The 71,617-nt window shown below is 45.5% G+C and overlaps 1 long non-coding RNA gene across 2 annotated transcripts; it reads left to right on the top strand.

Moving 5' to 3' along the window:
• Nucleotides 1–19,984: 19,984 nt before the first annotated feature.
• LOC131184906 (uncharacterized) lies at nt 19,985–48,139 on the top strand. Of its 2 annotated transcripts, none has more exons than XR_009152053.1 (4): nt 19,985–20,450; nt 40,231–40,392; nt 40,514–40,595; nt 47,617–48,139. It is a non-coding gene; the product is annotated as an uncharacterized LOC131184906 (long non-coding RNA). The 2 variants fall into 2 exon arrangements; XR_009152054.1 differs by lacking the exon at nt 47,617–48,139 and adding an exon at nt 42,013–42,455.
• The last annotated feature ends 23,478 nt before the right edge of the window (nt 48,140–71,617 follow it).

Below are 71,617 nucleotides of genomic sequence, written 5' to 3'. Positions count from 1 at the left end.
AAAGGGGGAGAGCATAAGCACACCAGCCTGCCTATCGTCCCTGTCCTACTGTCCCCATTTATTTATACTCATTTCTTTTGTTCATGCCCATGTTCATATTTACACTCTTGTACATGTTTGACAAACTAATAAATAAAATAAAGAAATCAAATAAGTCAGGTTGAGAAGCCTTAACTTTTGGCACATGGCAGATAGCAGGAAAAAGAGCAGAACCGGTGGTGTGCCTGGATGGGCATTCAGCGTTGCAACAGAGATAAAACATTGTCACTTACAGTAAACCATGACATGAAATTCTGTATTTTTGAGCTGTCACCATAGTAACAACAAAGTAAAGATCAAAGCAGCTTGCAAAGAGCAGGAGAGGTGGCTGTTTAGGCCTGCTTCCTGCATGCATAACCAACATTTAGCTAGCTCAGTCTTTCATTCTTGTTTTCAGCCAGGCAGAACTTCCGTTGCTGTTTAGATGTTTTGTTTGGTACTTATCAGAATTCTGGGTTCCTTTGAGATCCTGCAAACTTGGACTGATTGACAGTGGGATAAAGTAGAAGTTACATCATCAGAAATGATTCCCAAAGTGGTGCCAAAGGCAGGACTAGAACTCCTAGTCGCCTGGTGATTGGCCCAATGACATCCAGCTGGCTTTCATGCCTAAGGCAGGACTACAACTCCCAGTCTTCTAATGATTGGTCCAGAGTTACCCAGCTGGCTTTCATGTCTAAGGCAGAATTAGAACTCCCAGTCTCCTGGTGATGGGCCCAAAGTCATCCAGCTGGTTTAATGCCTAACGTGGGAGTAGAATTCCTAGTCTCCTGGTGATTGGCCCAAAAGTTCCTCAGCTGGCTTCATGCCCAAGGCAGAACTAGAACTCACCATCTCCTGCCTTGTAGGCTGGCACCTTCACCACTAGACCAAAGGGACTGTCAATTGTATGAGATGTCAAAGGCCATCAAGTCTACTTTGACTCTACTGAGAAGCCACTCCTGGCAGAGGCGCCACTGAATTGCAAGACCCAGAAGATATTTAAATGAACACGTGCAAAGGTTGCACAAAAGAGAAATCAGATCTGTCTCTTTCACTTCACCAACAATCAGTCTGTCTTCTGAGCCAATCGACTCTCTTTACTTGAGCTATTCTCTGGAGGGGTGGAAACTTCCTTGAATTTCTGTACTGCTTGGAATGCTCCTCCTCTCTTCTTTTCATCTTCCTTCGGTGGAGGGGGAAGCCACTCGGGGCCCATAAAAATGGCATTCACAACCTCAACGTCTGAACGAGAGAGAATAATTATAGCCATAGCCTGGATTATCAGACCCTGTAGCTATAATCATGGTAAGGAAGCAAAGGCTGGAAACCCTTCTGAGAATAGCGAAAGTTATTTTTGAAAGCGCCGTATCGCCTACAATCCCTGCATATCGTGGCACCATTATTACCTTCCTTTGTGATTCTAGAGCAGTGATGGCTAACCTTTTTGCCGTCGCGTGCCAAAACCAGGGGGAGCATTTGGGGGGGCGTCGCATGGGTGCATGCCCACACCCATAATTCAATGCCCTCCATGCCCTGACCCCCTGTACATGCACGCGTGACCTCCCCCCACGCTCCCCAAGCTTTTGGTACGCGCCTGCAAAAAGGTTACCGGTGGGCCCGGTAGGCCCATTTTTCACACTCCCCAGGCTCCAGAGGCTTTCTTGGAGCCTGGGGAGGATGAAAACGGCATTCCCCGCCCTGAAGACCTCCAGAGGCTGGAAATGGCGCATTTCCTGACTTCCAGTGGGCCTGGAAGGTCTGAAAATCAGCTGGCCGGTGTGTGCCTGCTCGCTGGAGCTGAGCTAGGGCAACGCTCGTGTGCCCAAAGATATGGCTCCATGTGCCATCTATGGCATGCATGCCATGGGTTCGCCATCATGGTTCTAGAGCCTGCTGTGGTTCTTCTTCCTGCTCCTCCTCTACTTGGTGTCTCCTCCCCCACTCTTCTTCATCTTCTCCTCCTCCCACTTCTCCTCCTCCTCTTCTTTCTCCCCGTCCTCTTCCTCCCCTTCCTCCCTCTCCTCCTCCTCCTCTTCCTCCCACTTCTTCTCCCCCTTCTCCTCCTCCTCTTCTTCCCCCCTCCTCCTCCTTCTCTCTTTCTCCAAATCAAGCATTCAGATTTGCAAACAGACCCCTAGAAAAGCTATTTCATATGCGGTCTATAATCCACGCATGTGATAGCACCATTATTACCTTCCTTTGTGATTCTGGAGCCTGCTGCAGTCACCTACCTAACCAGTTGTTCAAATTCCTCAACACCCTTCTGTACAAACTGACCTAGAAAACCCAAGTCAAACATAACCTACAACTCAAGAGTTGCTCGGAAAATGGTTGTTATCTGGGCATCACTTTTGACATCAACCAACCCTCGAAAAATACCCTTTTCTGTTCCTTAAATCGTTCTATAACTTTCCCCCCTTAAACATAATATTTTTCTGTAATAAGTTCCAGGCCTAGTATATGCTTCTCTAAAAATATTATTTAGAAAGAGCACAGATCCACCTATTTCCATGCTCAGCATTTAACCACTATTTAAATAGACTGATATCCACCCATTTCTCCCTTTGGTTTATTTCTTTGCAATCATTTTTCATGTGATCTGTAGTTTTTCCCTCCTGTGCATTTAGAAAAAAGTCAATGGGCACAGGGAATGGAAGGAAGGAAGGAAGGAAGGAAGGAAGGAAGGAAGCCTGAGATAAAAGTATATAATGAGCTTGATGGGGAAAGAAAGTACAAAAACTGTCTAATCGAAGAACAGTGTGACTGGAACCAAACTGGGACACCATTACCCCAAAAAAGTGTCTTAGAACAGACCAATGGGATATAAGGAAGCCAAGAGGAAGCCACGGGCATCCGGATAGAGGAAGTGACATCATCTCATTTGTCATTACATCACCGGGGAAAGGATGCAGATGATGTCATGCAAATCACTCACACATCATTGGCCTTCATTGCATTGGATGTTGTTTATGGCTAGTCATCATCTTACGACTACAATTGAGCCCAAAATCATTGTTGCTAACTGAGACCCTTGTTAAGTGAGTTTTGCCCCATTTTATTATGACTTTTCTTGCTGCAGTTGTTAAATGAAGAGAGAGAGAGAGAGAGAGAATCATTTTGCCTTATTTTCAATTTGCATTTCATAATAAGCTGTGACAGCCTTATCGTGACTATGGAATACCTGTTTTTAAAGAATGGGATGTAGAAAGAAAAACTGCCACACATCAAGGATATTGTTGCTGAGTGCACAGATACTTCCATGGCCTCTTTTCTTGTAAGCAACCGAGAAAACATGAAGCTCTGTTTGATTTAATCATGTCTACTGGGTGAATATATGAAATAATCTACACATTTGCAATGCATTGAATAGCGCCTCAGTCTGGCAAGATTCGGTCTATCGGTGTGAAACTATAAAGAACTCTGCTTGGAAGCACTGCCTGCCATGTGTCTTCTCATGGTTTGGGGATGTTGCCTTAAGCTTGCAACATCTAAGGTCTGGGTTTTTTTTTCCTGCTTAAATGCCAAGGACTGACACTGTTAGTCACCTGCTTGCAGTGGTTGGCACGGATTAAGGACCTCTCCAAGAAAATATCCCCTGGCTGGTTTAGCAGCATAATTTCTGGCAGGGGATGGACCACGTAACTTCTGAAATCCATTCATGGTGTCAGACCTGCCCCAGCTAGGTCCCTAGGAAAGAGATACCCTTGACTCCATTTGGTTGAAGTGATAGATTCTTTTACTAAGGGTTAGTGGTTAGTGCAGCAATAGCAAGGCTAGATTTCAGATTCCCAGGCAAAACATCACATGTTTTCCCTTTTTCTCCAGCCCTTCCTCCTTGACCAGTGGAGACTGTCCAATGGCATGCCACTGAGATGTTTTGGAAACCGCTTAGATGCTTGGTGCCACTTGGTGCAATTTTACATTCTCCCTGATCTCTATTCTCTACTTTCCAATTCCTCCCCTCCCAGGGGTGAAATGTAAAATTTTTTACTACCGGTTCTGTGGGCATGGCTTGGTGGAGGGGTGGGTAATGTGACTGGGTGGGCGTGGCCAACTTTTTTTTTTAACTTTTAAAAGCATTTTTTCTACAACCTCTTCGGCTGAAGAGCTTGTAGAAAAAATGCTTTGAAAGGATTCTGACAATCCCAGCTGAGCCACACAATCATCAGAGGCTTTTATTTTTTTTACTTTTAAAAGCATTTTTTCGACAGAAGAAAACATGCTTTTAAAAGTAAAAAAAAAACCTCTGATGATTGCGCGGCTCAGCCGGGCATGCAGGAGGGAAGGGAGGCAGGGATTTTTGCTACCGATTTATTTTATTTTATTTTATTTATTTGTCAAACACAACAGTGAATATAAGTATAAGCATGAAATAACCATACGAATTGGATACAATCAAAGGGAACATTAGGACAGGAACGTTAGGCACGCTGGTGCTCTTATGCACACCCCTTACAGACCTCTTAGGAATGGGGTGAGGTCAATAGTAGACAGTTTTTGGTTAAAGCTTTGGGGATTTTGGGAAGAGACAACGGAGTCAGGTAGTGCATTCCAGGCATTAACAACTCTGTTACTGATGTCATATTTTCTACAATCATGATTGGAGCGGTTCACACCCGCCACCATCGCTACCAGATCAGGCGATCCGGTCCGAACCAGGAGCATTTCACCCCTGGTCCTGCCCCTTAACAATTTATGATAGGATGCCAGCAAAATGCAGGACTGAAGACGACCAATCTGAGACATGGTCTTTCTGTGGAACAATGCAAAACAGCAGCAAGCATCCTTGCTAGATTTGATCCCATTGCTTTTTCTCTTGTTGTTCTTTTGGGTTCTTAGGTGTGGCAGAAACTGTGGCCCTTACAACATGCTGGTGATGGTATGGGTGGTTGGGGAGGGGCGGAAAAGAGGAGGAGGCTCCATAAAGTGAATTTTCGGGCAGCAACTCATGGGAAGCCGGAGTGAAATGTCTCGCAAGTAAAAGCCTGCAGTTGTTCATTAAGACAGGATAATGGAAGAATTAGTTGGAATTGGAGAATGCCAGAGAAGGTTGCCTATTAAAGCCCAGAGAAACGCTCATTACAATTCTCCAGGGGATGTGTGCGGGCCGCTTCTGTGCAATGTATTACTTTCACACACACACACATACACCCACACCCAAAAAAAAGGGAGTGGGGGGGGGAAAGAAACTCTGCAACAACAACAAGAAGAAGAAGCTGCCGCAGCAACAAATGGGGCAGCATTGATCTTCCAGACGAGATTTCAGGTCGCCTGAAAAGAGTTAGAGATGGGGAAGAGGGAGAGAAGGTGAGAAGAGGGAAAGAGGGAGAGAGAGACACACAGAGAGAGACGCAGAGAGGGAGAGAGAGAGACAGACAGAAAGAGGAGAAGGAAAAGGGAAGGATATGATCTTGATCCTCATGGAGTGAAATTGAGGGTGAAGATGCTTAAGAACTGGAGACAGCTTAAGAATTGGGGGGCATATTTTAAAGGGATTAATTTTTTGGTGGGGAAATGTAAAAAACTACAGCAGATCTTATGTTCTAAAGATATTTGGGGGGGGGTATAGAAGATAGCAATGGCACTTACAGTAGACTTATATACTGCTTCACAATGCTTTCCAGCCCTCTCTAAGTAGTTTACAAGAGTTAGCATATCTGGATCCCCAACAATCTGGATCCTCATTTTACCCACCTTGGAAGGATGGAAGGTTGAGTCAACCTTGAGTCAGTCAGGATCGAGCTGCTGGCTGTGGGCAGAGTTTGCCTGCAATATGGCATTCTAAGCACTGCACTACCATGCCCCTTCCTTCCTTCCTTCCTTCCTTCCTTCCTTCCTTCCTTCCTTCCTTCCTTCCTTCCTTCCTTCCTTCCTTCCCAGTACACAATAGCACTTAGACTTATATACCTCTTCATAGTGCTTCACATCCCTCTCTAAGCGGTTTACAGAGTCAATATATTTGCCCCCAACAGTCTGGGTCCTCATTTTATTCACCTCAGAAGGATGGAAGGCTGAGTCAATCTTGAGCCAGTCAGGATCGAACTGCTAGCTCTGGGCAGAGTTTGCCTGCAATATGGCATTCTAAGCACTGCACCACCATGCCCCTCCCTCCCTCCCTCCCTCCCACTTAGCAATAGCACTTAGACTTATATACCAGTTCATAGTGCTTCCCATCCCTCTCTAAGCGGTTTACAGAGTCAACGTATTTGTCCCCAGCAATCTGGGTCCTCATTTTACCCATCTCGGAAGGATGGAAGGCTGAGTCAACCTTGATGGGCCTGGATTATTATTTAATTCGTAAATCTTGATGTCTGATGCTTATCATTCCTATTGTTCTGCATTTTTTAAAAAACCTGGCAAATCACACTGCTATCGTTTGAAAGGACTACTGAACATCAGTATTGTCAACCTGAAAGAGTCAGAGAAAGGACCAGCCAGCCATGAGAAATGGGGCCTATGTGTCCCATTGTGGGTTGCAAACAGATTTAGTTTTCTGCTATGCCAGAAATGCAATCCTGGTGTGTAGAATTATGTTACAATAGCCATTTTTATATTCCTCCCAGGCACTACAGATTCTCACCACAGTGCTGTGAAATGTGAGATGACCACTAAGTAAAGGTTTCCCTCGCACATATGTGCTAGTCGTTGCCGACTCTAGGGGGCGGTGCTCATCTCCGTTTCAAAGCCGAAGAGCCAGCGCTGTCCGAAGACGTCTCTGTGGTCATGTGGCCGGCATGACTCAACACCAAAGGCGCACGGAATGCTGTTATCTTCCCACCATTTTTTTTCTACTTGCATTTTTATGTGCTTTCGAAACTGCTAGGTTGGCAGAAGCTGGGACAAGTAACAGGAGCTCACCCCATTACACGGCAGCACTAGGGATTCGAACCGCTGAGCTGCCGACCTTTCGATCGACAAGCTCAATGTCCTAGCCCCTGAGCCACCGTGTCCCTTATGAGATAACCACTAGATGGCAGCAAAATATTGACTCTCTGTGTCTCTTTGTTGCCATCTAGTGGTTGAATGGAGATGTTATGAAAGCCTTAATTCCAAAGGAAGATTGGGAGGGTGTCACTTACTAATACCCTTTCCTTTTTCTCCTAATCCAGAATGAATGAATGAATGAATGAATGAATGAATGAATGAATGAATGAACTTATTCAGCATCCCTTTTATCCACTATTTTGCCCCAAGTAAGCAGAGGAGAAAAACAACCATTGAAAATAGGAGCCTAGAGAGGTCTTTTTTGCATGCAGCTTCTCTAGGACTTGGGGGGTAAGGAAAGGGACTGGATAAATCAAATCAGCTGTTCCCATATAACTGACCATAGAGTAGTTGGTTTACTCTAAGCAAGACATAATCTTTTTTTAAAAAAATATTTTTATTAAACTTTTTTTAAAAACAAAAAGAAATTTAACAGTTTTTTCTTTTCAACAGTTTCGCGTCGGTAACCAATACTTATACATTTTTTCTCCCTAATCCTAATGTATCTTTTATACATATATTTCTAATATTAATTATTTTATTTACATATCTACATAGACATAAACGTGTATACAATTTCTTTTCAACAATTTTTGTTTCCTCCTATTTGTTTTTATATCTCTACTCCTATTTCAACCATTATTTAATCTTTCCTTGTCTTTTTCCTTTTTCCTCCAACCATTTATACCATTTCTCCCATACTCGGTAAGCAAGACATAATCTATTCGGAGTTAACTCCAATTCAATTGCCCGAGTCAATTAATCCATATTTGATGTAACACCCCCCCATCCCACCCATCCTATTGACTGAAGTTGGGGTGATAGAGCCACCAATAAGATCCTCACTCTGTTCACTATTATCCAGGTAGTGGCTTGGGTGATACATAATCATAAAAACAGATTCGGTTTACCCACTCTAAAAAGTGATGGATGGTGGAGACTGGTGGGTCCAGAGGTTGACTTCCCATCCAACCTCTTAATGACCAGCTGTGACAATTGGATAATCTATGAGGTTAAGCTATCTGTTGGCAATGCCATTTTATTACCGACAAATGTCTATTCGGCTACAGAGAAACCGATCTGTAATGATCAGCTGTAACCTGGCAATAATTCCCAACAGACCGGCCAAAGGCTTTATCATACCCATCCTTTAAAAAAATCCTTCCTCCCCAAAAAACCAGCTGAGAGGAATAAAAGCTTCCGGCCAAATCACGTCCTTGACTTTCTTCTTTTGTAAATACGGGGTGGATTATTTTTCTTTTAAATGGAAGACAACTCAGCTGGCGATCTCCCCACCCATGAAGTCTACATTAGTAGAATATTTGCTAGACTGCTAAACAAGCTGGTAGGTCCAATATCTTAGAACATGAGTATCTCCATTTTGATAGCACTAGCAATAGCAATAGCACTTAGACTTGTATACTGCTTCACAGTGCTTTACAGCCCTCTATAAGCAGTTTACAGAGTCAGCATATTTGCCCCCAACAGTCTGGATCCTCATTTTACCCACCTCGGAAGGATGGTAGGCTGAGTCAACCTTGAACCAGTCAGAATTGAACCCCTGGTTGTCGGCAGAGTTTGCCTGCAATACTGCATTCTAACCTCCGGGAGGGAGGGAGGGAGGGAGGGAAGGACGGACGGAAGGAAGGAAGGAAGGAAGGAAGGAAGGAAGGAAGGAAGGAAGGAAGGAAGGAAGGAAGGAAGAGCACTTAGACTTATATACCACTTTACAGTGCTTTATAGCCCTCTCTAAGCGGTTTACACAGTCAGCATATTTGCCCCCAACAATCCTCATTTTACTCACCTCAGAAGGATGGAAGGTTGGGTCAACCTTGAGTCTGGTGAGATTTGAACTGCCAAATTTGCAGGCAGCCAGCAGGCAACAGAAGCAGCTGCAGTACTGTATTCTAACCCTGCGCCACCGTGGCTCATGATCCATCTAATGTAGCTGGAGATTATCCTCAATCAGATTTCAACCGGCACATATTTTCAAGATGGATTGGTCTTCATTTCTAACGATCTTGGCATTTCGACATTAGGGGAAAGCCACTTGATCTGGAAGCCATCAGATAGTCAGAAGTTCGCTGAACTGGAATGGTTGAAATTGAGAAGGAATGAAGTGTAATATTGGTTGGTGGTTTCCCCTCCCCTCCACCTTTCTAGTGATCACATTATTTGCTTAAAGCACCAGCGGATGAGATGCTTAAAGAATGAGAAATAATAACAGGGCGGAGACCGAAGATTGATGTGCTTTCATGGGACGGTATTCCTTCTTCATATCAACCGCTTTAAACAGCAAACATTTCTTGGCAAGATCGGAGACCTTTCTCATTAAAAGCTAAAGGTGCTATTTGAAGCCAGCTCGATTCGCCCCTCCCCACCCCAGCACAGGACGCCTCACCGATTGAAATTACACGGAAGAAGGGCCACCAAACTCGGCCGAATTTATCTCTATTTTGCTGTCCGTCAATGGCACTTGTGAATGCGCTTTCCATGCAAATGAAAAGCGGAATTACTAGAAGATTGATCGTTTTGCTTACATGGGTATAGGGGCAGTTTATGCGGTCCGGATAGTCACGAATGAAGGCAAATGTATGTGTCCAAGGATAATGTTGCAGGATCCCATTAGGGTTGGACACCATGTTCATCACCCAATACTCAGGGAACGTCTCTCTAGCTACACAGAACAGCGCACACTCTGTTAGGGAGAATGTTCTTAGCCTAAAGTGACCAGATTTCAGCCATGGCAAAGCGGAACACCATTGACGGGGGTGGGGGGGGGCTGCGCATGCGCGCTGAGTCTTGCCACCTGCCTGAAGGAGGAGGAGCGGCTGCTGCTTCTCCGCTCTTCCAGGCAGGCTCGGCTCTCCTCGGCTCTCCTCTCCGTTCTTCTCTTCCTCTCGGGTGAAGTCAAGCGGCGTCTCTCCTCCCTCTCGTGCCCCCTTCTCCACCAGTCCCGCTTCTCCGCCTCCTCCTCTTGCGTTGCCGCCTCCCGTTTTCAGAATGGGAGTGAAACAAAAAAAAAATCGGGACTTTTTGGAATTGCAGCGGGACGTGGGACAAATTATTAAAAAGCGGGACTGTCCCGCCAAAAGCGGGACGTCTGGTTACTATATCTTAGCCAGCTCCCCAAACACGACAAATCCTCTGAAGTTAACTCAAAGATTCCTTTGTCAGAAGTTTGATTTATTTTATTTTATTTATTTTATTCAATTTTTATATCGCCCTTCTCCCGAAGGACTCAGGGAGTCAGGTACAGCCAAGTAAAAAATCACAGTATAAATATTAAAATATTAAATTAAAACAAACATATTATAAGGTGGCCAAATTTAAAACCATTTAAAACATTAAAATATAAATAACCCCACTAAAATTTTAGGCCAGTCCCGCTTGAATAAATAGGTGCGTTTTCAGCTCACGGCGAAAGGTCCGAAGATCAGGCACTTGATTCATCCTTCCGAGGTGGGTAAAATGAGGACCCAGATTGTTGGGGCCAATGTGGTGACTCATTTACAAACTGGTTAGAGAGGGCTGTAAAGCACTATGAAGTGGTATATAATGGTATAAGTGGTATATCTTACTGCCGTTGCTATCTTAGCTGTTGAATAAGATGAGACTGTGCTGAAGGCAACAGCCATTGTTCTGATCCAGCTGAGTAGGTGTTCTTCTGATTCTTCTCCCTTTGATTGATCCGCTCTGCCTTTCCATCTGTCTAGGGTGCCTGTGTCTGTGTGGGTATATATATCAAACCCAATTATGACAGGTGCAGCTTTATGTTTGCCTTTGACTTTTACGGCTGTCGTAAACAGCCCAGCTGGCACTTGGCTAGGAGGAGTTACTGCTGAGAGAGGCAAGAAAATAAATCAAGCCAAGCTGTTCTGGAAATAAAAATAACCGTCTCTTCGAAATGCACACATGGCCGTGTTCATACAACAAACAGAACCAGGTCAGGCAAAGACCTAACAGAGGTATGAGCAGCACATGGTAAACTTTTATTAGTCTTAACCTCTAGTGGCTGAGCATGTGGGGGGAAACCTGTTGGATTCAGCCCTGGATTCACTCCCGGTGCAAACGCAATTCTCGAATTGGATTGAAAGTCTTGTGTGAAAGAACCGAACGATCCCACACGCTTCCTCTACCCGGACTTCAAGTGGCGGAGTCTTCAAGGTTTGTCAAAAATGTCAAGTTGGGGCCCTGAACCATGCAATACAAAGCCCTATTCTGATTTACAGGTTATCATAAACTATCATAATGAATGTAAAGTAGTTGGCCTTCAGTCCTGGGTTCACAGTTGACCTCTTGATTTTTTGGCATGTCTTTCAAGGTAGGCCAGATCTCTCCCTCTCTCTCTCTCTCTCTCACCCCTCTCTCTTTCTCTCTCTTTCTCCCTCCCTCCCTCCCTCTTTCTTTCTTTCTTTCTTTCTTTCCTTCCTTCCTTCCTTCCTTCCTTCCTCCTCCCTCCCTCCTTCTTTCTCTCTCTCTCTCTCTCTCTTTCTTTCCTTCTCCTCCCTCCCTGTCTGCCTCCTCTCCTCCTCCTCTCCTCTCCTCCTCCCTCCCTCCCTCCCTCCTCTTCCTTCCTTCCTTACCTCCCTCCCTCCCTCCCTCCTTCCTGTCTCCCTCTCCTCTCCTCTCCTCTCCTCTCCTCCCCATTCCTCCCTCTCCTTCCTCCCTCCCCCAGCTGGAATTGCACCATTCAGAAATAATATGAATTGTGCCAACCTCAGTGTAAGCATGTCATAAATCACAGAGGGTCTAGCTCATTGTGCTAAGAAAGAGAAACAAACATCTGTTGTAGGGAACCTGTTCCTCCTCCCAGGAGTTGTGTGTGACCTGTTATTAAAAGTGTTGTGTGTGTGTGTGTGTGTGTGTGTGTGTGTGTTTGGGGGGGGGCGGAGTGCTGCCTCACCCTACCCTTCTAAGTTGCCAGCCCCAAGCAGTTGTTCTTTCTCTGCGTAGTTCTTTTTTAAGTTGACAATTAGTCATTTAAAGAAGTGGCAGACGAGGAAGGGCCATTTGAATTTCAATGCAACATCTGAGGAACATTCTGAGATGGCAGCTGGTGATGGAGCTATCAATCAACAGGCCTCTTTCCTTGGGTTGGAAAAATTCAATTGTTATGTGCCCAAACCTTGACATCTCCTGAAGCCCCAGGCTGATAGCAGTGCCCAAAACCTGACTTGGATGGTGAAGAATGTCTTTTTATGTACTGGAGACAAAAACTGTTTCTCTCCCTTCTTTTCCACTGTCAATCTTTCTCTCCTTCCTTCCTTCCTTCCTTCCTTCCTTCCTTCCTTCCTTCCTTCCTTCCTTCCTTCCTTCCTTCCTTCTTCCTTCCTTCTTCCTTCCTCCTTCCTCCTCCTCCTCTTCCTTCCTTCCTTACCTCCCTCCCTCCTCCCTCCCTCCTTCCTGTCTCCTCTCCTCTCCTCCTCCCCATTCCTCCCTCCTTCCTCCCTCCCCCAGCTGGAATTGCACCATTCAGAAATAATATGAATTGTGCCAACCTCAGTGTAAGCATGTCATAAATCACAGAGTGTCTAGCTCATTGTGCTAAAAAAGTGAAACAAACATCTGTTGTATGGAAACTGTTCCTTCTCCCAAGAGTTGTGTGTGACCTGTTATTAAAAGTGTGTATGTGTGTGTGTGTGTGTGTGTGTGTGTTTGGGGGGCGGAGTGCTGCCTCACCCTACCCTTCTAAGTTGCCAGCCCCAAGCAGTTGTTCTTTCTCTGCGTAGTTCTTTTTGTTGACAATTAGTCATTTAAAGAAGTGGCAGACGAGGAAGGGCCATTTGAATTTCAATGCAACATCTGAGGAACATTCTGAGATGGCAGCTGGTGATGGAGCTATCAATCAACAGGCCTCTTTCCTTGGGTTGGAAAAATTCAATTGTTATGTGCCCAAACCTTGACATCTCCTGAAGCCCCAGGCTGATAGCAGTGCCCAAAACCTGACTTGGATGGTGAAGAATGTATTTTTATGTACTGGAGACAAAAACTGTTTCTCTCCCTTCTTTTCCACTGTCAATGTTTCTCTCCTTCCTTCCTTCCTTCCTTCCTTCCTTCCTTCCTTCCTTCCTTCCTTCCTTCCTTCCTTCCTTCCTTCCTTCCTTCCTCCTCCTTCCTCCTTCCTCCTCCTCCTCCTTCCTCCTCCTCCCTCCCTCCTTCCTTCCTTCCTTCCTTCCTCCTCCTCCTTCCTCCTTCCTTCCTCCTTCCTCCCTCCCTATTTCTTCTTCCTTCCTTCCTTTCCTCTCTCCTTCCTCCTTCCTCCTTCCTTCCTTCCTTCCTTCCTTCCTTCCTTCCTTCCTTCCTTCCTTCCTTCCTTCCTTCCTTCCTTCCTTCCTTCCTCCTCCTTCCTTCTTTCCTCCCTCCCTGTCTGCCTCCTCTCCTCTCCTCTCCTCTCCTCCTCTCCCTCCTCTCCCTCCTCCTCCTCTCCTCCCTCCTTCCTCCTCCTCCTCCTCCTCCTTCCTGTCTCCTCTCCTCTCTCTCTCCCTCCTCCCCATTCCTCCTCTCCTTCCTCCTCCCTCCCCAGCTGGAATTGCACCATTCAGAAATAATATGAATTGTGCCAACCTCAGTGTAAGCATGTCATAAATCACAGAGCGTCTAGCTCATTGTGCTAAAAAAGTGAAACAAACATCTGTTGTATGGAAACTGTTCCTTCTCCCAAGAGTTGTGTGTGACCTGTTATTAAAAGTGTGTGTGTGTGTGTGTGTGTGTGTGTGTGTGTGTTTGGGGGGGGGGGGGAGTGCTGCCTCACCCTACCCTTCTAAGTTGCCAGCCCCAAGCAGTTGTTCTTTCTCTGCGTAGTTCTTTTTTAAGTTGACAATTAGTCATTTAAAGAAGTGGCAGACGAGGAAGGGCCATTTGAATTTCAATGCAACATCTGAGGAACATTCTGAGATGGCAGCTGGTGATGGAGCTATCAATCAACAGGCCTCTTTCCTTGGGTTGGAAAAATTCAATTGTTATGTGCCCAAACCTTGACATCTCCTGAAGCCCCAGGCTGATAGCAGTGCCCAAAACCTGACTTGGATGGTGAAGAATGTATTTTTATGTACTGGAGACAAAAACTGTTTCTCTCCCTTCTTTTCCACTGTCAATGTTTCTCTCCTTCCTTCCTTCCTTCCTTCCTTCCTTCCTTCCTTCCTTCCTTCCTTCCTTCCTTCCTTCCTTCCTTCCTTCCTTCCTCCCTTCCTCCCCTCCCTCCCTCTTCCTCCCTCCCTCCCTCCCTCCTTCCTTCCTTCCTTCCTTTCCTCCCTCCCTCCCCCTTTCTCCTTCCTTCTTTCCTTTCCTCCCTCCCTATTTCTTCTTCCTTCCTTCCTTCCTTTCCTCTCTCCTTCCCTCTTTCTCCTTCCTTCCTTCCTTCCTTCCTTCCTTCCTTCCTTCCTTCCTTCCTTCCTTCCTTCCTTCCTTTCTTCCTTCCTTCCTTCCTTCCTTCCTCCTTCCTCCTCCCTCCCCTTTCTCCTTCCTTCTTCCTTCCTCCTCCCTATTTCTTCTTCCTTCCTTCCTTCCTTCCTCTCTCCTTCCTCCCTCCCCCAGCTGGAATTGCACCATTCAGAAATAATATGAATTGTGCCAACCTCAGTGTAAGCATGTCATAAATCACAGAGCGTCTAGCTCATTGTGCTAAAAAAGTGAAACAAACATCTGTTGTATGGAAACTGTTCCTTCTCCCAAGAGTTGTGTGTGACCTGTTATTAAAAGTGTGTGTGTGTGTGTGTGTGTGTGTGTGTGTGTTGGGGGGGGGGGCGGAGTGCTGCCTCACCCTACCCTTCTAAGTTGCCAGCCCCAAGCAGTTGTTCTTTCTCTGCGTAGTTCTTTTTTAAGTTGACAATTAGTCATTTAAAGAAGTGGCAGACGAGGAAGGGCCATTTGAATTTCAATGCAACATCTGAGGAACATTCTGAGATGGCAGCTGGTGATGGAGCTATCAATCAACAGGCCTCTTTCCTTGGGTTGGAAAAATTCAATTGTTATGTGCCCAAACCTTGACATCTCCTGAAGCCCCAGGCTGATAGCAGTGCCCAAAACCTGACTTGGATGGTGAAGAATGTATTTTATGTACTGGAGACAAAACTGTTTCTCTCCTTCTTTCCACTGTCAATGTTTCTCTCCTTCCTTCCTTCCTTCCTTCCTTCCTTCCTCCCTCCTTCCTTCTCCTTCCTTCCTTCTTCCTTCCTCTCCTTCCTCTTCCTCCTTCCTTCCTTCCTTCCTTCCTTCCTTCCTTCCTCCTTCCTCCTTCCTCCCTCCTTCCTCCTCCTCCTCCCTCCTCCTCCTCCTTCCTTCCTTCCTTCCTTCCTTCCTTCCTCCTCCCTCCCTCCTTCTCCTTCCTTCCTTCCTCCTCCCTATTTCTTCTTCCTTCCTTCCTTCCTTCCTCTCCTTCCTCCCTCCCCAGCTGGAATTGCACCATTCAGAAATAATATGAATTGTGCCAACCTCAGTGTAAGCATGTCATAAATCACAGAGCGTCTAGCTCATTGTGCTAAAAAGTGAAACAAACATCTGTTGTATGGAAACTGTTCCTTCTCCCAAGAGTTGTGTGTGACCTGTTATTAAAAGTGTGTGTGTGTGTGTGTGTGTGTGTGTGTGTGTTTGGGGGGCGGAGTGCTGCCTCACCCTACCCTTCTAAGTTGCCAGCCCCAAGCAGTTGTTCTTTCTCTGCGTAGTTCTTTTTTAAGTTGACAATTAGTCATTTAAAGAAGTGGCAGACGAGGAAGGGCCATTTGAATTTCAATGCAACATCTGAGGAACATTCTGAGATGGCAGCTGGTGATGGAGCTATCAATCAACAGGCCTCTTTCCTTGGGTTGGAAAAATTCAATTGTTATGTGCCCAAACCTTGACATCTCCTGAAGCCCCAGGCTGATAGCAGTGCCCAAAACCTGACTTGGATGGTGAAGAATGTCTTTTTATGTACTGGAGACAAAAACTGTTTCTCTCCCTTCTTTTCCACTGTCAATGTTTCTCTCCTTCCTTCCTTCCTCCTTCCTTCCTTCCTTCCTTCCTTCCTTCCTTCCTTCCTTCCTTCCTTCCTTCCTTCCTTCTTCCTTCCTTCCTCCCTCCTCTTCCTTCCTTCCTCCCTCCTCCCTCCATCCCTCCTTCCTGTCTCCCTCTCCTCTCCTCTCCCCTCCTCCCCATTCCTCCCTCTCCTTCCTCCCTCCCCCAGCTGGAATTGCACCATTCAGAAATAATATGAATTGTGCCAACCTCAGTGTAAGCATGTCATAAATCACAGAGTGTCTAGCTCATTGTGCTAAAAAAGTGAAACAAACATCTGTTGTATGGAAACTGTTCCTTCTCCCAAGAGTTGTGTGTGACCTGTTATTAAAAGTGTGTATGTGTGTGTGTGTGTGTGTGTGTGTGTGTGTGTTTGGGGGGGGGCGGAGTGCTGCCTCACCCTACCCTTCTAAGTTGCCAGCCCCAAGCAGTTGTTCTTTCTCTGCGTAGTTCTTTTTTAAGTTGACAATTAGTCATTTAAAGAAGTGGCAGACGAGGAAGGGCCATTTGAATTTCAATGCAACATCTGAGGAACATTCTGAGATGGCAGCTGGTGATGGAGCTATCAATCAACAGGCCTCTTTCCTTGGGTTGGAAAAATTCAATTGTTATGTGCCCAAACCTTGACATCTCCTGAAGCCCCAGGCTGATAGCAGTGCCCAAAACCTGACTTGGATGGTGAAGAATGTATTTTTATGTACTGGAGACAAAACTGTTTCTCTCCTTCCTTCCTTCCTCCTCCTCAACTTCCTTGTTTCTCTTCTCCTTCCTTCCTTCCTTCCTTCCTTCCTTCCTTCCTTCCTTCCTTCCTTCCTTCCTTCCTTCCTTCCTTCCTTCCTCCTCCTTCCTCCTTCCTCCTCCTCCTCTTCCTCCTCCTCCTCCTTCCTTCCTTCCTTCCTTCCTCCTCCTCCTCCTCCTTCTCCTTCCTTCTTTCCTCCTCCTCCTCCTCCTCTTTCTCCTTCCTTCCTTCCTTCCTCCTCCTCCTTCCTTCTTTCCTCCTCCTTCCTTCCTTCCTTCCTTCCTTCCTTCCTTCCTTCCTTCCTTCCTTCCTTCCTTCCTTCCTTCCTTCCTTCCTTCCTCCTCCTCTTTCTCCTCCTCTCCTCCTCTCCTCCTCCTCCTCCTCCTCCTCCTCCTCCTTCCTTCCTTCCTTCCTTCCTTCCTTCCTTCCTTCCTTCCTTCCTTCCTTCCTTCTTTCCTCCCTCCAAGGGAGGTAAATTTCTCCTCTGCTCTGCGCTCCGAGTCTCTGTTTCCCTGAGCTGCCCGTTCGTTATGCTTAGTGCAGGATCCCTTGGCGATTGGCTAGGGATGATAAGGGGCCGAGGGAAACAGTTGTAATTTATTCCTCTCCCGCTTCCTGATTGCTATTCCCCCAGTGTTCCCTCTAATCAGAACCATTGATTTTTGAGGGCTGCAGGTAACTCAGTGGAAAAGTTTCAGCCCCTTTGCACTTGCACAGACGAAGAGTTTGCTTGAGTCACTAGGAGCAGCCTTGACCTGTGGACCCTCCAGGCCAAGGAAGGGAGGGAGGGAGGGAAGGAGGGAGAGAGGGAGGAAGGGGAGAAGGGAGGAAGGAAGGAAGGAAATGAGAGGGAGGGAGGGAAGCAGTGGTGGTATTCAGCCAGTTCTATCTGGCTCAGGTGAAAACCGGTTCAGGTGAAGGGAGGCTCCACCTACCTGCCTGGACATCATCACATCCCGTTTTTGACACTCTGTGTATGCACGGAAGGCCGTGCACATGTGTGGAGATGGCACGTGTGCTCACATTTGTGAACCGGTAGTGAAGGTAAGTAAATACCACCCCTGGAGGGAAGGAGGGAAGAAGGAAAAGGGAGGGAGGGAAGAAATGGAAGGGAGGGAGGGAAGAAAATGAGAGGGTGGGAGAGAAGACAGGAAAGAAACAGGAGGGAGGGAAGAAAGGAAGGAAATGGGAGTCAGGGAGGGAGGGAAGGAAATGGGAGGAAGAGAGGAAAGGAGGGAAGAAAGGAAGGAAATGGGAGGGAGAAACGGAAGGGAGGGAGGGAAGAAATGGAAGGGAGGGAGGGAAGATTAAGAGATATCAGATTGCCTTTGAATAATTAGGATGTATTATTTTATATAATGGGGGGGTTAGGAAATGAAAAGATTTGAATGAGGTTAATTGGATTGGAAGGGAAAATTTTATTCTATGTATAACAATACCTTGTGATTGACCCGGGAAGCCGGGGGGATGTGTGAAGGGAGGGGGGAAAGGGGGTTTGCGGCGGGAGGGGGGGAAAAGGGGAAAAATGTTTTTGTTTGTTAAAACTTTTTCAATTAAAAAAAAAAGGAAGGGAGGAAGAGAAGAGAATGAGAGGGAAGGAGAGAAGAAAGGAAGGAAACAGGAGGGAGGGAAGAAAGGAAGGAAACGGGAGGGAGGAAGGGAGGGAAGGAAACAGGAAGGAGGGAAGGCAAAGAAGGAAAACGAAGGAAGGAAAGACTCAAAAGGCGTTTCCAATCTCTTTCTGTACAGACCACAGAAACTGTAACTAGCCATATAAGGAATCGTTCAACTTACATAAGCACGGAAGGCTAGAGCCCCGTTTCAATTCAACTGATTTATTGCTCAGGAGCCTACACAACTAATTATTAGCGCTATTTTGGCGTTAAATAAGAGTTAGCCGAATTCAAGAGGGGTTGGGCTTAGACCAGGGGTCTCCAACCTTGGGAACTTTAAGCCTGGCGGACTTCAACTCCCAGAATTCCCCAGCCAGCAAAGCTGGCTGGGGCAATCTGGGAGTTGAAGTCCTCCAGGCTTAAAGTTACCAAGGTTGGAGACCCCTGGCTTAGACCACTTTCTAGGGAACCTAGAAATTCCAGGCTAATTCCTCTTTTGACTGTCCCCCCCCACTCCCCAGGCTGTGCCCCTCCCTTCTCCTAGTACCCACATCTCTTGCCTGTGGCCTATTGGGAACCTGGATGTTGTACCAATTGCATCTCTTTGCTAAAGTGCAACTTACGTAACTTTTCTGCTGAAATAAATCAAGATTTCCTCCCTAACAGGAAATGTCAGGCTGAATTCCCCAAGCCAGATATACTTCATTCACAAGCTGCTGCCTTTTATCCCAGCTCCCTTTCCACCCCTCCTCCTTCTTGTTATTTTTTAAATACTCTGAATTTTAAATGAAGAGCCCAGCAAAAGAGCCGTTCTAGCCTAGATTTAAAAAAAAAAAAAGGGGGGAAAGGAAAGAAAAGGGTGGTGGCAGGTAATTTAAAACTCTCAAATGTTTTTTTTTCCTGTTCATTGAAGCTGGATCTGTTTCAAACCCAGTAATTCTGAGCCAGTGAAGCTAAAAATTTGCATTCCAGATTCCTGATTATGAAACTGTTTATTTTACCAGTGTCTTACTGAACATACCAAGGCGTATGAAGACTAGGAAAAGGGACACGTGGGTGTATGTTAAATGTAAGCTGAGAGGTGGCTGCTTGCAAATAGGACCCAAGAGCCTTTGGGTGATCACACAAAGGATTTGTGGCTATGGTTCCTAAATTATCTCTACATCGCCCTAAATTATCTGTGTTATTATGTTTGCTAAACTTTGTGAGATTTCAATAACCTCTCCATGCATTCTCTGAAGAGCCTGGGCAAAACTTTTGAAATAGTTTTTCTCTTCTTCCTCTTGCTCCTCCTCCTCCTTCTCCTCTCTTTCTTCTCTTCCTCTTCCTCTTCTTCCTTCTCCCCTCTCCTTCTCCTCAACGTCCTTTTCTCTTCTTCTCCTTCTCCTCCTCCTCTTGCTCCTCCTCCTCTTCCTCTCCTCCTCTTTCTCCTCCTCTTCTTCCTCTTCTTCCTCCTCTTCCTCCTCCTCCTCCTTCTCCTCCTCTTTTCTCCTCCTCCTCTTCAACCTCCTTTCTCTCCTCCTCTTCCTCCTCTTCTTCTCCTCCTTCTCTTCTCCTTCTCCTCCTCCTCTTGCTCCTCCTCCTCTTCCTCTCCTCCTCTTTCTCCTCCTCTTCCTCCTCTTCCTCCTCCTCCCTCCTCCTCTTCAGCCTCCTTTCTCTTCTCCTCTTCCTCCTCTTCTTCCTCCTCCTCTCTTTTCCTCCTCCTCCTCCTCCTCCTCTTTTCTCCTCCTCCTCTTCAACCTCCTTTCTCTCCTCCTCTTCCTCCTTTTCTTCTCCTCCTTCTCTTTCTCCTTCTCTTCCTCCTCCTCTTCCTCTTCCTCCTTCTCTTTCTCGTCTTGCTCCTCCCCCTCTCCTCCTCCTCAACTTCCTTGTTTCTCTTCTCCTTCTCCTTCTTTTCCTGCCATGAGAGGAGACTACGTTGGAACAATTGTCTTCACCTGATAACAACCATCCTTTCCTAGGAATTGGGGGAAGAGACCTAGTTTCTTTGGTCTCCTGGAGAGTTGAGGAATGCTTCATCCGTGCAGCTGGACATTTTTGCATCCATCATGTCCCCGAGAACAAAGCAAGTTGCTAAGTTCCATCCTTCAACAAAGAGGGTGAATCATTTTGACTTTCATGTTTTTACGAAGGTGGGAGGTCCATGTTTTAGTCTAGTATACCCAACTGTGTTTACTTGCCGTATGCTTTTAGATGGCTAGATTTAGAGAAGATGAGGCCTTGCCCCCAATCTGTGTTGATGGCAAGGCATTGTCACAAAACACAACGAGGCAGGGTGATGCTTAGGGTCACTATGTCCAGGGGTGGGCTTCAAAATTTTTAGCAAGGGGTTCTCTGCCCAGTTGCTGGGTGGACGTAGCCATGGTAGGTGTGGCCTAGTTTGCCTCCTGCACCATGGCGGGGGCGGTTGTCCTCCCCGGGCTCCAGAGACTTTCTTTGAGCCTCCGGGAGGGCAAAATCGGCTTCCCCAGGCTCTGGAAGCCCCCTGGAGGAGGGAAATGGGCCGTTTTCAGCCTTCCCGAACTTCTGGTAGGCCCTTTTTTCACCCTCCCTGAGCTTTCATGCGTGCCCTGTACTTACCTGCCTCCAAAACGGGCTGCATGGGGACTCCTGGGAGGGGCGGGGTGGGCGGGGCGGGGCGGGGCGAGTGGGATTTGGGGGATCTCCGAACTGCACAGAATCGTAGCTAGAGGTTCGCCCGAACCCCTGTTAATCCCCAGCAGCCCACCCTTGTCTATGTCCCCTTTTAGCCTTTGTCAAGTTGGTTTGGGCACTCCACAGGTTATGTTGCTCTTATCTTTTCATATCTTGGAACCTTTATTGGGGGGGAAATCAGAGAAACGCCTCTCTAACCTTGACTACTGAAGGTGTTGCTCAGGATGTGGCCTGCTGTCTAATCCGTTGTGCTCCTTCTTCTAGGGGAAAATTTTCCTTCCTTTTGTAATTCTGCCCTAAGAATCTTCTCCCCTTTTTTCCCCCCTTTCCAATACTTCAACTTTTCTCTATCTTGCTCTAGGCCATCATTCCACAACCTGCCATCCCTTGACAAACCAGATAATCTCCTTCTTTCAAGTTTGCTGTTCCCTTGGAGGCATTTAAAGCACAGACTTTGATCAGGCCTTCTTCAGTGTTCTCCTTTCCCCCCCCCTTCTTTCTTTCCAGGCTGTCTGTATTCAACCCCCTGAGCCTCTTCTCATCATGCGAATGACAATCTCATACTAGAAGTGTGTGCTCCTCAATTTTCTCCCCCTTCTTCTGAAGCGATGAAGCAAGGGCATAAGGCAAGAAGAACTCTGCCCTCAGTTATGTTGGTTAAAAACAGGGTCAAGCTCTCACCTGCTCTGGACTTTCATCAAAGAATCCAAAGGGAAAATACAAAGAGCTTTGCCAAATTTTGCAGAAGGTCTCTGGAAGAAAATGTCCTGCTAACTATTTTTCCCAGGGAGGGCTGCCCTTGAGCATAGCATTCATGTGAGACAGTGGTGGAATTCAATTTTTGTTTTTATTACCAGCTCTGTGGGTGTGGCTTGGTGGGCGTGGCTTGGTGGGCACGGCAGGGGAAGGATACTGCAAAATCTCCATTCCCTCCCCACTCCAGAGGGATGGATACTGCAAAATCTCCATTCCCTCCCCACTCTGGGGCCAGCCAGAGGTAGTATTTGCCGGTTCTCCAAACTACTCAAATTTCTGCTACCGGTTCTCCAGAACTTGTCAGAACCTGCTGGATTTTACCCCTTATTTATTTATTTTATTTATTTATTTAATCGCATTTTTATACCGCCCTATCTCCCAAGGGACTCAGGGCGGTTTACAGCCTAATAAAAACATACATATAAATACAAAATAAAACACCAATTAAAAAACTTATTAAATAAGGCCGAATATTAAAAATTACAATAAGATAATAAAACCCCGTTAAAACCAAATTTAAAATTTGAAATTCTAGTCCAGTCCTGCGCAAATAAATAGATGTGTCTTAAGCTCGCGGCGAAAGGTTCGAAGGTCAGGAAGTTGGCGAAGTCCTGGGGGAAGTTCGTTCCAGAGGGTGGGAGCCCCCACAGAAAAGGCCCTTCCCCTGGGTGTCGCCACCCCTGATGTGGAAGATGTCTAATGAGGGGAAAGATCTTGTGGTGTCTTCTCGTGAGGTTTAATAGCAAGAAAGTCCGTGGTCGCCACTACAGTAGATACGCTTTGGTGCATTTCTCTAACTTTATCTAAATGCATTGCCTAGTTCAAGGACCTTCAGCTGAGGTGGCCTCTTGTTTTCATTGGCCATTTTTAGAAGGGCATTCTTATTTAAGATAAACTGAAAGATTTAACAAAAAACACACTTTTTAACCTTCCTGCTCATATTCAATCCTCTTCATTCCATTTATGACTCTTTGGGATGGGATGGGATGGGATGGGATGGGATGGGATGGAATAGAATAGAATAGAATAGAATAGAATAGAATAGAATAGAATAGAATAGAATAGAATAGAATAGAATAGAATGGAATGGAATGGAATGGAATGGAATGGAATGGAATTGTACTCAACTGCTTTGAAACTCCGCAAATTTGGCACTCAACACATTTTGACATGAAGATTTTGTACTCAACATTTGTTTGATAGTCAATGTACAAGCTAGAACATGTCACTGTCAGTTGCCTTGTGACTCTATTATTCCTTATGGGAAAAATTTGTTTGGTACTCATCTTTTTTGATACTCTTCACATCTCCCAGAACCGATTAATAAGGAGAATCGAGATACCCGTGTATTTTATTTGGCCAAGTGTGATTAGACACCACAAAGAATTTGTCTCAGGTGCAGAAGCTGTCAGTATACAGCACAACTCTCAGTAGACATGGGATGGAGGTAGCATCTCAAACCACCTTGCAAGACTGAGCATCTCCATAGCCTTGGCTGCCAACTTGATAGGCCTTCTCCTCAGCCAGAATCCATTCAGTGGTGTGACAGAAATATTCAAAGACTGAGTCACCAATTAGCACTGGTGCTGTCCTACCCACTTACATCTTTAGTAAATTTGACAGAAATTTTGGCTTCCCATGCCACGTCCTCCTTCTATCTTCCAGCTGCCTTCTTTTTCCTTTCCTTCCTTTGGCAGCACAATGTCCACTTGTTTGGATAATTACTCCAAGCGGATGACATCTTTGTCAGCAGCAATGAAACCAAGGAAGAGAGAGAGAGAGAGAGAGAGAGAGAGAGAAAGAAAGAGAGAGAGAGAGAGAGACGGAGACAAAGAGAATGAGAGAGACAGAGATAAATACAGAGACAGAGAGAGACAGACAGACAGACAGAAAGACAGAGACACACACACAGATACAGAATGACAGAGACACACAGAGAGAATGAGAGAGAGGATGAGAGAGACAGAGAGACAGAGAGAGACAGAAAGAGGGGGGGGGAGTGCTCAGCTGAAGTTTTTCTAGAAACTTCAGGTGGGTGGAAATTTTATTTTCCCAATCTATTAATAATAATAAAAATAATAATAAGGGCCTCTGGTGGCTCAGACTGCTAAGACAGTCTGTTTTTAACAGCAGCTGCTTGCAATTACTGCAGGTTCTAGTCCCACCAGGCCCAAGGTTGACTCAGCCTTCCATCCTTTATAAGGTAGGTAAAATGAGGACCCAGATTGTTGGGGGCAATAAGTTGACTTTGTATATAATATACAAATGGATGAAGACTATTGCTTGACATAGTGTAAGCCGCCCTGAGTCTTCGGAGAAGGGCGGGATATAAATGCAAATAAAAAAAATAATTAGTATGTATCATTAATTATATATAATTATTATTCATCAGTTTTGGGGGGAATCACAGAAATGCATTGACTTCTGAAGACTTTGTTTGGGATGTCACCGGCTCTCAAATCTGGTGCTCTTCAAGCAGTCACTAAATGAATTGTTGCAAGTTGAGAACTACCTGTAATGGAAATGCTTCCTCCCAAAACCTAACTAAAAGATTCATTTTAACCTTCCCTGAATTTAGATCATGATTTACTCCCTTCCTTTGGGTCTGCATGAGCAATTCAAAGTGTGATAGTTTGACTTTCCCTTGTGGAGTTGAGTGATGGTCTGGCTAGAAGAATTTTTTTTCCTTTCTCTCTCTTAATAGCCATCTCTGCTGTTTCCCCCCCTCTACAATATTTGCATTATTAAACAAACTCAACCGAGCAGCAAACATATGGTTGGAATCATAGCAAACAGACTAAGGGGATGCATAAATAGCATCTGATCATCAGATGAGGAGAAGCCGGAGCAGAGATTGTGATCCAAAGTTAAAAGGGAAAAAAAAAAGGAGGGAGGGAGGGGAGATGGAGGAAGAGTTAGATGTTCTTCTCTGGGTTGTAAGAAAACACCCCAAAAAGAAAAAACAAAACAGAGAACTATGACCCAGAAATAAGGGATTGGACATGTACCCAGAACACAGTTCCTCAACCTTGAGAACTTTAAGAATGGTGTGGACTTCAACTTCCAGAATTCCCCAGGCAGCACAGAAGAAGATGGAGGGAGACAGAGAGAATAGGGAGGGAGGAAGGAAGGAAGGAAGGAAGGAAGGAAGGAAGGAAGGAAGGAAGGAAGGAAGGAAGGAAGGAAGGAAGTTACAGTGGAAGAAGGAAGAAAGAAAACCGGTATGGGTGGAGAGAGGGGAAGGAAGGAAAGAAGGAAGGAAGGAAGGAAGGAAGGAAGGAAGGAAGGAAGGAAGGAAGGAAGGGAGGTACAGTGGAAGAAAGAAGAAAGAAAACCGGTATGGGTGGAGAGAGGGAAGGAAGGAAGGAAGGAAGAAAGGAAGGAAGGAAGGAAGGAAGGAAGGAAGGAAGGAAGGAAGGAAGGAAGGAAGGTAGGTACAGTGGAAGAAAGAAGAAAGAAAACTGGTATGGGTGGAGAGAGGGAAGGAAGGAAGGAAGGAAGGAAGGAAGGAAGGAAGGAAGGAAGGAAGGAAGGAAGGAAGGAAGGCAGGCAGGATGGATTCCTGTGGTAGTTCAGTCAAGGGTCATCCCAGAGGGCTCTTATCCATCCACACCTGTTCATCCACACTCCTGATAGCCATGGGAAGGCCAAATCTCAACCAGACACAGAGCCTAAAGAAGTCCTTTTCTGTAAGTCAGCTATAAGAGTTTTCTTTCCCGTGGTCAGTTGACGGACTAACCAAATCCCCATCAAAAGATTTGGCTGATCCAGGTGGGTGAGTGGGCAGTTACTTCCAATCCCATCATGGTGAATAAGGAAGAGCTCATCCCAGCGATTATTTCAGAATCCCAGAAACGGAGAACACGTCTCTCCACGTTGCGCCACACAACCGTGTTTTGTGTTTCTAGGTTCAACTGTTGCCTGCCTGTATCTGGGCCCTTTCCCCTTCTTCCCCTTCTTGCCGTGAGATGGACCTAAGCTGGCCCTTTAAGACTCAGTCTTCAGTGCCGCAACAGTAGACCTATTTATATTTAGTACCACTGCAGCAGCAGCAGTAGCTGCACCTGACGGAGCCGTTAAACCTCAAACAAAACATGTTTTCTAATAAGCCAGCATTTAATTAGCCACCTGTGCAATAAAGCCCTTTATTAAACGGATGCTAGCAGAAGAGAGAGACAAAGGGCGAGAGGTCTCGTGGGGGCCCCCACCCCGGGAAGAAGAAGCTGCAGCTTTGCACCACCTTCTCGGGCGGAATTTTTTTTAACTCCAGCCGTATTTGAGGAAGGACTGAAAGCCGAGTACATTCCTTCGCCGCAGAGCGACCTACCCATTGCGTATGCTCGACTGGTTCCAATCCACCTGGGGCAGATTTTTCTTTCCGTACCATCAGGCATAGTTTTTTTTTTTTTTTTTAAATGTGGAGCAATGAAACAACACAAGCAATATTTTCAGCAGGCTCTGGAGAGTGCAGGAATCTGGAGAGAGACAGAGAGAGAGAGAGTAAAAACCCAGAAGTTAAAAGTTGGCTAGGACTTTTGCGTTGCGGTAGCAAGAAAGGAACAGATTTTCCCAACTAATTGCCATTTCTTTGACAACTTCCTCCTCCATTTTATATCGTAGTAGAAATTTGTACAATTTTTGTAATCATTTTTCCTTCTTTTCCTAGTCAAATTATATCCAATTGTTTGTTCATATACGCCGAACTGTTCTTGAGCCTTTTGTAGTCTTGTTTTGGTTTGTAGGTGTCGTGTCCCACTCCTCCGCTGACGGCTGGGTCCGGGAAATCCGAATCAGGCATGCCTCTGCAGTTCTGCCAAAGTCATAGCAAAGTTCTCAAGGCAGGCAGGAAACCAGAAAGTGACTTCAGCAAGATATGTTAGACTTTGCCTGACTCAGAGAATGCCAGAAAGCAGATCCTTTATACAGGCCATGGGGTGTGGCTCCATGACTCAGCACTTATCCAAGCCTGCCCCTCCCTTCCTTCTGTTGCCTCCGTCTATCAAGTCTTCTGACGCGAGGGTCACTCCAGTTGGCAGCTGTTGGTAATTGACCTCCCTCAGGCTCACATGCTGTGGGGGAGGGGGAGGGGTCTAGTTGCTCCGTTTGCCTGGGCATGGAGCCAGAGCAGGGGGCTGGATGTATTTCTTCCTCTTCAGCCTGTCTGGGCATGGAGCCAGGGCTGGGGCCAGGAGGCATACTAGAACATTCCTCCGTGTTCAGAAGCAGATAAGAAGACCCCGGCTGAGGTGAGATTGGACGAGACACAACAGTAGGTAGGGCCACTGTTCTGTATTTATTCCTTGGGTTTTCAACGTTTGCGCTGGTTTTAGTTCTCCTTTCTTGTCTAAAATTGAAGGACGATGGGTTGCGGAATGTGTGGGACACTTGATGGAGTATCTACAAGATACATTGAAGTTCCAAATTATACCCTAACTTTAAGACCTGTGGACTTCAAATTCCAGAATTTCCCAACTTGTGGACGTCAACTCCCAGAATTCCCACTCAGCATGACTAGTAAGGGAATTTTGAGAGTTGAAATCCACAGGTCTTAAAGTTGCTAAAGTTAGACACCCCCCCCCCGTCCTCCCCTAAGCTGTGGCATCTAAAATGGAATGGCTGGATTTTGAACATCAGTGAATCTGTCACCCCCTTAGATGAAATTTTTTTTTTAAAATAATTTTTTATTTCCATTTTTCAACATCATATTTATGTACAAACTATTATCCATCATTAATCATTAATTTTTATTTATTACTGATTCAGGCCTGCCCGACTGCCACTTTTTTGTTTTTGTTTTTGTTTACATTTATACCCCGCCCTTCTCCGAAGACTCAGGGCGGCTTACAATGTATAAGGCAATAGTACTTCCTTACTACACAACCTCCCTCTCTACCCTCTACTACTTTCCCATCCTTCATCTCCTTCACTTTACTACTTCCTCTCCTCCTTCTCCACTCCTCCCTTCTTCCACCCTATCTAACCCTCTTATTCCCCTCCTCCTTCTCTACACTTTCCTACCTACTTTCTTCCCTCCTTCTACTCCTCTCTCCTTTTCTTCCTGAAATGGCAGTCGAGCATCCCCAATCTCATTTTAAATTTAATTTTAAATTTTAAATTAATTTAAATTAATTTAAATTAATTTAATTTTAGATGAAAATTTTTTGATCTCTAGCAGGCCACGAGCAACATCAAAAGAACTGGGTGTTTTTTTCCCCAAGTTAAGAAACGTTATTTAGATCAGCAAAGCTTGGTTGTTGATTTTGAGTGCGATGTTGTATAACCGAATGTGCCTTTGTGGTCTTGCGGATCCGTAGATTAGCCGATGAGTTTTCTGGTCTCGCTGGAGGAATACAAAAAACCAGTCACGTTTCTTAAGCACGTTAGGGCTGAAACTCCCCAGCATCTCGAAAAGAAACATATTCCCATGAGGTCAGCAGCGAAGAAACCACTGATAAGGTGACCCAGAAAAAAACGAGAAGCGTAAGGAATTTCATCCTGGATGTTATTATCTGATAAGCTTTCCGGAGTCTCTTTTTCTACATCGCGTTCACGATGACACAGGGTAGGATGTCATGCTGGTGAGTCCACCCCTCAGCTTTTGTACGATGGTTCCTTGGAGGGGAGTTAAGGATTTATTTATTTATTTTTGCTCTCTTATTTCTGCATAGGATGGAAGAAGACCGAAAAGCAGGAATTAATTGGGTGGATTTTCACATTATGAAATGGGTTGACAAGCTTCTGGAACTTTTTCAAAGAAGCAATTTGAAAGTCTGTTCGAGGAAAATGGGTCTTTTACTGGGGAGGGGAAATGATAGCATCACCAGGGGTGAAATCCAGCAGGTTCTGACAGGTTCTGGAGAACCAGTAGAGGAAATTTTGAGCAGTTCGGAGAACTGGCGAATACCACCTCTGGCTGGCCCCAAAGATGGGTGGGAATGGAGATTTTGCAATATCCTTCCCCCTGGAGTAGGGTGGGAATGGAGATTTTGCAGTATCCTTCCCCTGCCACGCCCACCAAGCCATGCCCACCAAGCCACACCACGCTCACCAAGCCATGCCCACAGAACCAGTAGTAAAAAAATTTGGATTTCACCACTGCATCATACTGTGACTTTTTGGGGATATCTAGTAGCTGTGTCAGGAGATTCAGGCATTTCAAATGAGTAGGAAGATTTATTGCAAGCTTAAGATCTCTACAAGAATCTGAACTAGTAGCGGTCAAGGGAAATTAGCGGGAGTTAAGAACAGAAAGGAAATCAAGGTGGGCTGAAATTAGATCTCTTTTGGGTCTGCAGGTGATGGGTTTGAGCCAGGGGTGCTATTCAGCAGGTTCTGACAGGTTCTGGAGAACCGGTAGCGGAAATTTTGAGTAGTTTGGAGAACCTAATTACTAGGGCCGTGGTGGCTCAGGCTGTAAGATAGCCTGTTATTAAAACACAGCAGCCTGCAATTACTGCAGGCTCGAATCCCACCAGGCCCGAGGTTGACTCAGCCTTCCATCCTTTATAAGGTAGGTAAAATGAGGACCCAGATTGTTGGGGGGGCAATAAGTTGACTTTGTAAATATATAAATAGAATGAGACTATTGCCTTACACACTGTAAGCCGCCCTGAGTCTTCAGAGAAGGGCGGGATATAAATGTAAAAACAACAACAACAACCCAGCAAATACCACCTCTGGCTGGCCCAAGAGTGGGATGGGAATGGAGATTTTGCAGTATCCTTCCCCAGGAGTGGGGAGGGAATGGGGATTTTGTAATATCCTTCCCCTGCCATACCCACCAAGCCAAGCCCACAGAACTGGTAGTAAAAAAATCTGAATTCTACTACTGGTTTGACCCCTCCCTTGGGCTCATCTCCTGCAAGCTACTATGAAACAGATGAGAGTGGATTGAAGAAATGATTGTTCAGACCGAGCAGAGCACATTTTGTGCACTAACATAGGAGAAGTCTTTGTAGATCTACCTCGATCATCTCAGATGCACCCAAAATCAGTTCGCAAAGATCTCACATAAAACTTGTTCATCTCCCCCGTTAACCTACCCTTTCTAAGCATCTGCCAGGTCCAATAAAAACAAGATATTGGAAGCTCAGGGTTGAACTGTGGGGTCCTTGGTGCCTTCTGAACTTGGTTGTTTTCTGCCAGGTGTTTCATGACCCAACTAGGTAACATCATCAGTGCTAGAAGGGAATGGGTTTGATATATGCTTATATACAAGTAGCTTCCACTGTCCATGTTGGTGGGAGGTGTTCTTGGTGGTTCAAGACCCCTTGTACATAGAATAGAATAGAATTTTTTTTATAGAATAGAATTTTTTATTGGCCAAGTGTGATTGGACACACAAGGAATTTGTCTTGGTGCATATGCTCTCAGTGTACATAAAAGAAAAGATACGTTCATCAAGGTACAACATTTACAACACAATTGATGATCAATATATCAATATAAATCATAAGGATTGCCAGCAACAAGTTATTGTCATACAGTCATAAGTGGAAAGAGATTGGTGATGGGAACGATGAGAAGATTAATAGTAGTGCAGATTCAGTAAATAGTCTGACAGTGTTGAGGGAATTATTTGTTTAGCAGAGTGATGGCCTTCGGGATGTTCTTGTGTCTAGTTGTTCTGGTGTGCAGTGCTCTATAGCGTCGTTTTGAGGGTAGGAGTTGAAACAGTTTATGTCCAGGATGTGAGGGATCTGCAAATATTTCAAATATTTTAAACAGAGAGAAAACCCCTCTGCCTTCTAGCACTCTGGATGTTACTTAGAATAGAATAACAGAGTTGGAAGGGACTTTGGAGGTCTTCTAGTCCAACCCCTTGCTTAGGCAGGAAACCCTACAGCACTTCAGACAAATGGTTATCCAATCTCTTCTTAAAAACTTCCAGTGTTGGAGCCTTCACAACTTCTGGAGGCAACATATGCTTTAGCTCCCAGTCCCCTAATCCTCTTTGTTGCTCTTCTCTGCACTCTTTCTAGAGTCTCCACATCTTTTTTTACATCGTGGTGACCGAAACTGGATGCAGGATTCCACGTGTGACCTTACCAAGGCATTATAAAGTGGTATTAACACCTCATGTGACCTTGATTCTATCCTGTTGTGGTCTGCCAGCAACCTGAGGAGCTGGCAGCAGAGTCGGACAGTGAGGAGGCTGGGGAGGAAAATGGGCCAGTCCTGGAGTCAGGGGAAGGCCTGGATGAGAACTCTGCATCAGAGGCAGAGATGGGGCCAGGGCCATCTGGGAGCAATGCGCAGACTCCGGAGCCTCCAGAGGCAGACAGCAGAGAGGCAGAGGAACAGGAGGAGCCTGCTCCTAGTGCACGCATGCGAAGAGCTGCCAGAAGGGAAGAGCAGCTAAAGCAAAAAGGATGACTTGGGAGTAAGGCCAGGAGATGATTGGCCCCTCTCTAAAGGTTTAAAAGAGCAGCAACGGCTCTTGGGTCCTTTGTAGGAAAGCAACGTTGCTGCAATTGGTTCTTGTTAGCATCTCTTGTTTCTGAACTTTGCGGAGTTCTTGCCAAGAAAAGCCTTTGGCAGGGTGCCAAAGAAGACAAAGTTTTGTGATAAGGTCAAAGGACTTTTTCTGAAGGACCTTGTTTTGGAATTAATTTGGACTAAGCTGAGAATGAAGTAATTCTCAGCTGTTCTAATAAAATATGTTTGTTTAGGACTGATTGTGTCTGGTAATAACTACTTGGGCCTAGGTCACAACACATCCCTCTGTTTATGCAGCCTAGAACTGTGTTGGCTTTTTCGGCAGCTGCAGCACACAGCTGGCTCATAGTCACTTAGTTGGGCAATGAAATGACTGCAAGAAAACAGCCCAGCTGTTGAGAGCACCAATGGTCTCACATCTGCCAGGACCTTGATCATACAACATTTGCAATGCAAATTAGGGGTGCTTTGATTTCCTTGCTGGATTCCGTATGGTTTAAACATGCGGGTTTCTTTTGAATCCTATTACCTGCCCAGATAGATCTTCGAAAGAAGATGCTCTTCTTTTCTTACAAGCATGATGGAGCGAGTGTGCGTGCATTTGTTTAACATTTGCCTTTGTGTTCCATTGAATCATGTTAATAAACACAACATAAGGGAGTGTTTAATCACGCAGGCTGCATAACATCGCTCCTGGTCCCACACTACGATGACAAGTTGTGATAACATTGTGCTTTCGATCAATTCCAATTAAATCATGGATTCCTTTATGCGTCGGCTTTCCTTATTAAGATTTCTACCTAAACTGGGGGGTGGGGGGTGGGAAATAAAGACAAGACACAAAAGAAACATAAAAATACGGTACCTGGGAAACGGATGTTCCTTCAGCAAATTTCTTTCCATAATATAATATATTGCCTGCTCCACCAGTACACTTTCTGTAATATGGTTTAGAGCAGTGGTTCCCAACCTTTTCTTGTTTGAGGCACAACCTTTTCTTGTTTGAGGCACCCTTGGAAAGCCTTTCAAAAGTTCCCGGCACCCTTATAAGGAAATAGATATTTAAAATCTCCGTAGCTCAAAAGTTCCCGGCACCCTCAAAAGATCTCACGGCACCCCTTAGTGCCGCGGCACACTGGTTGGGAACCACTGGTTTAGAGGGTAAAAAGAAGCATTTTTTTTAAAAAAAATTGGAATATAAAAAGCAGTCTTCTCCATCAGCAAAACCAAGGAGCTGAATACAATTTGCCTTAAACTTTAAGATGGCATTTGGGAGTTAATAGCTTGGAATAGGTAAATCGGTTTCATATTCAATAAAAGATGTATTCAGCAATTTCATTACCTCCCCCCTAAAAAAAAAAGATAATATTTGTGATTTAATTATGGGGACAAATGAGTGTAACAAATGATGAAAAAGCTCTGCAGGGACTATTTCCTGATTGCGTGGATGGGTGGGTCAATTCACATCTGTAGAGGAGTATCTAAAGAGTAGGTGACTGATGACATCATAGGTTTTGAAGAGCTAAATTAGCTTTTCATACCTTCCCTTTAGGATATTTCTCCATCCTTTTTCATCTTACAGCTGACTGTAAGTCCTGCTGGCAGAGTGCGTTCATGATCACCGACTTGCAGTCGGAAGACACAATGAAGGTTTCTTAATTTCACAATATAGGGACAGGCTCAACCATAGTTTCAAGTGGGAAGTTGTGACCATCTTAGATCAAGCCAAGTCCAAAAACACCAGAGAATTCCTGGAATCCTAGCACTTAGATAAATCTGCTATTGACAGACACATAGAGATAAACAACATCTACAACCTCCCCCCAAGGCTGTGCTCTCTCCCCACTTCTCTTCTCTCTGTGTACCAATGACTGCATCTCTAACGATCCATCTGTTAAACTACTGAAGTTTGCAGATGACACAACAGTGATCAATCTCATTCAAGGCAATGATGAATCCACATACAGACGGGAGGTTGAACAATTAGCCTCATGGTGTAACCGGAACAATTTGGAACTGAACACACTCAAAACTGTAGAAATAGTGGTAGACTTTAGGAGAAACCCTTCCATACTTCCACCTCTTACAATACTAGACAACACAGTATCAACAGTAGAGACCTTCAAATTTCTAGGTTCTATTATATCGCAAGATCTAAAATGGACACCTAACATCAAAAACGTCATCAAAAAAGCACAACAAAGAATGTTCTTTGTGCGCCAACTCAGTAAGCTCAAACTGCCCAAGGAGCTGCTGATACAGTTCTACAGAGAAATTATTGAGTCTGTCATTTGCACCTGTATAACTGTCTGGTTTGGTTCTACAACCCAACAATACAGACAGAGACTTCAGAGGATCATTAGAACTGCAGAAAAAACAATTACTATCAACCTGCCTTCCATTGAGGACCTGTATACTGCACGAGTCAAAAAGAGGGCTGTGAAAATATTTACAGACCCCTCACATCCTGGATATAAACTGTTTCAACTCCTACCCTCCAAACGACACTACAGAGCACTGCACACTAGAACAACTAGATCCAAGAACAGTTTTTTCCCGAAGGCCATCACTGTTAAAAAAATAATTTTCTCAGCAGTGTCAAACTATTACTAAATCTGCACTACTATTAATCTTCTCATCGTTCCCATCACCCATCTCCTTCCACTTATGACTGTATGACTGTAACTTTGTTGCTTGTATCCTTATGATTTATATTAATATCGATTGGTTCCTGATTGCTTATTTGTATCCTATGACTATCATTAAGTGTTATACCTTAGAATTCTTGATGATCTTTTCTTTTATGTACACTGAGAGCATATGCACCAAGATAAAATTCCTTGTGTGTCCAATCACACTTGGCCAATAAAGAATTCTATTCTATTCTATTCTATTCTATTCTATTCTATTCTATTCTATTCTATTCTATTCTATTCTATTCTATTCTATTCTATAGCCAACAAGGAAACAAAAAGACCAAAACACCTCCTCATCAGCAATCAATGCCTAGATGAGCAGATTAACACTAAACCAACCTTCAAGAAGGAAACAATACCCAAATCAAGGAACCACCAATTGCAGACAAGCTAGCAGTCAACAACAGCTTAACCAAGGAACCACCAAAATGAGTTCCACCAACACTAACAGGGAAAACCACTAGTATATAAAAGTAAGAGCAAACCTTACTATCTTCTAGCACTGGTGGTGTTACCTAATTGAGTAATGAAACATCTGCAAGAAAACCACCAAGCTCAGAGAGCACCAAGGAACCCAGAGTCCTCCTCCTCCAACTTCACCCCCTTCTAGTATTGATTATGTTACCTAGTTGGGTAATGAAACCACCAAGCTCAAAGAGCACCAAAAATCCCGCCCCCAGCCTCCAGAAGGCTAGGGCAGGATCAGTCTACTGAACCTCCCATTCAAATATCTTGGAAAATCAGCCTCAGAAGAAATTTTGCTTGGGAATAAAGGAAGCTCTTTCCAGACCTTCCTAGATCTGATGGATCTACTAGGAATTCAGCAACTAGGGGGAAGAGAAGCTGTTTGGTTGACGTCAAAATGGAATCTCCTATCCTTGCGTGTGTAGAGTCTCAAGCTGAGAAGGAAAGAGTTAACCTAGTTTACAAGGATGAAACAGTTGGTGCTGTTCTTGGGCTTCGTGGATCCCCGTGGCACCTCTGTTGAGGGGGAAGAGAAGCTGTTTGGTTGACGTCAAAATGGAATCTCCTATCCTTGCGTGTGTAGAGTCTCAAGCTGAGAAGGAAAGAGTTAACCTAGTTTACAAGGATGAAACAGTTGGTACTGTTCTTGGGCTTTGTGGATCCCCGTGGCACCTCTGTTGAGGGGGAAGAGAAGCTGTTTGGTTGATGTCAAAATGGAATCTCCTATCCTTGCGTGTGTAGAGTCTCAAGCTGAGAAGGAAAGAGTTAACCTAGTTTACAAGGATGAAACAGTTGGTACTGTTCTTGGGCTTTGTGGATCCCCGTGGCACCTCTGTTGAAATGCTCTTTGATATTTACCACCGTCAGTGAATCACAATGAAAATTCCATGGCTGCTAGTTTGCTTGCATTATCTGATCGGTGACCTTACCGTTCTAACAGAGGCAGCAAGTTTTAGGAGGAAGCGGAGAGTGAAAAGGATTTTATGACAAGGTGTAAAATATGATTTGCTCAAATGCCACTGGCAGGTCGGAACAAAGCTGATGGGATATAGAGAAAAGGGCTCGGAGAAACAGAGCCTGCTTCGCTTTCGAAGAAGCCCCAAAGAATCTCCCATTAAAAAAAAAAAAGGTCCACAAAGGGTTTCCAATCAGCAATAAACGTAGATCTTGTCTTTTCTCGCATCGATATCGTCCTTTCGCTAATCAACGTTGACTTTTTTCTAATAGATGTTGTCGTCTCTCTCATCGTTGTCTTTTCTCTAATCCATGGATGCTTCCCCGCCCACCCGACCCCAAAATGGATTGAGACAGTTCAAATTGAAGTTCTCAACCCCATCGACCTCAATCAATCACCTGAATCAAGCTGAGTTCATCCAATCAAATGGATGATTCAAATTAGATCTTGAGTGATTTGCATGACCCAGGAGCTAGCTGCGTGTGTGTGTGTGCAGGAGTGGGCTTCAAAAATTTTATCAGGGGGGGTTCTCTGCCCAGTTGCTGGGTGGGTGTGGCCATGGTGGGCATGGCCTAGTCAGCCTCCTGCACTATGGCGGGGGGGGGGGTTGCCTTCCACGGTCTCCAGAGGCTTTCCTCAAGCCTCTTGGAGACCAAAAATGGCCTCCCCAGGCTCTGGAGTCCCTCTGGCCCCACTCCCCCTTCCCAAACTTCTGGAAGGCCCATTTTTCACCCTCCCAGAGCCTCCGTGTGCGCCCTGAACCTACCTGTATACAAAATGGGCCGCGTGGAGACTCCTGGGAGGGGAGGGACAGGAGGGGCCAGCCAGGAGTGGGATTTGGGGGCTCTCCGAACTGCACAGAATCTTACCTACAGGTTCTGCCAAACCCCTGTGAACCCCTAGCAGGCCACCTCTCTCTCTCTCTCTCTCTCTCTCTCTCTCTCTCTCTGTGTGTGTGTGTGTGTGTGTGTGTGTGTGTGAGTGTGAATGTCTAAATCCTTCAGATTTGTTTTATTCTTCTCTGGACTTCTTTATGACATAGTTAATGTCCCCCAGGGAACTGAGTCATACACTTCATCACAAGCTTACATTATAATTAGGCGATATGTGAAATGCTTTCATTGCCAATATCAGCCTCCAAGCAGGATTATCCTGTGGGGTGTACATTTGCCTGAAGCTCATAAACTTTCTACGTAACTATTGATTCCAAATATGTGGACGACTGTTAGATTCTGAGGGATGTGGTGGTTCAGTGGCTAAGACGCTGAGTTTGTCGATCAAAAGGTCGGGCAGTTCAGCGGTTCGAATCCCTAGTGCTGCCGTGTAACGGGGTGAGCTCCCGTGACTTGTCCCAGCTTCTGTCAACCTAGCCGTTCGAAAGCACGTCAAAAATGCAAGTAGAAAAATAGGGACCACCTTTGGTGGGAAGGTAACAGCATTCCGTGCACCTTTTGTGTTTAGCCATGCCGGCCACATGACCATGGAGATGTCTTCAGACAGCACTCGCTCTTCGGCTTTGAAACAGAGATGAGCACCGCCCCCTAGAGTCAGGAACGACTAGCACATATGTGTGAGGGGAAGTTTTACCTTATTAGATTCAAGAAATATGGAAACTTGGATATTTTTTGAGTCATTGAGCAATTGTTCGGGTGTCCCGATTCTACATAGGTAGCCGTAAAACGACAACATTCAACAATCCTAATTTTTGCCCTGCAGGATCGTATGCTTCCTGCTTCTTAAGCAAACACACCTCAAACCTTTTCTTGCGAAACCGACTTTCGGTGAAAATTAATCCTCAAACAGAGTTTGAAAATTGCCTCCATTGCTTTAATTAAGAAAGCAGAGGGATTGATTATCCAGCATCTGTGAGTCTCTTAATTAGACGGGGGAAACTTGGTGAAAACTTTCTGCTGTCTCACGGTAAGTGATGCATGGAATGAGGTGCTAAGATAATTGAGGAGAAGGCTGGTGCTGGGTAGCACAGGAAGTGTCTGTCTTTGCAGAACCTTAATTTACCAGTGTGGAATGTGTAAGAGTGTGTGTGTGTGTGTGTGTGTGTGTGTGAGATGTAATTTTAAGCACCAACCAAGCCTAATAAATGCATAGCCTCCCCCCTCCCCCGCTTCTTCCTGGTTGGATCCCCTTTTGACAGTATTACAACAAGGGTGTCCAAACCTGGCCATTTTAAGACCTGTGGATTTTAACTCCCAGAACTCTCCAGTCAACTAAGACTGACTGGGGAATTCTGGGAGTTGAAATTCATAGGCCTTAAAGTCAGGGGTGAAATGCTCCCAGTTCGGACTGGATTGGGTGATCCGGTAGCAAAGGCAGCGGGTGGTTCGGAGAACCGGTAACAAAAATTCCTGGCTCCCCTGCCTGTGCCCATCCAATGCCCGCTTGCCACTTCTTTTAAAAAATGCTTTAAAAAGAGACTCTGACGAGCACAGCTGAGCCGCACGATCATCAGAGCCTTTTTTTTAACTTTTAAAAGCATTTTTTAACAAGCTATTCAGCCGAATAGGTTGTAAAAAATGCTTTTAAAAGTAAAAAAAAAAGATTGCGTGCCACAGCTGATCAGACACACACACTCGGCACGCTGTTCTACTTACCCCATGCCTCCTTTTGGTGTGCACTGCGTATGCGTGCATCTTGCATTTGGTGCGTGGTGCGTGGGGTGCGTGTACACGCGCATGCGCAGCCAGCGAACCGGTAGTAAACCGGTTCAGATTTCACCACTGCTTAAACTTGCCAAGATTTGACACCCCTCGTTTTAGACTCGTAGGCTCCATGAGATGATAAATTCTCTTCTGAGCTTTCGCCCATCTCGTTCTTATGGAGCTGTTAAACTTCAGTTCCCATAATCCTGGCTAGAACTTCAACAGCTGTGGTGGCTGGGAGGATTATGGGAGCCGAAGTCCGAAATACTTGGAGGGCAGCAAGCTGGAGAAAGCTATATGGATAGTCCTCATCTTATAACCACAGTTGGGACCAGAAATTATTTTGCTAAGCATGGCCGTGGTATTCATGATGGTTCTTACCAGAATTCATCTATGGTTCTGGCCATATTCCTTTCCTTCTCATTTTGAGTACCTTCTGAAGAACTGTCCTCCCCTCCCCTCCTGTCCTCTCCTCCCTTCCCCTCTTCTCCCCTCTCCTCCCCTCTTCTCCCCTCCCCTCATTAGTGTCAACTCTCAGTGACAGCCAGGAGAAATCCCTACAGTTTTCTCAGCAAGATTTGGGAAGTGGTGTGTGCCATTGACTCCTTCCTATGGCTGAGAGATAGTGACTGGCCCAAGGTCACCCAGTTGGCTTCATGCCCAAGAACTTACGGTCTCCTGATTTCCAGCCTGGTGCCTTTAACCACTACCCTTAATTGGCTCCCTCCCTCCCTCCCTCCCTCCCTCTCTCTCTCTCTCTGCTTGTTTTCTGGCCACCGAATCCAAATAGAGACATATTTTCTTCCAGTTTGTTTCTGTTTAGCTTCTCTGAATGATGCCAGTTGATATTTTAGTCGGTATTGTTCGGCTTTCTTATCTTCTTCTTCCTTTTGCTTGCTTTTCTGGTCAGCTCCCAATAGAAGGCTCCCGATAAAGCATAGGAGGATTTAGAGAGACCGTATTCGAAGGATAGATACAGAGAACAGAATGAAGGATGAAGACGCTCATTTTCTGTTATCCCCCTCCATCCTTGGGTTATTTTGCATTCCTTCAGCATCTGAGCAGAGGGATAGAGACTAGACGTCTCCAAAGAAGTTTTAGGAGAAGTCTCCAGGGCTTCTATGTGTGGATAAATTGTTCTGTTTGGAAACACGGTGCTATTTCCCAGCTAGTGAGCCAGGTGGGGGAGGGAAAGAGCTAGCAGGAGCTCCTCCTCAAGCATGGCCTGAAAGGGAAGCTGTGGAGATGGCGTCTGACATGATAAGAAAACTTCTGGGTTAATCACAGCTCCAGGTGGTTCAATGGCAGACCTCTGCTGGCTAAACAACCCTTTTAATTTGGCACAGCCTCTCCTGCTTGGCTCTCAATAGTGCCTACTAGGTCACCCTATTGGGTTAGTCAAAACTCTAAGCAAGGCAAGCTTTGGAATAGAGAGAAAGAGGGAGGGAGGGGGGAGGGAGGAGAGCGAGGAAGGGGAGAAGAGAGGCGGGATAGAAGGAGGAGGGAGAGGGGAGAGGATGGAGAGAGGAAGGAAGGAGAGAGAGAGAGAGAGAGAGGGAGGGAGAGGGGGGAGGGAGGGAGGGAGAGGGAGAGAAAGGGAGGGAGAGGGAGAGGAAGAGGGAGGGAGAGGGAGGGAGGGAGAGAGAGTAAGGGAGGGAGAGAGAGGAGAGAGGAGGGAGGGAGGGAGAGGAGGAGGAGAGAGAGAGTAAGGGAGGGAGAGAGGAGGGAGGGAGGGAGGAAAGAGGGTGGGAGGGAGAGAGGAGGAGGGAGAGAGGGAGGAAGGGAGGGAGAGGAGAAAGGGAGAGAGGAGGAGAGGAAGCATGGGAGGGAGGAGGAGAGAGAGGAAGGAGGAGAGGGAGGGAGGGAGAGAGGAGGAGGGAGAGAGAGGAGGAGGGAGAGGAGGAGGAGAGGGAGAAAGGGACGGAGAGGAGGAGAGGAAGCATGGGAGGAGAGAGGGAGGGAGAGAGAGGGAGGGAGGAGAGAGGAGGAGAGAGGAAGGAGGAGAGGAGAAAGGGACGGAGAGAGGAGGAGAGAAGGAGGGAGAGAGAGAGAGGGAGGAAGGGAGAGAGAGAAAGGGAGAGAGAGAGGGAGGGAGAGAGAGGGGGAGGGAGAGAGAGAGGGAGGGAGGGAAAGAGGGTGGGAGGGAGAGAGAGAGAGAGAGAATCCAAAGGTTACATGTCTTGTAACCAGGTTGGCTTATTTTGCTCTTTGAAAGAGCCATTCAACATTTGTTCTTTTTTTTGTTTTTCATTGTCAGGAACTGGCAGGAAACAGGTTTCGAAGAAGACTCAAGAAAAGTCTCATTGATGGGTGGTCACTGCAACTGATCCGTAGGATTGAAAAAAGCTCCATGCCAATCTTGGTTTAGCAATCCTTAGAAGCTAGGTTCGCGTGTCCTTCTAGTTCAGTGTTAAGACGGGTGAGCTTTAATTCCCAGAATTCCCCAGTCTTTCCTCTCAGGTTGCCTGGCAACCCGATCAGTTGGAACCCAATCAAGTCCTCAAGATTTGACTTCCCAGACATTGTTCTTCTGCTTTCAGGAATTGAGGCCACTGCTCCCCTTCCCTTGACTGTAGGGTTGGCCCAGGTGAAGCCCATTCAACATGGCGGCCTTGACTAGAGGTAGGTTAAGTTGTCTTTTTCTTTTGGATGAATTTCTTACTTTCTTGGCAGCAGGAACCATTTAAGCCAACTTTTCACTGATGGGGCTTTCTCTACCCCCTCCAAAAAAAGTTAGTCTAACTCCTTATATCAGGGGTGTCAAACTCAATTTCATTGAGGACTGCATCAGGGTTGTGTTTGACCTTGGGGGGCTGGGATGGGCATGGCCAGGATGGGTCACTCATGTCGGGGGCACCTGTGGATGCCCGAGGGCTCTGCCAGTGAAAACGGGCTCCTGAGCTCTGTTTTCGGCTGCCACAGCCTCCTACAACCCTCTGCCAGCAAAAACGGAGCTCGGGAGGGCCAACTCAATTTTCACTAGCAGAGGCACTGCAGGCTGGTCCTTCGCTGTTTCCAGGGCAGCCCTGTGGGCCAGATCTAAGCACCCTGCAGGCTGGATCTGGGGCCCAGGCCTTGAATTTGAACACCCCTGCCTTATCTCTTTCATAGACTGTCTAGATACCATTCTCTCTGGATGAGTAACAGGACCTTCTCCTTAAATAAATTATGGGCTGAGTGCTTCTTGGGGGGAAAAAAAAGGTCTTAGAGGACAGAGTACAAGATGCATTCCCCGCCTCACTCTTAAATCTTGAAACTCAGCCTGTCTTGGCAGGAGTCAAGCATGCCCCAAATTTCAGGTTGTCTTTGACTTAAAGGAATCTCCTGAAGCAACTAACCCAGGGGTGTCAAACTCAACGCCTGTGGGCCAAATTTGTTCTTAGATCTTAGATCTGGCCCCTGGGACCCACCCTGGAAACAGGGAAAGACTGGCCCGTGGTGCCTCTGCCAGTGAAAACGGAACTTGGGACGGGCCACACATGGCCCTCCCAGACTCCGTTTTTTGGCCGCGATGGCCTCCTGCAGCCGTCTGTCAGGGAGTTCCATTTTCTCAGGCAGAGGGCTGAAGGAGGCTGTCGCAGCCCAAAACAGAGCCTCAACAAGTGATGTTGAGCTGGCCATGCCTCCTGACCACACACCTCGCCCAGAGGTGGGTTTCAGCAGGTTCTGACCAGTTCTGGAGAACCGGTAGCGGAAATTTTGAGTAGTTCGGAGAACCGGTAGTAAAAATTCTGACTGGGCCTGCCCCCATCTATTCTCTGCCTCCCGAGTCCCAGCTGATGGGGAGGAAATGGGGATTTTGTAGTATCTTTCCCCTGGAATGGGGTAGGAATGGAGATTTTACAGTATCCTTCCCCTACCACGACCACCAAGCCATGCCGCACCCACCAAGCCACATCCACAGGACCGGTATTGGAAAATTTTGAAACCCACCACTGACATCCCCCCCCCAAGGTCAAACACAACCCTGATGTGGCCCTCAACGAAATCGAGTTTGACACCCCCTGATCGAACCCTTCCTTGTGTTTGTTCTTCAAAGGGCAAGAAAAACAGTTGTGTTCATGCAGATGGAGCTAAAGCCTCTGGCATTTATTGGCTGGAATTATTTCTCAGAACCATCCTGGGCAATTGCTTTAAAGAACCTGTCTGCAGATACGCCTCCCACTTCTCTCCGAGCAACGGAGCCATTGTGGTTCAGCTTGTTATTAAAAGCAATACTTCCTCTTACCTGTCTGCGCCAAGAGCACCGAGTAAATAATGCAGGACAGGAGGGATTGGAGAGGAATGGTGTCCAGGTACACACTGGGGATTTTGGCCGCTTTTGGTGTGGCAATGAAAAGGTCAAGAGGGAGGTGTTGAAAGTCATAAAGGGAAGCTAATGTGCCCAAGAACTAAATGTCACATTGTAGGGAGATGTATGGATGCTATCAAATGGTAGTTGGCTGGTCCAAGCCTAGGATCTACAAAACTGTTTGTGCTGAGATTTGGGCAGCTGAAAAGGGCAGAGATGGTGGAAAGACTCACAAATCTGGCAAAACAGATGCAGCTGAGGTCAATTTTTACCATCTGCAGATGGAGAGCAGCTTGCCCATTCCCAACTTGTTGTTGTTAGTTGCGAAGTCGTGTCCGACCCATCGCGACCCCCTGGACAATGTTCCTCCAGGCCTTCCTGTCCTCTTCCACCCGCTGGAGTCCATTTAAGCTCACATCGACTGCTTCAGTGACTCCATCCAGCCACCTCGTTCTCTGTCATCTCCTTCTTCTCCCCCTCCATCATTCCCAGAATTAGGCTTTTCTCCGGTGAGTCCTTCCTTCTCATTAGGTTGCCAAATTATTTGAGTTTCCCAACTAGTTTTCCTAAATTGCTGATGTTGGAGAGGCTGAGAGTTCAACTACGCTTCACTTTGATGGCAGCCTGCCATAAATGTGGGGAGGGGAAGAAAAAGAGGATGCGGGAAGCGGGGAGGATGACAAGAATCATGACAAGTGCCAACCAGAGACTACGACTGAATGATCCAAGGACACAGGCATGGGAATGGAATAAGAACGCCCACCAAAGAGGTGTCAAACTTAGGATTGTTACCAAAACAATACATTTGAACTTTATTGGACACTAGTATGATAACCGGGGGGTGGGGTGGGGGGGGGCTGGGAAAAAGGAAAATTATCGGCTTTACGTGGGAATATTCAGATCTGGCTTTTCTTGAAGATGTTTCCTTACCCAACTAGGTAATATCATCAGTGCTAACAATGCATTATCCCCTTTCTCAGGGAATTATGTGGGAATATTCAGACCTGGCTTTTCTTATGCTGTAACCACTTGGCTTTAGTAGAAGTATACCTTTCGCTATAAATGGAGTCGAGGGTCTTTCTTTCCTCAACACCCAGAATGGGGCAGGTCTGACAGTGGCTGTCATGACCACGCTGTTTGCATGAATCATCAGGGATCAACCCCATTGGGACCCCCTCTGAAGGGACAAATGGGCCATCTTCACCATTGCATACAGGCGGAGACCCACCGCCTCCAAGTTAAAGCCCACCACCAATTTGTTCCCAGGCTATTTTCGCTCCCAAGAAATAGAGGGTCCTTACCTGTTCAGCCCTGTTTCTTCTGTTTTACACGCTGGCGCTTGCCCAGCTCATCGGGAGGAAGATGTGACGCTATTATGTAAACTTGCAGCAACATCATCTATTTTCATGTAATAACAATTCATCCTTGTTAATTATGTCACACCAAGAAAAGGGGTGGGTGGGTGAAAAAGAGAGGGGACGTAGATGTAGTGTTTATTACGGGGAGTAGGAACCGCAGTGCTGATAGCACTTGATTTATTCCAAAGGTCATTGCGTTACTCTTTTCCCCCTCCACCACCCTCCCTATCCAGTGAGAGAATCCCTTCTGAGTTTGGGACATAAATTCTCCTCCTCCCACCCCCATCACTCCTTTCATTTCTCCCCCTCCGGCAACCATAACAGGCATTAACACTGCTGCTCGAAGCGTTTCACTCCGCTTCCTTTTCTCCCTCAAGCTGTTTGTCACATCTTGCTGGTTTCCAAATATCTTTTTTTTTTTTGCTAAACCCCAGTTCAGTGGCACATTGCGCCGGAGAGAGGTGTTTATATGTCAGGAAGGATGAGGGAGAGACGGAGGAGGGGGGGTAGGTTGCACTCTCTGGCTCGCAGCTTGCAAAACAGCCGCCGCCGCTCCGTTTCTGCAGAAGATGGGTCTGAGTCAGTGGTGGGATTTAGCCGGTTCGCACCTATTCGGGAGAACCGGTTGTTAACTTTCTAAGCAGTTCGGAGAACCGGTTGTTAGAAGAAATCTTATTTTGTTTTTTCCCCCCACTTTACAGGGCTAATCCTGTAAGGAAGGCAGGAAGGAAACATTCTGGTGGTGTTTCTAGCCTAATCTTTATTGCCCTGCTTACAGAAACTGCCTCTCTGGTTAACCTTTATTACATTGTAACAGCTAAGGTGAAGCACCCATCGAAGTGAGTGACGTTGAGTTGGCCAAGCCCACACAGTCACATGACCACCAAGCCACACCTACCCAGCTGGTCATTAGGGCAGAGTACCAGTTGTTAAAATATTTGAATTTAACAACCTCACTGGTCTGAGTCAACATGTAAGGGAAAAGGAAAGGTCCCTGAAGTTCGTTTTGGTCAGAGTTTGGACGTCACTTGCCCTGGCTTTCTTCCTTCCTTGGGTGGAGAGAGAAAAGGACTGATCCAAGGTCACCCGGCTGAGTTTGTGTCCAAAGAGCAATAACAACAGCACGTAGATTTATGTACCTCTCAGTGGTGGGTTTCTACCAGTTCGCCCCGGTTCGGGTGAACTAGTAGCAGCGGTGGGAGGTTCCGCCCTTCTGCCTCGACGTCATCACAGACACACGCGCTCACAGTTCCGAACCGGTAGCGAAGGTACGTGAAACCCACTACTGGTACTGCTTCACAGTGTTTCACAGGACTCTCTAAGCCATGGGTGTGAAACCCAAGCTTTGCAGGCCAGATTTGGCCCACAGGGTGCTTAGTTCTGCCCCATAGGGCCACCCTGGAAACAGCAAAGGACCAGCCTGCGGTGCCTCTGCCAGCAAAAATGGAGTTCTATTTTCACTGGCAGAGGGTTGTAGGAGGCCGTCGCAGCTGAAAACAAAACTCTGGAGCCCATTTTCGCTGGCAGAGCACTCAGGCCTCCATAGGAGCCCCTGACAAGAGTGACATCAAGCTGGCCACCCCCACAGAGCCCCCCCACAAGATCAAACACAATCCTGATGCAGCCCTCAATGAAATTGAGTTTGACATCCCTGCACTAAGCAGTTTACAGCAGGGGTCTCCAACCTTGGTCCCTTTAAGACTTTTGGACTTCAACTCCCAGAGTTCCTCAGCCAGCTTTGCTGGCTGAGGGACTCCGGGAGTTGAAGTCCACAAGTCTTAAAGGGACCAAGGTTGGAGACCCCTGGTTTACAGAGTTTAGCTATATTGCCCCCAGCAATCTGGCTCCTCATTTTACCCGAAGGAAAGGATGGAAGGCTGAGTCAACCTCGAGCCAATCAGGAGCCGAACTCCTGACTATGGGCAGAGTTAGACTGAAATATTGTCTCTGGAGATTCTCAGTCATTCAAGTCATGGTGGTCCCAAAAGTGCTTTTTCAAGAGGCAACTGGACTTTCTGGTTTTTCTTTGTAACATTGAAATATTGCGTTCCAACCACTGCATTACCACGGCTCCAAGCAGGACTAGAACTCACAGTCTCCTGGTATGTACTCTAGTGCCCTCACCACTAGGCCAAGGGGTCTATCGCCTGGATTTTACCAGTTGTGGAAACCTACCTGTTCACGCATGCAATGTGCCTTATCTGCTCCATCAAACATCTAGCAGGCTCATTTGGAGACCAGGGTAAACTTATTTAGCCATAGCCTTGTTTGGACTTTCTGGTTTGTTTTTGCTTCTTTGCAGCTTAGCCTGTTGCAAGGAGCCCACGCAGAAGGAATCCAGCCAATGATAAATACATCCAGAAAGCTAAGAAGTTTTTTGGACTGAATGTTCTCGCTTCAGTTGCAAAAAGATATAACTTCCCCGATTCAGTTTCGGGGAAGATAACTTCAGCTTTGGTGCCACAGAGAAAGATGAGGTCCAGTCAAATATTATCTGCATATTTATCTGCAGAACCATTTTCTGTTTCTTCATCTCTTATTGTAATGCTTCTCCACACCCAACGAAGTCTGCAAAAGTAGAGAAGGTGCAGGAAGGAAAGTGGCTGGGTGAGGAGATTCAGGGCTGTGGTTCTGTAGAAAATGAACTTAGCCTTTCCTTTCCCTTTTCCCTTTTCCCTTCCCCATTCCCTTCCCTTCCATTCTTCCCTTCCCTTCCCTTCTTCCCTTCATTTCCCTTCTCTTCATTTCCCTTCATTTCCCTTCATTTCTATTCTCCTTTCCTTTCCCTTCCCTTCCCTTTCTGTTTTCATTCCCCTTTCCTTTCCTTTCCTTTCCTTTCCTTTCCTTTCCTTTCCTTTCCTTTCCTTTCCTTTCCTTTCCTTTCCTTTCCTTTCCTTTCCTTTCCTGTCTTGTCCCGTCCTGTCCTGTCCTGTCCCGTCCTGTTTGTTTTAAAGCATTTCCAAGGGACTAAGTAACAAACAAGGAAAATTCTCACTCTAAATCAGGGGTCTCCAACCTTGGCAACTTTAAGACTTGTGGACCTCAATTCCCAGAATTCCTCAGCCAGCTTTGCTGGCTGAGGAACTCTGGGAGTTGAAGTCCACAAGTCTTAAAGTTGCCAAGGTTGGAGACCCCTGACCCACCTGGGTGCTTTGTCATGCAAAACACTTGTTCTCCCACTGAACTGTAGCATGTTCCATTGACCTGATTGTAGGAGTGGGGGAAAACATTACAGGATATCAGTGGTGGGATTCAAGTAATTTAACAACCGGTTCTCTGCCCTAATGATTTCTTCCAACAACAAGTTCACCAAACTGCTCAGAAAGTTAACAACCGGTTCTCCCGAAGTGTTGCGAACTGGCTGAATCCCACCACTGCAGGATATCCATTCAAACTAAGAGAAGAGGAGGAGGAGGAGGAGGAGGAGGGCTTTGAGAAACGTCTGACTCAAATAGCTTGATGCTTAGCATGCTTTCCGTTTTAGTTCACTCCAGAGTCCTTTTGCTGATGATACAGCAACTCATAATGATCTGAAAGCAGAGTGCATATTAACTGCATCCCAGGTGCTGCAAAAAGCTTGAACTCTGGGATGCTGGCATGAGGCCCTTGGCCCTAAAGGATCCTGGTTGGGAAAAGGAGATTAAGTCCTGCCACAAATCCTCAAGGTAGCTGGGTCTAGTGTGGAACATCCCATGTCTGCTATAGCTGAGCCACTACGTCAAGCACTGCAGGCACCCTGGATGGAAGAATCTTGTGTTATCCCAATTCTGCACATTCAGCCACAATGGGGATATGGACAACGCCTTCCCTAATAAAATCAGAGATGCAGGAAGAACAGCATGCTACCTCTCTGAAAATAGAATAGAATAGAATGAGAAGAGAATAACAGAAGTGGAAGGGACCTTGGAGGTCTTCTAGTCGAACCCCCTGCTTAGGCAGGAAACCCTACACCACTTCAGACAAATGGTTGTTCAATCTCTTTGTTGTGACCCAGGTTCCTGGACCCGGACTCCTGGACTCGGATGATTCAGAAAGTGAGGGAGAAGACCTGGCCAGCCCTGCTTCTCTTGAGCCCTTTCCCTCCCTGGCACCCACTCAAAGGGAGGAGGAGGGGCCGGCAAAGCCTGATACCATGGAGCCTCTTTCTGATTTGGCAACGCCCCAAGAACAGTTTTGGAGTGACGCAAGGTTACGTAGACGTGATCGGCGTGCGCAGCAGCGGAAGAGTTGGGACAAAGCCAAGTCATAATTGTCATGCGGTGACATCTGCAGAGACTATAAATAGGAGGCGGGACTTCCTGGTTTTTTGTCTTGGACAAAGTAATGAATTTGGGCGGGCAATCTGTATCAATGGAGGGAAGAATATATTCGTGAGTAATTCTGGCCTTATCTGTAATTTCCTTGTTATCTCCAGAAACTTGGCAGGCCCGTGGGTAGACGTAGCCAGGACATTTATATATATGTAAATAAATCAGAAAAGGAGGCCTCTGACTGACTCTTTGCTGGGAGTATTGGGGGAAGGGAAACAGAACACTCTTCTTTAAAACTTCCAGTGTTGGAGCATTCACAACTTCTGGAGGCAAGTTGTTCCACTGATTAATTATTCTGTCAAGAAATTTCTCCTTAGTTCTAGGTTGCTTCTCTCCTTGATGAGTTTCCACCCATTGCTTCTTGTCCTGCCCCCAGGTGCTTTGGAGAATAGCTTGACTCCCTCTTCTTTGTGGCAGCCCCTGAGATATTGGAAGACTGCTATCATGTCTTCCTAGTCCTTCTTGTCATTAAACTAGACATACCCAGTTCCTGCAACTGTTCTTCATATGTTTTAGCCTCCAGTCCTCTACTTATCTTTGTTGCTCTTCTCTGCATGTGATGGAACATCTTACCTCAACATCTATAGACATCATCCCTGACAATCTTCTGGAGAACTCTGAAGACCCACCTTGTTTACTTCACTTTTAATGTATAAGGAGAGAATGTCTGTGGGTTAAGAAGTCTAAAGCACCTTTAGGAAAAACCACGGCCCCAATGATTGAGAATCTCCATAGATAGACAAATACTGTGTGAGGTTCATGTAGGAGAAGAGGGAGGATTTGACAGAATTGGAGCTCTGCCCTTGATGTGAGGAATTAAGGGCCTGGGAAGGGAAGAGGAGACTTCTATAATCACAAGATTAAAAGGAAGTCTGGTGGTAGCTATTCTCATAAACAGGAGCCATGCCTGGATAGGAAGTAACCTGGGGAGCGGCATTTCAACTCCTTCAAAGAAACTCGACTTTAAAGAATTTGCTAGCAACGATGCTAGGAAATTCCAGTTGCAAGTTCAAAAGCTGTTTACTCCGAGACAAACAAAAGCGATAACCCATTGAAATCTGCAGTATTCTTGCTTTCTTTGTCTCATCCAGCTGTGTGGAATTCAGTATGTCTAATTTAATGAAGAAGCTCACCAAAGAATTGAGGCCTTTGAACTCTGGTGATGGAGAAGACTCCTGCGAGTCCCTTGGACCGCAAGGCCATCCAACCAGTCAGTCCTAGAGGAGATCAACCCTGATTGCTCTTTAGAAGGCCAGATCCTGAAGAGGAAACTCAAATACTTTGGCCACCTAATGAGAAGGAAGGATTCCCTGGAGAAGAGCCTAATGCTGGAAACGATGGAGGGCAAAAGAAGAAGGGGACGGCAGAGAACGAGGTGGCTGGATGGAGTCACTGAAGCAGTCGGCGTGAGCTTAAATGGACTCCAGAGGATGGTAGAGGACTGGAAGGCCTGGAGGAATGTTGTCCATGGAGTCGCAATGGGTTGGACATGACTTCGCAACTAACAACAACACAATTTAACGAAAAGGAGGCCTAGGCATGATAGGGTAGCATTATAACAATATTTGAGAAGCTGCCACAAAGAAGAGGGGGTCAACCTAAGGCAAAACAAGAAGCAATGGATGGAAACGCATCAAGGAGAGAAGCAACCTAGAACTAAGGAGAAATTTGTAATTGGGTACGTCTAGTCTAATGACAAGGAGGACCAGGGGTGACATGATAGCAGTCTTCCAATATCTCAGGGGCTGCCACAAAGAAGAGGGAGTCAAGCTGTTCTCCAAAACAACAGAAGGCAGGAGAAGACGCAATGGATGGAAACTCATCAAGAAGAGAAGCAACCTAGAACTAAGGAGAAATTTCCTGACAGTGAGAACAATTAATCAGTGGACTGGCTTGACTCTGGAAGTTGTGGGTGCTCCATCATTGGCAGTTTTTCAGAAAAGATCGGACAGCCAGAATCATATAGGGTCTCCTGCTTGAGCAAAGGGTTGGAGTAGAAGATCTCCAAGGTTCCTTCCAAATCTCGTTTTGTGTTATCTTGACATCTAGATGGTGTTCCACTCGCTAGCTCTTCTTTCATAACTTCCTTCATTTGGGCTCCATTTTTTTTTTCTTCATTCTTACTTCTTCCTCTCCTACACATGGAGGGCTCACGAAGCCTTCAGCTGGACTTGAGGACTGATCCTAATTCCACCCTTGGGTGTTGTGCCTGCCGCTCGGCCCCACCCTGCGAGCCTCACCAACCCGGGTGTCCCCTTTGATTTGTGACCACAGCAGGTAAGAGCTGCAACTGGAGGCAAACCAAGGTGCCCATTCAATGCTATCTCAGCTTGATAAATGGCATTTCGCTGGGAAACAATAGCACAGCTTGTGCAGTCATCAAGGGCAGTGAAGGATATCGCTGAATGCTTAATACCAGCTCCTGATCTCTGGAATTGACAAGGGAAGCGAGGAAACAAGGCTGGAATATTCAAAGTAAGAGTTTGTCTCCTGTGGGGTGAGAGCTTTCCCTTGCTTTTGTCCTATCATCCTCTCCTCCTCCTCCTCCTTTCTTTCTTAGCCAAGATAATGTTAATGCTGCTGCTGCATCTTATTGGGTGAACCGGTAGTTAAATTGCTGGCTGGCCCTCCCCCTCCCCATCCCTTCCAGGAGTCCCCACACACCCCATTTTGTCTCCCAGGTTTTGTCTCCCAGGAAGGGAGGCTCTTAGGCCCAAAACGGGGCCCATTTTCACTCCCAGGGGGCTGCAGGAGGCCCATTGCTGCCTGTCACACCCCTGGCCACGCCCACCATGGCCACGCCCGCCCAGCTGTGCCCACTCTACCTCATTCGAGCAGAGAACCAGTTGTTAAATTATTTGAATCCCACCAAATGCTTTCAACTCCATGTGTTCAACTGCCCAGGGCCAGAAACCCACGTGGTCCTGCTTCATCAATAAGCCATCTTCCCAATCGGCCTCCATGTTTCCAGAGTCTTTCTCCACGCTTGGAACTGAAACCCAGCCAGATGGATATTTCTTCTGACCCCAAGAAAGCGATGGGACGATATTAAAGTTTGCAAACAGGGGAAATATGAAGGATACACCGAAGGAAAACAACCCCTCCCTTCTCTTTTGAGGAAACTATTTTGGACACCTAGTGTATCTTTAGAGCTATTGATTAATAAGTAATCATCATAGGAGAAACTCAGCCGTTGTCTACTTTAGGGCATCCCTCCAAAGGACAAAGAATACTTCCAGTTGAACTCCCCTCTTCCCCCTCCCTCTCTTGGCCCAGCCGAACTGTTTATTTTGCCCTTTCTCTGTCCACCCAACCCCTCCCCCTCCTTCAGCACTATTATTTTCTTCAAGGTCTGATGGGCATCTTATTTTGGAGAGCTTGAAAATAATCTCAGGCTATCAAGAGACCATCTCTGTCCATTAGTTCCCATTGATGAAACATCAGCTGACCATTGTGGACCATTACTCGGCAATCAGCTTGTTAAAAGAAAAAAGAAAAAAGAAAGAACTGATCTGTCAACAGCCATAAACATATATATATATTTTATAAGTGCTTGGGCTGATTGCTGAGAGGCCCGAGAACATGGTAGACGTTTGAAGAAGATAAAAAAAGCAAGCGAGGAAAAGGCCGAGCTAAGCAATTTAGACTCTATAAATGCATTTCATATTCTCCGGTAATGATGGGAAGAGATTCTGAGCTTGTTATGATCAGAACTTCCTGGCAACCATCTTATTTTTAGGAAAAAGCTACAATTAATGTGTTGTGGTCCGCCAGCAGCCTGCGGAGCTGGCAACGGAGTCGGAGAGCGATGAGGCTGAGGAAAGGGTATGTCTAGTTTAGGAACTGGGTTCCTAAACTAGGAACCCTGTTCCTAGTTTCCTAATTTGAGGCTGAGGAACTGGGTATGTCTAGTTTAATAAAAAGAAAAACTAGGGGAGACATGATAGCAGTCTTCCGATATCTCAGGGGTTGCCACAAAGAAGAGGGAGTCAAGCTGTTCTCCAAAGCACCTGAGGGTAGAACAAGAAGCAATGGGTGGAAACTGATCAAAGAAAGAAGCAACTTAGAACTAAGGAGAAATTTCCTGACAGTTAGAACAATTAATAAGTGGAATGACTTGCCTGCAGAAGTTGTAGGCACTGGAAATTTTTAAGAAAATGTTGGATAACCATCTGTCTGAGATGGTGTAAGGTTTCCTGCCTGGGCAGAGGGTTGGACTAGAAGGCCTTCAAGGTCCCTTCCAACTCTGTTGTTATTGTTATTATAAAGAACATGGGCCAATCCTGGAGGCTGGGGAAGGCCCGGATGAGGGCTGTGCGTCTGAGGCAGAGATGGGGCCGGGGCCATCTGGGAATGATGTGCGGACTCCGGAGCCTCCAGAGGTTGACAGTAGTGAGGCAGAGGAACAGGAGGAGCCTGTTCCTAATGCACGCATGAGAAGAGCTGCCAGAAGGCAAGAGCAGCTAAAGTAAAGAGGACGACTCGGAGTAGGGCCAAGGGATGATTGGCCCCTTCCATTCGGACTGCCCAAACCAGTCCGAACTGGCTGCATCCCACCCCTGGATGAAGGCTCTAAGAGGCATGAGTAGGGAGAGCGGAGAGTTGGATATTGTTTAAACTCCTCAGAAGAAAGATGGGATCTACTTCTAATGTGATAAATAAAAAGGTATTATCCAGCTTGTTCTTTACCAACCCAGGGCTATAATTGAGAACATCATGTGCAGGTCATGCTTGGCTTGTATTTGTGTTCCAAGAACAGGGAGTTCAAAAGAAGGAAAGAGTCAATATATATACTATCTGCCAACTGTATTATTCAAAGACCCTGAATAATTTGAAGAGTCTTGAAGTTTGGTTGATGCTTACCTGGGAGTTCTGGTTCAGAGGAACTCAGCAAAAGCTAAATACACAGTAAATAGATGACCGGACTTAAATTTTCTTTGATGACTCTTCAAGATGGACTATCAAGGTCACCCAGTAGGTTCTGTGAGAATGGAAGTGGAAAGGAAGTATAGAAAGCCATGGCTGATTGCAAGAACAGGATCTGACCAACTCTGGAGAGATGATATAATCAAAAGCAAAATGGTTCTAGCACAGTTTTATGAATACCGTACTTTTCAGAGTATAAGACACACTTCTCCCCACCCTAAAAGAAGGTGAAATGTTGGTGTGTCTTATATGCCGAATACAGCCATTTTTGCCCTCCTGAAACTCTGCCTCGCGCGTCCCATTTTTGCCCAAAACAGGGCCATTTTGGGAGAGTTTGGGGGGCCTACCCAGTATTCCTGGGGGCTGGAGAGGGCAAAAACGCGATGGGTGGGGGGTTTGGGAGGCCAAAAACAGGTCCACTTTTTGTGAAAACAGGCCCATTTTTGGCAGGAAAACAGGCCTCCCAAACCCTGTAGACTGCCCCTTGGGGCTGGGGAGGGCAAAAATGTGACACATGAGGGGTTTGGGAGGCCAAAAACAGGCCCATTTTTTGCAAAAATGGGGCGTTTTGCCTCCCAGACCCCAAGAGCAGTCTACAGGCCTCCCACACCCTCTGAGCATCCCATTTTTGCCAAAAATGGTCCCACTTTTCGCAAAAATGGGACACACAGACGGTTTGGAAGGCCTGCAGAGTGCTCCTGGGGGTCGGGGAGGGCAATTTTTCCCCCTTGTTTATGTCTTTGAAATCTTGGTATGTCTTATACTCCGGTGCATCTTATAGTCCAAAAAATTGTTTGAGAGAGGTCCCAACAAAGTCAAAGATTCTTGCTATGGGTTATGCCTTGAATCGCACAATCCATGAAATGAACCCTAACATTTAACATCAGAACACCCCTCGATCAAGGGAAATGGATTCCATTTTAATTTTCACTTGAAGTTGACTTTCTATTGGAGATGCTGTAAGTGTAGATCTCTTTGACCTTTGTTTTCTAGAGATCTCACCTCTTCCAGTCTTTCCTAACCTGATGGTCAACAGAAGTTTAGAACACTTCTAGGACCTTGATGGCTAACCTTTTTCAGTCGGAGTGCCCAAAGCATGTGGGTTGCATGTCCGCAAGCATGCGCATGCACCCAACCCCCCAAAATGCAATGCACCCCCCCCACGCATGCGCCCCGTGCATGTGTGTGCAACACCCCCACACGTGTCCCACCACCACGCATGCATGTGTGAGCTCCCTCATGAGGCCCCCACACACATGTGCGTGCAAGCAACTCTGCACGCACCCCACCCCCTACGAATGCGCGGCAGAGACCCAAAGACCAGCTGGCCAGTGAGAGGTCCGTGTGCATGCGTGGTGGAGCTAAACTGGGATGACAGCTCATGTGCCATCAGAGAGGATGTTCCATGCCACCTCTGGCATGCGTGCCATAGGTTCGTCATCATGGTTCTAGGAGATTCTGAGCAATCTTTTGTTTGTTTAGTAAGCTGTAAAGTGGTATATAAGTCTAAGTGATATCGCTATTGCTTTTGGTTTGACATCGCATGACATGATAGCAGTGTTCCAATATCTCAGGGGCTGCCCCAAAGAAGAGGGAGTCAAGCTATCCTCCAGAGCACCTTAGGGCAGGACAAGAAGCAACGGATGGAAACTAATCAAGGAGAGAAGCAACTTAGGGCTAAGGAGAAATTTCCTGACAGTTAGAACAATTAATCAGTGGAACAACTTGCCTCCAGAAGTTGTGAGTGCTCCAACACTGGAAATTTTTAAGAAGAGGTTGGATAACCATTTGTTTGATAGTGGTGTAGGGTTTCCTGCCTAGGCAGTGGGTTGGACTAGAAGATCTCCAAGGTCCCTTCCAACTCTGCTATTCTATTGTCTACTTCTCTTCTTTCTCTCTTCTTCAAGAGGGTGCTATTATGTGTTCCCAGGAAGCTAGAAAAGGTGGTGGTGGGGGGTTTGAAAAGGAAGGATATGTTCTTGTTTGCAAACTATGTTTCTGTCACCCTCCTCCTCCTTCCTCTGCTATTGCCCTCACATGCCTGAACTGGAGAAACTCTGCTTGGGGACCCATGAGGTTGGCATGCTCACTGATTCTCTCCCTCTTTTCGGAGAGGAGTGCTGATTACACAACCATTGTCCTTGTGTTTCTGTTTCTTTTGAAGCCAGTCTCTACCTACAATTGGTTGGGAGGACCCAGAGGGATAAGAAAGAGCAGGAACACAGAAATAACAGATCTTTATGTCACGCGTTGAGAAGACAAGCCCTCAGTTCACTGCTGCTTTTCCTTCTAGGATGTGGTCGGAACAACAAGCGGCAAGGAATAAAACTGGAGATGAAGTGGGGCCACGTGGGGTCATGGGGTCGCCGTTTGCAACCTTCCCAGCTGGATCCCCACCAAGCAAAATCAATGCGGGAAGCCAGATTCAATTTATAACCAAATGATTCTCTTCATCTTGGGTGTGTGATGGCTCAGTAGTTAAAGGCACTGACATGGTCAACTAGAAAGCTGAACAGCCTGGGTTTAAGACTCAACTATTGCAGAACAGGGCGAGTTCCTGTTCCTCGCTCCAGCTCCTGCCCACCTAGCAGTTCAAAAGCACGCAAACGTGAGTAGATAAATAGGTACCACTTTGGTGGGAAGGGAACAGCATTCCGTGCACCTTTGGCGTATAGCCTTGCTGGCCACATCGGTGGTGGGTTGCTACCGGTTCTCCCCCGTTCGGGAGAGCCGGTAGCAGAGATGTTGATGTGATAGCAAACTGGTTCACTCCGACCATCATCTGGGCCCTCCTGCCCGTCCCGCTATGCCTACCTTTATTCCTTCATTTTTAGCCCAGCTGAAAGGCGCGGCAGAGCGGATTGCAATGCCTCAGCTGTTCAGCAATTAAATGCAATTTGATCACATGCAAAGCGTGTGCGCGAAGCAAACCGGTGGCAACACCGGTTAGAACCCACCACTGGGCCACATGTCCACCGAAAATGTCTTTGGACAATGCTAGCTCCCTCAGCCATGAAACCGAGATGAATGCTGCACCTTAGAGCCAGACACAACCTGGACAGGGGAAATTTTATCTTTACCTCTTTTTTTCCGTTAAACACTTGTAGCGGTAAGTTTAACAACCCTGGCCAAAAAAAAAAGGGGGTGGGGGACATAAAATCAGGCACAATTCACTTAATTGACTTGCTTAGCAATGGAAATTCTGGTCCAGTTTGTGGTCAAAGATCAAGGACTAACTGTATTCTGCACTGCGGAATCAGGATGTTGGGATGGCATATGCTCAGGATATGCTCAGGTTACAACTGGAGGGTGGCAAATCAATATTAAATACTAAATCCATTGTCACTGGTGTATATTGTGCCTCCGCAGGAAAACAGTGGCTTGCCACAAATTATCAGCCTTGTTGGGATGAATAACCCAGATTTCTAAGGTTGGGAAGGACTGGAAGCAGAAAATTGTGATCTCTCTCTCCCTCCCTCTCTCTCTTTCTCTCTCTCTCTCTTTCTCTGTCTCTCTCTTTCTCTTTCTCTTTCTTTCTCTCTCTCTCTTTCTCTCTCTCTCTCTCTCTCTCTCTGTGTAATGGGAGAGAAAACTCAGCAGGGAAGATGGCAAGAAAATCACAAGTAGACAAATCTCTCCAGAATTCCATAGAACAGTAGACGTATTATGAAAAAATATCCCCTTGATTAACATGTTGATGGAATAAACACTTTCCCGTGAAGGCCGAGTCATAAATCACATCCCATTTTGCCTTTACAAAGGGAAAGAAATAAATCTTAAGGAGGTTTAGCAGCATGTTCCACAGCTATGAATTCAAATCGTACTGCCTGGGGAAGGGGTCCTAGTCCCCTGTGGATTTTGAAAATAAAGGATGGCGGGAGAGAGGATATAATGTCTAAACACAGAACCGAGAGGAACTACTCAGGACCTCCGTCTAATCTCCCAAGTCCCCAAAGAAAAGAATTGCCCCATGACTATGTAGGACAGATGGGGAGGAAGCTAACCACCAGAGTGCAAGAACACAAGTGAGAGGTCTGACGAGGAGACCCGAACTCATTGGTAGCCTCACACTGCCATGAACAAGGACATGCATTCAATTTTGACGTTATTAAGATTGTTGGATGAGCAGGCACAAAAACAGCCAGGGAATGGATGAAGTCTGGGAAACAGTGGTGGGATTCAGCCGGTTCTGTCCAGATCATGCGAACTGGTAGCGGCGACTACAGGAGGCGCCGTCCATCTGCTTGAACATAATGCAGGACTATTGCATCTGCTCACATTTGCAAACCGGTAGGGAAGGTAAGTGAATCCCACCTCTGCTGGGAAACAGACCTCTCATCAGTCAACAGGAGCATTGATTTACCACCAGCTTATCAAGTACTTAGGAGGTGAGGGTTTGGCAGCACAAGGAAACAACAACCAACAACTTAATAGCCATCCATCCACACCCTAATCAATAACTAAAAAGCCACACACAACAGGCCCTGTATAAATACTACACACAGAATATTGCAAAATGTTGTTGTGCAGTTTTCATCTCACATCTGTTAACTTGTCAAAACAATTTTATTTCTTCCTCCATCCTCCTCTTCCAGCTTTGCATTGTTTGGAGATCTGATCAGCATTCTCTCAACCCATTATCCAAAATGTTGAAGAACATTTTGGATAATGTTACCTTATGCCATCAGACTTGAAATCCTGGGTTTAGAAAATTTATAACTCCTCCACCTTTGGCATGACCTGAGTATAACTCATAAAATCATCTGCTACAATGTCCTTCCTGTTGAAGACTACTTCAGCTTCAATCGCAACAATACACGAGCACACAATAGATTTAAACTTAATGTGAACTGCTCCAATCTTGATTGTAGAAAATATGACTTCAGTAACAGAGTTGCTGATGCCTGGAATGCACTACCTGACTCTGTGGTCTCTTCCCAAAATCCCCAAAGCTTTAACCAAAGACTATCTACTATTGACATCACCCCATTCCTAAGAGGTCTGTAAGGGGCATGCATAAGAGCACAAGCATGCCTACCATTCCTATCCTAATGTTCCCTTTAACTGTATCCAATTTGTATGGTTATTTCATGTGCATACTTATATATACTGTTGTGTTTGACAAATAAATAAAAACATCTGGTCCCAAACTAAGCACCACGGAACCCTTCTTGATATCTCACTCCAATCTGTGCTAAAACCCATGACCATAATGGTATCTTTGTGTTTGACGCCAGATCATGGTTTTGCAACTTCTGGTTTGGCCTTAAAGGATGTGGTTGACCATTCTCCTTGAGACAATCAAGTGTGTGAGTGGAGAATCTAACAGGAGGAATTTATTCCCTGGTTCATAGATGGAGAAAGAGCAGAGAAGTCCTACTTGAGCTGGTTGAACATGGAAGGCATCCAAGGATCTGCTGCCACTGTGGGAGAACCTGGGGATGGACTGAGGTCCATGTAGAGTGATGATAGCATTGGTTTGACCTGAAGATCTGGCATTGCCAGTTCTTTTTCTTAGCCCCAAACAGATGCCTTTGACCCAGGTCTAAAGTTGGAGTTGGGGAAGGAAGGATGGGTGAAATGCTACCGGTTTGCACTGGTTCGGGCAAACCGGTAGTAAAAAAAAGCTACCGGTTCATCTGAACCGGTATTTCCAATGATCAACTGTGCCTCGCCATTTATATTCGCTAGAAAGCGGGAAATCCTGCTTTCTAGCGAATCTAAATCATGCGGCAGAGGTATTCCCCCTTCCTTGCTGTTCTACTTACCTTCAAATGGCTCCTTTTTCTGCACAAAGCACGCATTTGGCACACAGCACGCATGCGTGGGCAGCGAACCGGTGGCAACCCGTGGAGGATTTCACCACTGGCCCACCTCTCTTTGACTGTGTTCCGATCAAGACTGGATTCCTCTGCCTTCCACAAACTCAACGCAACAGTCTTACCTAAGGCTTATTCTCTTCTCCGAAAAGCTTGAGCCAAACTAGAAGCTGAATATCTATTGCATTTTCTTTTGTTACCTGTTAGCCTTTTTGGCATTTTCCAGGAGCAGCTGGCATACTCTTTCTTTTCCCCGCTTGTTATTCTGAACTGGTCTGAAAACAAGGTTGTGTTGTTCTTAGCATTCATCTCTAAACTTAGCTCAACCTGACCTTTCGTTTCTCCACACCACCTCTACAAAGCCGAGTTACTCAAATGTACTTACATGTGGCGAGTTAACCTTCTTCCTTTCCCCTCTATATTCTTTTCAAATTTTCGTTGCATTTCATTTTTTTCCAGGGTTCAGCTGACTTCTCCTTACAGGCAGTTGTTTGCAATTCCGCTTGGTCTTCTCTTTTTGAAAGTATTCCCCACAATCCTAAACTGAGTTTTTTCCCCCCAGAGATTGTTCCTATCCGCTTTCTCTCCAAAGGGCTGGCACATACTTTTTATCCTGTGTATCAGGGTCAGTCTTGAAAGAGGATGTTTATATATATATATATGAAAGAAGAGGTCTGCGAAGCTTCAAAAGAGTTCTTTGCTTGGACTGGGTTTCCATTGATGCATCTTGTTTTGCAAATTGATGCACTCTCTTGATCTTGTTTTTTTTCTTCTTCTTCCAGATTTAAAGGCTGGATTGAAAACGGATTTAAAAGATGGAGTGAATGTGCAGAAATGAATAGGTTAACACTTGCAATTAAAGGAAAGGAAGAATCTGATTATTATAATATCTGGGATTTATTTTATCAACGGCTAGTGAATAAATATGAAAGTAATGCATAATAAAGTCAAATAAGTTAACAAGAGAAATGTTCCAATAGTAGATATGTTAAGTATTAAATAGTAGATATGTTAAGTATTAAGTATTAAAAGAAGAGTAGATATAAACAATGAATAGGGTGGTAAGCTTTAACTATTATGACACAAAAATTTGTACCCAGACGACACACTGTTTAATGAATGTGGAATGTTTGCATTAAAAGAAAATTTAAAAATTATTTAAAAAAAGAAAGAAAAGAAAACTCCAATATTGCTTCACAGCGTCATTCCAAGCCCTGGTCTGGCTCTTTCACTGGGCGTGCAGAACATATGCAGAAATTTAAATCCAATCGAGGGGGAAAGATAGGAAACAACCTAAGATCAGTAAAGGTGGTTTATTGTATTTGCTCCTGAATTTGGCTGGCTCGAATTTGGGATTCTCTGAGCCTCTGCATCAGGAGATCACGTGTAATTTGAAGGTTTTAGGTGACTGATAGTGAACCTATGACATGTGTGTCGAAAGTGACATGCCCCAACTGTTTTGGGTGGCACACCAACAAAGCCCTGCCAGCAATCAACACCCAGCTAGGCAGAGATTAATGCCAAGAGTAATACCAGATCAACAATCAAGGAGGAAACAATACTCCAATCAAGGGACTACCAACTCAGACAAATAATCAAACAGTAAATAAGAGCCTTATCAAGGAACTACCAAGAAGGGAACAACAGTGTCCACCAACCCTGACAAAGCAAAACGTCTCTGTATACAAACAGAGAGCAAATCTCATTCCTTTCCAGCACTGATGATGTTACCTAGCTGTGTCGTGAAACTTCTGCAAGAAAACCACATCATCAAGGAGCTCACAGTTCTCCTCCCACCCTCCTCCTCCCCTCCACAAACCCCACTCCCTCTAGTACAGATAATGTCACCTATTTGGGTCATGAAATGTCTGCAAGAAAACAACCAAGCTCAGAGACCACCAAGGATTTCCTCCCCCTCCTCTCCACAAATCCAATGGTGGGATTTAGCTGGTTCTCTCCGGATCGCACGAACAGGTAGCGGCGACTGCGGGAGGCTCCGCCCACCAGCCCTGACGTAATGCACGACTACTGCGCATGCGCAGAAGGCCGTACACATGCGCAGAGGGGGCGCATGGCTCACATTTGCGAACTGGTGGGGAAGGTAAGTAAATCCCACCTCTGCACACAAACCCCATTTCCTTCTACCACTGATGGTATTCCCTAGTTAGGTCATGAAACATGTGCAACAAAACAGCCAAGCTCCATCCTCCTCCTCCTCCTCCTCCTCCTCCTCCTCCTCCTCCTCCTCCTCCTCCTCCTCCTCCTCTCCACAAACTCCATTCCCTCTAGTACTGATTATGTTATCTATTTGGGTTATGAAACATATGCAACAAAACAGCCAAGCTCAAAGACCACCAAGGATTCCAGAATAATCCTCCTCCTCCTCCTCCTCCTCCTCCTCCTCCTCCTCCTCCTCCTCCTCCTCCTCCTCCTCCTCCTCCTCCTCCTCCTCCTCCTCTCCACAAACACCATTCCCTTCTACCACTGATGATATTCCCTAGTTGGGTAGATAAACGTCTGCAGAAAAACCAGCCAAGTTCGGAGAGGCCCACAATCGGATCATTCTCCAAGAAGGCGTGCATGAAACCAACGCTGTGCAAAACACAGATAATGGAATTTGGAAGACAACAGATTCTTCGTTTCTCACGTTGTTGTTGTTGTTGTTGTTGTTGTTGTTGTTGTTGTTGTTGTTCTTCTTCTTCTTCTTCTTCTTCTTCTTCTTCTTCTTCTTATTATTATTATTATTATTATTATTATTATTATTATTATTATTATTATTATTTAAAATGGCCTTTCCTCTCTTCTGGATGAATGCTCCTACTGGGAGAAGAAGATGCGTCTGGCATGCGTGGCGTTTGCACAACGACTTCCCTTCCTTTGGCTCTAACACAAAGCACGTGTAACATTGGAGAGCAGCATGATTCACTTGAGATTCGATGGCATTAGCAGAAAGAATGGCTGAAGCATAATAGCCCTGCCTTAATGGCATCAGGCACAAAAGCGAGAGATTTAAAAAAAAATAAATAAGAAAAGATGGGAACAATAATCCCAAATTAGCTGCAGGGATTGTGTCTTTGATGAAGCAGAGGTTCTCCTTGAACCGACAGAGACTAACTAGCAGGCTCATTCCCACACCTCATTGCGCTGTGCGTGTATGCGTGTGTTTTTAAAAAGCACCAACCCGTGTAAAAGAGCCGTGACATCCAGACAAAAAATAAAAAATAACAGATGTATTATTTTGGATTGTTTTGGGGGAGGTTAGGAATTGATGAGAATTGTAGGAGTATAATTGAGTTAGGAGGGAAATTTTTTTAGCATATGTTTGTTTTATTTTTAACTATACCTTGTGTTTGTTCTGGGAAGTCAGGGGGGGGAGTGGGGAGGGGGGTTTGTGAAGGGAGGGGGGAGCGGGGCTAGGGGGGTGGGGGGAAACGGGGGAGAAAAAAGTTTTGTAAAACTTTTTCAATAAAATAAATAAATAACAGTTCCCACCCCTATAATCTTACTGGGGACCATGGATGACCGTTATAAATATTTTTTCAAAGAACATGGATTAGTCATCTTTAAAAAACAAACGAACAAAAACAGAGCAAGAACATTACGTAAAGACCTAGCAAGCACCACTGATTATAATAGTGCTTTTGAATTGGGTCTGTCGGTCGGGAATAAAGGTAAAGATAAAAGTTTCCTCTGTCCAGTTTTGTCCAAGTCTAGGGCACAGTGCTCATCTCTGTTTCTTAGCTGAGGAAGCCAGCATTGTCCAAAGACATTTTCCGTGGTCATGTGGCCAGCCAAAGGTGCATGAAACGCGGTTACCCTCCCACCAAAGTGATACCTATTTATCTACTCGCATTTTCATGCTTTCAAACTGTTAGACTGACAGCAGCTGGAGCCAGAAATGGGAACTTACCCTGTCACGTGGTGTCGGGTCTCGAACCTGAGCTGCCGGCTTTCCAGCTGACAAGCTCAGTGTTTGTAACCGTTGAGCCAACGTGTCCCCTTTTGGGTGGGGAATACAAAATAGAAAACACAGAGATTGGTTGGGAGTGATCCCTGAGAAACGGTAGTGGGGGCAAAGTTGAATGAGAAAATATATATTCAAACCCCGCAGGGAGGGTATTTATCACCTGGATTCAAACATCAACCCCAAACGATAATGTAAATTGTATTTAGGGTGCACATTTATGACGTTTTGAAACATCCCAGAGTCAGGTGGCCATGACTTACGATGTTTATATTCATAAACTGGTGTTTGCTTCCAGTTTTGGTCAAAAAAAACGCCCATTGTGGACAATGGATTAACTTAACGACTGCCACCAAAAAAAAAAAGTGGTAAAATAAGGTAAAAGCATGCGTGCGGTGACCCACTTAATGACCAGCATGACTTAATGACTGTAATTCTGGGTTTAATTACAGTTGTCAGTTGAGGACTACCTGTACGTGCCAGAGAGAGAGAGAGAGAAAGAGAGGGAGGGAGTGAGGGAGGGAGGGAGGGAGGGAGATATTTTTCAATTGATCAGGGTGACTATTGTAGATGGGATAATTTCGGCTTTCCATTGCTTGGTGGCTTGGTCAACATACCTGAATGAAAGCAGCAAATTCTGGATTTTAAACCCTCATGATTAATATTCACTTTTCTTGAATTTGGGGTGGGAGTGGAGAAGCATGGTGAAAATCTACACATTTTGGACTCCAGTAGATTCCAAGCTGAATCACGGTTCTAATGAAACTTTGGCAGTGAATTACAAACATGCTATATAGTTTCAGTATAAAACTGAAATTTATAGTACACATTTAAAGAGAATTTGGAAAGAGGCTGAGCCATAATTATGCCAGAGGGAAGCCAATTAAACATTTTTACCTTTATTAAAACTCAACTTCCGACGTTTCTTTTTTTTGCGAAACAAAATACAAAATACTTCCCTAATGAGACTTGTCACCTGCGAATATTTGTGCTTTACATGTTTAAATCTTTTCCAGGTGGAGAGAAACTATCAGCACAGAAGTATTAAGCCAGCATCATAAATGCAATGCTACAAATGGCAGAAAAAAATCTTTTTTTTTAAGAACCGTTTTTAGTTTTCTTTAATAGATAACAATAGGGAAAAATATAGCAATTACCAAATTCCTTTTTTTTCTTTTACTTCCAGTGTCCATGTTAGATAGCAAAAATATTCCTCCACTCGGTCAAGTTTACCCATGCTTGTTGAGATGTTATAATAGTCCACAAATTGGATAGGTATCGTATCATATCCCGAGAAGAAACGACACACAGAGCATCCCTTAGCAAGCAAATTGGCTAATTTTATTATGCATTGGAATCCAGATTGAATTCATATATTGCTTGGAAGACATTTATCGGTTGACTGATTGGAATCCGAGCTCCTAGAATAGAAGTTCGTTTTAGTTCAATTTAGAATAAGACACGGTTATTTCCCTTTGGGGCATAGGTAGGAGGAGCTTAGATATTATTCGTCTTTCAGATTTGATTCACAATCTGTCAGGGTTCCACTTCTATCAACTAAGGACTCCCAATCTAAAGAGTGGTATGCGCCAATTCAGAAAGTTCAAACTGCCCAAGGAGCTGCTGATCCAGTTCTACAGAGGAATTATTGAGTCTGTCATCTGCACCTCTATAACTGTCTGGTTTGGTCCTGCAACCCAACGAGACAGACACAGACTTCAGAGGATCATTAGAACCGCAGAAAAAACAATTGCTACCAACCTGCCTTTCATTGAGTATACTGCACGACTCAAAAAGAGGGCTGTGAAAATATTTACAGATCCCTCACATCCTGGACATAAACTGTTTCAACTCCTACCCTCAAAACGACGCTATAGAGCACTGCACACCAGAACAACTAGACACAAGAACAGTTTTTCCCCGAACATCATCACTCTTCTAAACAAATAATTCCCTCAACACTGTCAAACTATTTACTAAATCTACACTACTATTAATCTTCTCATTGTTCCCATCACCCATCTCCTTCCACTTATGACTGTAACTTTGTTGCTGGTATCCTTATGATTTATATTGATATTGATCGTTTCCTGATTGCTTATTTATACCCTATGACTATCAATAAGTGTTGTACCTTAGAATTCTTGATGAAGGTATCTTTTCTTTTTATGTACTCCGAGACCATATGCACCAAGACAAATTCCTTGTGTGTCCAATCAGACTTGGCCAATAAAAAAAATCTATTCTATTCTATTCTATTCTGTTCTGTTCTGTTCTGTTCTGTTCTGTTCTGTTCTGTTCTATTCTATTCTATTCTATTCTATTCTATTCTATTCTATTCTTTACTGAAGTCAGATCATTTCAACTACACAAGGCCTTCATCTTGAATTCACTGTCGCTGAAAAAAAACCCTCTACGCTTTTATATCCGTACATGAGCCAACAATCCTGGAGTCTCGGAGTCCGCGCTTCGCTCCCAGATGGCCCTGGCCCAGTGGTGGGCTTCAAGTAATTTAACAACCGGTTCTCTGCCCTAATGATTTCTTCCAACAACCAGTTTGCCAAACTGCTCAGAAAGTTAACAACCGGTTCTCCCGAAGTGGTGCGAACTGGCTGAATCCCACCACTGCCCTGGCCCCATCTCTGCGTCCGATGCAGAGTCCTCATCCGGGCCTTCCCCTGATTCCAGAACTGACCCATTGTCCTCCCCAGCCTCCTCACTGTCCAACTCCGCTGCCAGCTCTGCCGGCTGATGGCAGACTGCAACAGGAAGTACTTATTTCCTTGACTTTATTAGATCCAAGAGCTGTGAGATCCAGTTCATTGAACTCCAAAATCTCCTGGAAATGTAGATGAGAATTTTAGAAGCCCACGTAGTTGAACTTGGAGGTTGATGCTGGCCATACGGCGAAGGACAAGTCATAGCACCGAATCATAGAGCTGGAAGGGACCCTGGAGGTCTTCTAGTCGAACCCCTTGCCCACGGCAGGATTCCTTATACCATCCCAGGCAAATAAATGAATGTCCAATCTTTTTTTTTTTGGGAAAACTTCAAACCCCACCAGATGAGTTCCCTGGTGGTTGTAATTTTCTCTCTTGAGCTCCTTCTCAATCTTGGATTTTTGTGCTTTTTCTGGAAGCGTCTGCTCATCTACCTTCTCCTGGTTTCTTTTTGTTTTCTTTCCCCTCTTCTCTCCTCACAGCAGAATGCGACAAAAAAGGCGAGGAAACAATATGGGGAAAAACTGAGAAACACAATACAGCTTGACAAACAGAAGGAAATGAGCCTCTTTATGAAGATGGAACCGGAGAGAAAGAGAGAGATCGAGTCTCGCTTGCTAGAGTTGCTAAAAATAAACTTGGGTTGGATATCAACCTGCCAATCATGCCTTAATAATATCTTTGAATGAGTGTGAGAAGCCAGGCAGTTTTAGCCTGGCAGAAAAGCCTTTTTTGAATGAGTGATAAAATTTCCAACTTGCTGAAACGGCATCTGCTGAGACACATGAAACAAAGGGTGGGGTGTTGTTTTGCTCAAGCTCGGAGTAGCTATCCATACGTGTAAGGCTTAATTTAGAGGGAGGGTTAAATGAGGGGCTGATGGCCCCACACACACACACACAAAACCACTCCAGTGGTTTAACCTCTCCTTAAATTTCAGAAGGATTGAAGGGAGCTGAGAAGAGAATGCATTGTTCCAACAGCTGCTAGAAACAGCACTACGGATTCTTTGATTTGGTCATAGGAGATCACCACTGATCGTGATTTAGGATGCAACTTAGGATGCAGTTGCACCAATTTTTTCTCCTTCCTTTCCCCCCTCCTTCCTTCCTTCCTTCCTTCCTTCCTTCCTTCCTTCCTTCCTTCCTTCCTTCCCTCCCTCCCTCCCTCCCTCCCTCCTTCCTTCCTTCGCTTCTTCCTCCCTCCCTTCCTCCCTCCAACCCTCCTTCCTTCCTTCCTTCCTTCCTTCCCTCCCTCCCTCCCTGTTTCCTCCCTCCCTCCCTCCCTTCCTTCCTTCCCCCATCCCTTCTTTCCCAGTCCATGCATAAGAAGTAAAAGATTGGAAGAGTATCCTGGGGCATATTTTCCTGAATTTCAGAAGTTTCTCATGCTGAAGGAATAGCACAATAACTCTTACTCAAGTTCATCAAGTTTGGGGTTTGTTCAAAATACCCAAACGGAAAGCAAACCGTGAACACAGCATCCTAAGGAATAAATCAAAACCAACCCTTAGCCAAGATTGGCCCAATTAACATGTTGCACAAACCCAGCTCCATATGGAAAAAAATGTGCTCTCCACAACATGACTCCTTTTCATCATTGGGCGTTTCTTCAATCGCCTGAAGGAAGGGGAGAAGAAGACCCCATAAGTTTCTGACCAGGAGACCCTTCACATCTTCCCAGAACATCATTTCATTCTTCTCAAATTGCCCTGAAATTCTCCTGGCTGTGCAGGGCTACACTGTATGATATTCGGTGTCAGATTTCTGGCTTCACACTTGTGCTGTCAAATTATGACAGAATCATCGCAATGGCTGTTTTTACCCAAACCCCCACTTTGAACTATGATGCCTATAAAAAGTTGGTGCCATTGCAAGGAAACAGGGACAAGGAAAGAAAATGAAGGACACACTTGGTGATGAAGTGCCATAAAGGCAGATGGAAATGTCATTTGTAACAAGAGAATGTATTCTGGTCCACAAATTCTATTTTTTCCTGCTTTTTCTGAGGGGGGGGGATGCCTTTCCTTTCCTTTCCTTTCCTTTCCTTCCCTTCCCTTCCCCTTTGCTTTCCTTTCCTTTCCTTTCCTTCCCTTCCCTTTCCTCTCCTTTCCTTTCCTTTCCTTTCCTTCCCTTCCCTTCCCTTTCCTCTCCTTTCCTTTCCTTCCCTTCCCTTCCCTTCCCTTTCCTCTCCTTTCCTTTCCTTTCCTTCCCTTCCCTTCCCTTCCCTTTCCTCTCCTTTCCTTTCCTTTCCTTCCCTTCTCTTCCCTTCCCTTTCCTCTCCTTTCCTCTCCTTCCTTCCTTCCTTTCCTCTCCTTCCTTCCTTCCTTCCTTCCTTCCTTTCCTTTCCTTTCCTTTCCTTTCCTTTCCTTCCCTTCCCTTCCCTTCCCTTCCCTTCCCTTTCCTCTCCTTCCCTTCCCTTCCCTTCCCTTTCCTCTCCTTTCCTTCCCCTTTGCTTCGCTTCGCTTCACTTCATTTTCCTTCCCCTTTGCTTCCCTTTGCTTCCCTTCCCTTCCCTTTCTTTCTTTTTTAAAGTTTGCCTTAGTTTCCTGTCCAAAACAAAGATTCATAATTTGTTCACAACTAGCAATCCACTGAATGACATTATTTTCCAAAATATAATTCATTCATTCTTACCGTAGGATGTATAGATAGATGTTCCAACCCATGCCAGTTCTACATATATGCGTTCACACACAAATTCATTCCATCCTTTTCTGAAACATTTTGCATTCCCCCCCCATTTTTTTTCCCTTAAAAAAAAAAGGCATAACAACATGGTTTAGATGTGTCCCCAGAGGGACAGCTTGTTCTGTTCTGTTGCAACACAGAATTTTGTGGCTCTTTCAAGACTGACAAAATTGTTTCAGCGTTGATTTTTTATGCCGTGCAGTCCACTTTTAATGAAGTAGTCTTCAGTACATAAAAGCTGACCTTGCAATGCATTTGTGAAGTTTTTCTTTAAAAAAAAATATTTAGTTAGTTAGTTAGTGTAGGAGAAGAGCTGGCAGAGCTGGAAGATGGAGTTTAATGTGTCATCAGCTTAGAGTCTTTGTGTTCACACAAGCGCTCCAAATCCAGACACCCTTGGAATTCTGTTGACTCTTATCTGGCGCTATTTTAGTGTTGAACTTTAGTTAACCAGATTCTTGTGTGTAGGTGTATAAATCTTGTGTGTAAATCTTACATATATTTCAACCTTACAAATACTCCTGATCCTCCTTTCTGCCTTTACAGCCAGAGACTAATTAAGTTTATTCAATTTGCTAAGCCAGAATTATGCTTTTCATCATTAGGGGACTGGAACACTGATGAAATCCACATTTTTTTACTACTGGTTCTGTGGGCATAACTTGGTGGGCGTGGTGTGGCTTGGTGGGCGTGGCAGGGGAAGGATACTGCAAAATCCCCATTCCCTCCCCACTCCTGGGGGAAGGATATTGCAAAATTTCCATTCCCACCCCATTCTGGGGCCAGCCAAAGGTGGCATTTGCCAGTTCTCCCAACTACTCAAAATTTCCGCTACCGGTTTTCCAGAACCTGTCAGAACCTGCTGGATTTCACCCCTGAACTGGAGGCTAAAACATACGATGAACGGTTCCAGGAACTGGGCATGGCCAGTCTGGTGAAGAGAAGGACCAGGGGAGACACGATAGCAGCCTTCCAGTATTTGAGGGGCTGCCACAGAGAAGAAGGGGTCAAGCTATTTTCCAAGGCACCTGAAGGCCAGACAAGGAATAAGGGATGGAAACTGATCAAGGAGAGATTCTGCCTAGAAACAAGGGGGAATTTCCTGACAGCGAGAACAATCAACCAATGGAACAGAAGTTACCATGGGAAGTTGTGGGAGCTTCATCACTGGAGGCTTTCAAGACCATCTGTCAGAAATGGTATAAGGTCTCCTGCTTCGGTGTGGGTTTGGACTGGATGACAAGTTACCTTCCAACTCTGTTAATAATCTAATCTAATCTAATCTAATCTAATCTAATCTAATCTAATCTAATCTAATCTAATCTAATCTAATCTAATGGTTTAATATGACCCCTGAATCTAGACATGGAGTCCAGAACATATCCTATATCCACCTTTATAATATCTCACCTTTATTTTTATTATTTTTTATGCTTGCCATTTGCCCTGCTTCTAATTTCATATCTCTGCTTTACAAACCAGATGCTTTTTAGCAATCTTTGCCATTCAAAACCCATTTCCTTTCGATCAGGTCTGTGTGGGACTCATACGGCCCAGGCTGAATTTTCTAGCTAACCGAGAGAACCAAGTTGCTATGGGAATAGCAGCAATTACAAATTTGAAGTATTGGGGGGCAGGCGGGGTGGGGTGGGGAGGAAATATTCATTGGAATAGTGCTGCTATTCATACCGGTTCAAGGAAATCCAGTTCCTAGAATAGAATCCAAGATAAATAAATTCAACAGGCTGTCCAAGGCTGAAGAAAGCAGATGTCCGTGTAAATATTCTAGCAAATTTCAGAGTTCTGATTAAAACCTACCCACCAATGGTTGAAAAAGCTTTTTAAAAGCTCAATGAAGAGGTTTTAGGGAAGGATCTGTTGTCAAATCAAAAACTGCCAAGTTGTCAGGCACATAACCAGGGCCACACATTAAGTTGCAGCTAAGATGTATTCCTCAGACCGACACATAAGAATCTAATCAACTCACGTTCAATACTAAATTGGTGCCAGATATAGATCAACAGAATTCAAGAGAGGCTGGACTTAAAACTGTTTGTGGGAAGGCTGATGACTTACGTAAATCCACCACCACATATGTGCTAGTCGTTCCCGACTCTAGGGGGCGGTGCTCATCTCTGTTTCAAACCCGAGGAGCCAGTGCTGTCTGAAGACGTCTCCGTGGTCATGTGGCCGGCATGTCTCTATGCCAAAGTCGCAGAGAACACTGTTACCTTCCCACCAAAGGTGGTCCCTATTTTTCTACTTGCATTTTTGATGTGCTTTCAAACTGCTAGGTTGGCAGAAGCTAGGACAAGTCATGGGAGCTCACCCCATTATGCGGCACTAGGGATTCGAACTGCTGAACTGCCGACCTTTCAATCGACAAGCTCAGCATCTTAGCCGATGAGCCACCGAGTCCCTTCTGGAGATGCTACAAAGATTCTAATTGTGAAAAACGGTCCTAAGTCACTTTTTTCAGGGCTGTTGTAGCTTTGAATGGTCACTAAATAAACTGTTGTAAGTTGAGGACTACCTGTAGCAGGGGAGAAGCAAGGCAACCTTCTTTAGCAGGCCAAACACTTAATGTTGGGCTCAGAATAAAACGGCCCTTCTTCGCACGAGGTGAGCATCAGCACAATATGCAGAAGAGGACTTACCTCGCCCCCACCCACCCACTCCCCCACCCCACAAAATAATTAGCTTGGCATCTGATTTATCTCGGGGAGCAGGAGTGCTGTTAGTGCAACTCCCCAAATAATGCTTTGCCAAACGGTGCATGTAGTTATTATTAAAACAATATTGAGCACTAAAAATATACCATTCCAGGGAGAATCCATGCTGATAGAGACAATCAATCATTTATTGCCCACCCAGGAGTTGTGCCAGTCATCATACCAACTGGAAGGAGAACGGCAAAGACGGCTGGCGGTTCAGGACAAAGCCATCAGGAGGACAGAAAAGAGGAGAGCGGGGGGGGGGAGATTATTCAGAGGAAATGTCCTACCAGCAGAGTTGACAATTAGGTTTACCTTCGTTAAGATAGGACAGGAGTTGCCTGGTAAGGATGATGTATCTCAGCGGTCCCCAACCTTTCTGCCTTGGGCGTGAAAGGATGTTTGTGTGAGAGCGGCAGTTCACGCAAGTGGAACTCAGAGGTGGTATTCAGTTGGTTCGGACCGGTTCTAGCGAACCGGTAGCTGAAATTTTGAGTAGTTCAGAGAACCAGCAAATACCACCTCTGGTTGGCCCCACCCACCCACTCCCCCACCCCACAAAATAATTAGCTTGGCATCTGATTTATCTCGGGGAGCAGGAGTGCTGTTAGTGCAACTCCCCAAATAATGCTTTGCCAAACGGTGCATGTAGTTATTATTAAAACAATATTGAGCACTAAAAATATACCATTCCAGGGAGAATCCATGCTGATAGAGACAATCAATCATTTATTGCCCACCCAGGAGTTGTGCCAGTCATCATACCAACTGGAAGGAGAACGGCAAAGACGGCTGGCGGTTCAGGACAAAGCCATCAGGAGGACAGAAAAGAGGAGAGCGGGGGGGGGGAGA

This window comes from Ahaetulla prasina, chromosome 13, assembly GCF_028640845.1.
Source record: "Ahaetulla prasina isolate Xishuangbanna chromosome 13, ASM2864084v1, whole genome shotgun sequence".
Classification (NCBI taxonomy): domain Eukaryota; kingdom Metazoa; phylum Chordata; class Lepidosauria; order Squamata; family Colubridae; genus Ahaetulla; species Ahaetulla prasina.
The sequence above is the reverse complement of the archived record's forward strand: the minus strand, read 5'-3'. Positions and strand labels throughout refer to the sequence as shown.